The sequence below is a fragment of the Triticum aestivum genome, chromosome 6B (assembly GCF_018294505.1).
Source record: "Triticum aestivum cultivar Chinese Spring chromosome 6B, IWGSC CS RefSeq v2.1, whole genome shotgun sequence".
Taxonomy (NCBI): domain Eukaryota; kingdom Viridiplantae; phylum Streptophyta; class Magnoliopsida; order Poales; family Poaceae; genus Triticum; species Triticum aestivum.
Window position 1 is genome coordinate 687,702,374 of NC_057810.1, and position 72,089 is coordinate 687,774,462.

At 45.7% G+C, this 72,089-nt stretch overlaps 2 protein-coding genes, 1 long non-coding RNA gene and 1 pseudogene across 4 annotated transcripts; 2 read left to right on the top strand and 2 right to left on the bottom strand.

The window, feature by feature from the left end:
* The first annotated feature begins 32,349 nt into the window (after positions 1–32,349).
* Positions 32,350–36,744, top strand: LOC123139260 (heparanase-like protein 3). The gene is made up of 9 exons (XM_044559056.1): positions 32,350–32,823; positions 33,983–34,019; positions 34,140–34,323; positions 34,449–34,597; positions 34,999–35,226; positions 35,317–35,506; positions 35,587–35,712; positions 35,966–36,065; positions 36,167–36,744. The coding sequence occupies exons 1-9, from the start codon at positions 32,548–32,550 to the stop codon at positions 36,524–36,526; spliced, it is 1,650 nt and encodes a 549-aa protein (XP_044414991.1). The 5' UTR covers positions 32,350–32,547; the 3' UTR covers positions 36,527–36,744.
* Positions 36,745–37,156: 412 nt separating this feature from the next.
* Positions 37,157–38,259, bottom strand: LOC123139624 (BTB/POZ and MATH domain-containing protein 1-like; annotated as a pseudogene).
* A 2,842-nt stretch (positions 38,260–41,101) lies between these two features.
* On the bottom strand, positions 41,102–43,493 carry LOC123134880 (BTB/POZ and MATH domain-containing protein 1-like). The gene has a single exon (XM_044554034.1). It carries the CDS (start codon positions 42,736–42,738, stop codon positions 41,680–41,682), a length of 1,059 nt encoding a protein of 352 aa, XP_044409969.1. The 5' UTR covers positions 42,739–43,493; the 3' UTR covers positions 41,102–41,679.
* A 22,948-nt stretch (positions 43,494–66,441) lies between these two features.
* LOC123134881 (uncharacterized) lies at positions 66,442–69,498 on the top strand. Of its 2 annotated transcripts, none has more exons than XR_006465757.1 (2): positions 66,442–68,300; positions 69,074–69,498. It is a non-coding gene; the product is annotated as an uncharacterized lncRNA (long non-coding RNA). The 2 variants fall into 2 exon arrangements; XR_006465756.1 differs by having other exon boundaries at positions 66,442–68,285.
* Positions 69,499–72,089: the final 2,591 nt, after the last annotated feature.

The following is a 72,089-nucleotide window of genomic DNA, read 5'->3' on the forward strand; positions in this document are numbered from 1 at the left end:
TTGTTCAATGACACGCAGGTCATACAATAAATTAAGACAACTCCTATGGTTCCTGCCGGTTGTCATACTCATCAACACGCAAGTCGTGATTCCTATTACAAGAACATGATCAATCTCATACATCACATATCATTCATCACATTCTTTTTGGCCATATCACATCACATAGCATACCCTGCAAAAACAAGTTAGACGTCCTCTAATTGTTGTTTGCATGTTTTACGTGGCTGCTATGGGTTTCTAGCAAGAACGTTTCTTACCTACGCAAAAACCACAACATGATATGTCAATTGCTATTTACCCTTCATAAGGACCCTTTTCATCGAATCCGATCCGACTAAAGTGGGAGAGACTGGCACCCTCTAGCCACCTTATGCAACAAGTGCTTGTCAGTCGGTGGAACCTGTCTCACGTAAGTGTACGTGTAAGGTCGGTCCGGGCCGCTTCATCCCACAATACCGTCGAAACAAGATTGTACTAGTAACGGTAAGCATATTGAACAAAATCAACACCCACAACTACTTTGTGTTCTACTCGTGCAAAGAATCTACGCAATAAACCTGGCTCTGATACCACTATTGGGGAATGTAGCAGAAATTCAAAATTTTCCTACGAGTCACTAAGATCTATCTATGGAGAAACTAGCAACGAGAGAGAGGGGAGTGCATCTACATACCCTTGTAGATCGCTAAGCGGAAGCGTTCAAGAGAACGAGGTTGAAGGAGTCGTACTCATCGTGATCCAAATCACCGAAGATCCTAGTGCCGAACGGACGGCACCTCCGCGTTCAACACACGTACAGCCCCGGGACGTCTCCTCCTTCTTGATCCAGCAAGGGGAGATGAGAAGTTGAGGGAGAGCTCCGGCAGCACGACGGCGTGGTGGTGGAGCTTGCAGTTCTCCAGCAGGGCTTCGCCAAGCACTACGGAGGAGGATGAGGTGTTGGGGAGGGAGAGGGCTGCGCCAGGGGCAAGGGTGAAGCTCCCATGCGCCTCCCCACTATATATAGGGGTGGAGGGGGCTGGTTTCTTGCCCTCCAAGTCCATTGGGGCGTTGGCAAAGGTGGGAGGAAAGAAATCCCATCATTTCCTTCCCCACCGATTGTTATCCCCCCTTTTTAGGGATCTTGATCTTATCCCTTCGGGATATGATCTTATTCCTTCTAAGGGGGGATCTTGGTGCGCCTTGACCAAGGGTGTGGGGCCTTGCCCCCACTACCCACGTTCATGTGGGTCCCCCCATGCTGGTGGGCCCCACTCCGGAACCTTCTAGAACCTTCCCAGTACAATACCAAAAAATCCCGAACATTTTCCGGTGGCCAAAATAGGACTTCCCATATATAAATCTTTACCTCCGGACCATTCCAGAACTCCTCGTGACGTCCTCGTGACGTGCGGGCGGGTACAGAGACCTTCTTGGCCTCAAGAGCGATGGCCACTTAGGTCTGGACGACATCGACGGCTCCAGTTCGTACTGCTCCAGCGCAGACGACAAGGATTTGGAGGAGGAGGCCGCTCTGTCCATGGAGGACAGGGTGAGGCTGGCAGAGATATGGGTGGCCAACCCTAGCAGTAGCCATCAGTGGACCAGTGGAGCTGCTGGCGGCGTGTTGTAAGTCCCTCTCTTCTCTCCTTCTTTCTGTATATTTCAAAACAGGGGGCTAGGTTTAGTTGCTCATGAAAGTGTAAATTCGTGTTGTCAATTGTAGTTTGGATGATGCTGTTTGGGATGTTCGCATTCATTTTGATGCACAACATAATCTGGATAGGAAAATATGCAGCTTAGATGTGACATTTCTAAACTTATATGCACTGATGCACACACAAGGTTATTCCTTCTTTGATGAACTGTACCACATGAAGAATTTAGGCAGAGGAGAGGAAAGAGAGCATGGGTTAGAATTGATTGACACAAACATCAAACTGCAGCAACTTAAGAAGGAATATGAGCATAGTTTAGTTCTGAATTTGCTAGTGAGGGAAACAACACCTTTTGTTAGTCAAATAGAAGAAGATTTAGTGAGATCAAAGTACAGCAATGTCTGTCAGAGGAGAGAAGAAGATTTAGCAACTATATTGTATGAACCACCTTTAGTGTATGATCTCAGTGAGCCTGCAGTTCTTGCTGTAGATAAAGAGGTGTTGTTTTTCATAGTCAGTGCACACAAGAGAGCAGAAATTTTAGTAAGGGGAAGCTCAAAGCTGTAATGGAGGAAGAGGCACTGCTAGAGGAGGGACATAATAACAGTGATGACTCTGAGGCTGCATATGACAGTGATAACAATCCTTTCTACATGGCGAAGTACAGGATATGTGAAGACATAGACATAATTGAGGGGAATAAACTAGCAGAGCAAGAAATTCAAGATGAATATTCAGATGAGGAGTCATAAGAGGAACAAGTACATTATGAGGGTAACACTGAGGTTGAGGATTTTTTTGAGATGGAGGAGGAGGAGGAGGAGGAGGAGCAGGAGAAGGAGGATGAGGTCAATTTTGTTGCAACAGAAGAAGCATAATGCAAAAGCCTGCAAAATGGAGGAAGAATCTGGTAGTTAGGAGAGGCCCTACTACTAGGTCACATTTAAGTGTGTTGGAGGAGGTGAAACCTGATTTCATTCCTTCATCAGATGAAGAAGATGATGGGTTGCTGTTTGAGGATGAAGATGATGGACATGAGCCACTATCATTTGTTCTACCTAAAGGGAGGAAGAGTAGGTCCAAGAAAAGGAAACCAAGGATCTGGTACAATGACAAACTTGAGCAACCACATCAGCAGTTATGTCTGTACATGTGCTTTAAGAATTAGTAGCAATTCAAAGATGCTTTGTTGAGCTTGCACATCACACAGGCCAGAGACTTCAGGTATCACAGAAATTGAGACCAAAGGATCATTGCCTGTTGTAAGCAAGAGCACTGCCAATTTTGCATAGTTGTTGCAGTTATCAAAGGGGAGAAGACTTTTGCTATTAAGAAAATAAGGCTGGAGCACACTTGCCCTAGAAGCACTGAGACATCAAGGATTAGTGCCAAGTGGCTTGCAAAGACCTATGAGTCATTGTTTAGGTATGATCCAACCACCAGCATACACACTCTGATTGACAACTGCAATGAGAAGTATGGTGTTGATGTGCCAAGGCACATGGCCTATAGGGCCAAAAACCTTGCTGTAGAAGCTGTGCTAGGAGAGCACAAGAAGTAGTATCCCAGACTTAGGGATTATGCTCAGATCATCATGGATACAAACCCTGGTAGTAGAGTTGTAGTTGCAACATTTACTCCAAAACCAACTACAAAAATACCACATCTAGGACCAAGGTTTCATGTGATGTTCTTCTGTATAAATGGAGCAAGGGAGGGATTTCTCAATGGATGCAGACCATTCATGGGTTAGTTATGCCATTATCACTGCTGCTCAAATCATTGTTTAGTAGTGCTTTATAGTGACTTAAATATATAGTTTAGTAATGCTCTATAGTTCTTTTTTGTGACTTAAATATATAGTTTAGTGGTGCTTTATAGTTCTTTTTTGCGACTTAAATATGTAGTTTAGTAGTGTTTATAGTTCTTTTTAGTGACTTAAATATATAGTTAGTAATGCTTATAGTCCTTTTTAGTGACTTAAATATATAGTTTAGTAATGCTTTATAGAAGTTTAAATTGTTCTTTGGTTGCAACAACAGGTGTTGATGAATGCTTTATTAAGCTCACCACTGGTGCTGAAATCCTAGCTGTCACTGGACGAGATGGGAATAATAATATATTCCCACTTGCATTTGCTGTTGTTGGACAAGAGGACACAACTAACTGGTGTTGGTTTCTACACCAACTGAAGATATGTCTAGGAGGAGAAGTTGGGAAATTTAGGCCTTATACTATCATATCTGATAGACAGAAGGTATGCATGCATCTTCCTGTTATGTTCTTCTGCATTAGCATGTTATGTTCTAGATGCAGTAGTACAACAACTAAGTCTAGCATGCTATGTGAACAGGGGCTACTAAATGCAGTAAACCAATTTTTTCCAAACTGCCATAAAAGATTTTGCCTTGGACACCTCTATGCAAATTTCCAGAATGTTGGGTTTAGGGGGGAAGATTTTAAGAAATGCATGGATAATGCCAGCTATGCTTATAACCAGCACAATTTTAACATTGCCATGAATGACTTGAAAAATGAGAGTGAGGAAGCTTGGAAGTGGCTAAGTGGAACAGCTAAGCACACATGGGCTAGGCATGCTTTTGACACTAACTGTAAGACGGACTTGGTTTTTAACAACCTGTCTGAGGTGTTCAACAAGTACATCCTAGATTTTAGGAAAAAACCTATTAGGACTATGATTGATGGTATTAAGGACAAGCAGATGGTGAGGTGGCATAGGAACAGAGAGAGAGTAAAGTCATGTCTATGGGAGATCACACCACATTATGCTAAGAAGCTTGAGGTGGAAAAGGAAAGGGCCAGATTCTGCAAACCTATTCAAGCTGGTGTAAATCTTTGGCAAGTGACCAGTGGGTAGCAAACACATGTTGTAAACTTGGAAGTTTATACATGTCGCTGCAGAAAGTGGGACATGTCTGGCATACCATGCAACCATGCAATATCAACAATTAACAAGGCAAAAAGATTTCCAGAGGACTATGTCTACAATTTCTTCAAAAAAACCTTTTTACCTTGCTGCATATGAACCAATGATATATCCAGTTCCTGGTGAACATGATTGGACAAGGACAAGTGGACTAGACATAGAGCCACCCAAATTTCATGTGAAGAAGGGGAGAAGGAAAGAGAAGAGAATAAAGGGCTGATTTGAGGTTCCAAAACCAAAGGACAGTTCAAGAATGACCACTATAACATGCAACAACTGTGGGCTCTAAGGCCATAGGCACACCAGCTGCAAGCAATAGTTGAAACCAGAGTTGGCTATGAGGAAAAACAAGCATGTGGTAAACCCTTGTGAATTGTACTTGTTAATAGGTCTTCTTTCCTTGTATGTTTTATGTGCTAAACCCTTGTGACTAACTAGCATGTTTCCTTGTATGTTTGCAAGGCACCTGCAATATCAAGGAATGAAGCTACTCCACCTGCAAGATCAAGGAATGAAGTTACTCCACCTGCAAGATCAAGGAATGAAGATACTCCATCGGGATCACAACAGCCACCAGCAAGGTCTGCTACTGCAAGATCTGCTTCTGCAAGATCTACTACTTCAAGATCTCCTACTGCAAGATCTGCTAGAGGGTCACCTAGTGCAAGATTTGCGAGGCCTTTCACTGCCCCAAGATTTGCAAGGTCCTTCTACTTCTGGTGCTCCTTCAAGTGTCCCAGGGAATTATACTCGCTTGATGTCATTCTTTACTGCCAATGGTAACACTTGAGTGATAGAATGGTGCATTTTATGATTCTGATGGTTGCATGTTGCAACTTTGGTCCGATGTGTACGAGAAAATGCTTATGGTTTTTGCTTCTGAACTAAGTTATTTGTGCTACAAAACCATGTATGTTCTGATGGAGTACTAAGTTGAGTCTGATGTGAACTAAGTTATTTGTGCTACAAAACCATGTATGTTCTGGTCATTTGTGAACATATCATGCTCCTGTCAACATATTATGCCTGCAATATCTGCAATATTTGGTCATTTGGCATTATTCAAGAATTCAATGCCTTTTGTTTTGTTGCAAAGATACCATAGTAGTTGGTTTATGGTGGATTGGCGTCGAGGAACCCTATCAACCCCACTAGTTGGTTTAGGGTGGCTCGGCGTCGACGGAACCCTACCAACCCCACTAGTTGGTTTAGGGTGGCTCGGTGTCGATGGAACCCTACCAACTCCACTAGTTTGTTTAGGGTGGCTCGGCGTCGACGGAACCCTACCAACCCCACTAGTTGGTTTAGGGTGGCTCGGCATCGACGGAACCCTACCAACCCCATGGTTTAGGGTGGCTCGGCATCGATGGAACCCTATCAACCCCACTAGTTGGTTTAGGGTGGCTCGGCGTCAACGGAACCCTATCAACCCCACTAGTTGGTTTAGGGTGGCTCGGCGTCAACGGAACCCTACCAACCCCACTAGTTGGTTTAGGGTGGCTCGGCATTGACGGAACCCTACCAACTCCACTAGTTGGTTTAGGGTGGCTCGGCGTCGATGGAACCCTATCAACCCCACTAGTTGGTTTAGGGTGGCTCGGCATCGACGGAACCCTACCAACCCCAGTAGTTGGTTTAGGGTGGCTCGGCGTCGACGGAACTCTAACCACCAAACATGAAAGCAACATCTATCAATATATATAAACCATTATCCATCTATAAAAGCAACATATATCATCAGAGGTATAACTTGAGCCATCTAACATCTATCAAATTAACATATATCATCACAGGTATAACTTAAGCCATCTAACAGCCATCAAAGCAACATATATCATCAGAGGTATAACTTGAGCCATCTAACAAACCATTAGCTAAATAACATAGCATACTGGAGTTCAACATAACCATAGATTCTTACAGCCATAATTAATAGATTCTTACAACATTAGTTAAAGACCATAGCATAGTGGAGTTCAACATTGTTCACAACTACAACATCCATATATTACACTTCATTAAACCACCCTTCACAAAAGATTAGCAAAGCCATCTATCAAAGCAACATATATCATGATAGGTATGCTCTGCTTCATCTACCCAGATCATCTTCATCTACCTCATTCCTTCAAGATGTCATGGATCAACTTCAACTTCTTTTTGCTCTTCTCCAGTGACTTGAACTGCACAGCAAGCTGGAGCTTTAACTCATCCTTGCGTTTTATCAGATTCTCACGTCCCCTCTTGAACTGCACATTCTCTTCTGTTAGTTTTTTCACAGACTGGGTGAGCTCATCAACCTGAATCTTTAAATTGTTGTTGCCTTCAGCTAGATTTTCCTTCTCTTTCAAATGATTCATCTTCAGGTTCCTAATGACACTGCCTTGAGCTTCTACCATGTTCATCAACACTTTGTACTTCTCTTGCATCTTGAAGTTCTTTGTCTCTTTCTTCTCCATCTCATTCTTCATGGCAGCCAAAGCTGATGCACTGGCAACCTCAGCTCTCTTCTCCTTAGCCTGCACATAGCTGAAATCCAACACCCTGTCCTCATGGGCATTGAGAAGGTGATGGACATCTTCAACTAGTTTGTCATAGTTGGCATCCAGATTCCTTTTCTCTTCTTTAAGGTGGTGGATAGTAAGTGAAATATCTAGGTTATCCTTCCTCCTAGCAGTCATGTTGTCTTCAAACATTTCCCAAAGCTTCAATAATGAATTTTGCATTGTGGGAGGCAAATCTGGGTCAACCCACGCAAGAAAACAAAAATTCTCACATTCCTGCAATATAGCAAACACTTATATTGTTACTCTCTGAAGAATTACCATTATGAAAGGGCACTTTAAAAAAAAATCAACTAACAGCATAAGAACTACAACCTATACATGTGGCCAACTAAACAATGATACTTCTACTGCAACCTATACTGCCTCAATTAAAAATTAACATCTACACTGCTAACTAAGCTGCTGGCCAAATATAATACTACAAAATAGTGGGCAATTTTAAACAGAAATATACATGAGCACATGCCTACACAACATGTTGCAGTGAGCTTCAGTACTAATCAATAACTAAACTATGAGCATCTCCACTGCCAACTAAGCTGCTGCCCATATATATTACTAACATCAGGTGGCATGTTTAACAAAGGTGAGCATCAAAACTACTAAATGGTAAACAATGTGCTTCATCATCAGTAGTACTAACTATATTACAGTGAACATAGAGAGAGAGCATCAATCTTACAGGCTGAGCACAAATTAGAAATCTCCTGCCCGTCTCAAATGATTCAAAATCTACACGGCGCTCAGTTGGTAGTCGATGCTCCCCGCAGAGCCCCTTTGGTGCCTTCTCCAAGCCATTATAGTCTTGGTCTTCAATGCTAGCAGGAATCTACAGGAGCAAATCATCAAATCAGAAAACCAGATCATCAAATCCCCAAATCCACAAATCAGAAACCCTAACCCTAACCCTAGCTCTACCATTGACCTGACAATGCATACCATCGTCGGAGGAGGAGATCTGCGGGGTGGACAAGTCGTCGCTGCTCTCATCCTCGAAGACCATGGCGCGGCGGCAGTGGCGGACGCGGCGGTCTGCGCGACGAGCAGCGGCGGATGGGAGAGACGAGGGCAATGGGGCGAGGAGAGGGACAGAGTGCGGCTGGCTCCAGTTCGATTCGACCCGAGCCAGCTACATGGTGCGACCGAGCCGGCTGTGACGAGTGACCGAGCGGCTGCGCGCGCGGGTACGCCACCATGGCACCTGACAGTGGGCCCGGTCGGTCAGATACATGGTCAATACGTGCTTATACGCCTGTCAGACCAACACTTAGGCTTAGAGTTGGTACTGCATGGCAAAAAAACTGACTAGTGGTACTGATTCGTCACGACGTGCAGAAGTGTGGTAGTTCCTTGCAATTAACTCCTTACGAATCCTACCTCCTCCGACACAGTCGCCAGAGCTCATGACCTACCTCGGCCAACGCGTCGCCTGCCATAGCGCCACCCCACCCTCGCTGACGCAGCGCCCGCTCTGATCCATCCCGTCGCGCTGCTCCGACTCAACCCCCATCTGGCTTCCTCCCTGCCCAAATGCGCTGCCCTGCCACCTATCTCCTCATCCGTGTTTGATCTACACATGGAGGGCCTCGAATCCCTGGTTCTAGAAACCCCGGGGATGGCTCGCTCTTCCCCTGGTGCAACAACGAGTGCGGAAGCGCGAGTTCAAACCCGTCGCACGCCGTGGTTCGGCGAGGTGGTGCTCGATGGACCGATCTGGCTAGCAACACCACTCCGCCTCAGATTTCCCTGCAGCAAGCCGGTGGCAACCATATGGGCAGGGGCTCAACGTCTTCTACCAAGACCTCCACGTCTATTGCTTCTTGGCCAGGAGATTCTTGCTAGTGAACTACAAGGCTGGTGGAAGGTGAGGCGAGATGTAGCCGGGGATGGGACAACCTCAAACCAGCCGTCGGCAAGGCTGTCGGTCAAGGTGACAGCGAGGCGGTCGGGGCAGAGAGACAGAGAGAGAGAGGAGGCGGAGAGGAATGCGTTGGTCTGACAAAACAGCGTCCTGCATGGCAAGTGAGTAGAGAGAAAACCGCTGCCACGTAGGTGGACGGTTTTGCACTCAAATCTGGTTTTAGACGAAACTTGCCCGATTTTGAGACTTGAGGGACCAAATGTCTCCCAAAACTTCTTGAGGGACCAAATGTATACTTTTGGTGACCTTGAGGATTAAAACGTTATTTTTCTCTATATCAACATTTATAGTACCAAATCAATATCATTAGATTGATTATAAAATGCATTTTCATATTATATATATTTGGTATTCTAGATGTTAATATTCTTCATAGAAAATTGATCAAACTTTATAAATTTAACTTAATGCTAATCTTATAAGCGAAGTAAGAAGGAACGAAAGGAGGTTTTTTTCCAAAAAGGGGGGACTCCCCGGCCTCTGCATCAGAACGATGCATACAGCCACCTTTATAGATAAGTAAAGAGGTTCAACAAGGTCTACCTGAAATAAAAGTAACGGCAAGCTCACATAGAGCCACAACACCAAAAACAAAAGCCAAGAGGCCACAACCGGCTAGCATAACAAAGATAGGTAAACTAATCGCCTATCCTATTACATGACCGCCATCCAAACCGGTTGAAGATATTCCGAGCTACCATCTCCCACCGGATAGATCCAGTAACCAAACGCTCCCTGGCCTCCGCCGGAGTGAGTAACGACCACATACGGATCAGCGCAGTGGCTCGGAAAATAACCTGCAAAAAAATTGTTGTTCTGTTAAAAGCCAAATCATTTCTGCAGTTCAAAATTACCCATAACAAAGCACATACTCCTACGCGAATGTGTCTAGCTGTTTCGGACTCTATCCCAACAAGTCACGTTCCAAATAACATACTGAGAGAATTCGGAGGAGTAATGTTAAAGGCAATGTGCACCATGTGCCACAACACTTTGGCCAACGGGCAATCAAAGAATAAGTGCTTGATAGTTTCATCCCGATCACAGAAGCTACACCTAGTAGATCCTATCCAGTTGCGCTTTACCAAGTTATCCTTTGTTAAAATGACTTATTTAGGTACAAACCACATAAACACTTTAATTTTCAAAGGAACTTTGACTTTCCAAACATATTTGGAATTAGGAATGGCACTAGAGTTGATGACATCGAAATACATCAATTTAACTGTGAACTCTCCAGACCTGGTAAGTTTCCAGCACAACTTATCGGACTAATCAGATAGCTGAACCTCCATCAGTCTACTCACTAAATGAAGCCACGCTTCCACCGGTTGCTAACAAGCGTCCTCCTAAACTAAATGGAGGAACGAAAGGAGTACAATTAGTTGAGTGTATCGTCTTGTCCTCTTGGCACAAGCAAACACAAACCAGGGCGAGCACGCCGCATAAAGTTACAAACTTGAAGCTTTTCGAGACAGTTATGCTAATAGTACAAAGACAAAAGAAAGATGGACCAGCAAAGCCATGCGAGGGATTTCGCCATTAGCATAAGCAATCACGACAGTGGTACGACCGGAGTAACCATGAAGACAAAATAAAATCATAATGTTCAGTTAGTTGTACTTTTGAAATGGATGTTCAGTAATCAGTATTAGTACTGACTAACAATTGTGCAGGCCTAGATTTGACCTATAGCGAGAAGCCTTGCTTGCATGAGACGCTCCAGCATATAACACTAAATGAGCCCATCATTATCACTTGAAAAGAAGCCTCTAGGCTCTATCCATTGCACTAGCAAACAGAAGCTAAGCTCCTCCCTTCTTAACTAGTCGGAAATTGCAGAATAATTGCCTCATCTCCAACACATTTCCACAATAAAATAACACAACTAAGGCCACAATGGAAGATGATTTGCCCGTTGCCACTGAAAAGGCCAACATGGATATAGCAAGACAGGGGCCCCGGGATTCCTGCCTCTTGTGGATTGTCTAACCGAAAAGCTCGGAAGAATTGGTAGTGTTACTTTTCAATTATATGGTGCTTTTGGAGGAGGGACTCGAGGTCAGGTGTAGCAGCTGCATGAGAGGCAGCAGTGGTCAACTTCTCACCAACTAAATATTTAACATTTGTTCCATTCTTGTGTCCATCCTAAACAAGCAAGGTCAGGGTCAGGTGGGTGATACAAATTAATTAACCCTAGTCTTTCGCACAATTAGTTAATTATAGAGTAGTAGTCGCACCAAGTAGATTTGGTCTTAACTGTCATGATTGCACAATGTTTTCTTTGGACATAGGTCAGATGTCTTTCCATTCTCATAGTTCTAGTACATATGGCTATATGCTAGTACTACCTTTTGTATGTTTAGTTATAGTTTAGACTGAAATTCGTAGTAGCGTTGTGATATTCCTTGACATGGTAAGTAACAGATCAGGGCCAGCAGTCATTACCAGTTGGGTTTGATCACGTCCGCTCCCCCCGCGTCGCCCCCGCTCGGGCGACTCGGGCAGGATCGCAAATCCTAGCAGCCGGGGGCTCCCCTCCTTCCATCCCTCCCTCCGCCGCCGCCGAAGGACGCCGCCGGCCTATAGCCCAGGGGCTGACGGCGTTGGCGGGGCCTTCCCTCTCTCCTACGCCATGGGGGCGGTGCGGAGCCCCGCGGCATGGGTGGCACGGCCAATCTGGCCTTGGTGGCGCGGCGGGCCTGCCTTCTGGCGGCGGCGCGGCGGCTGCCTCGGCCTGGGGCGGCGATGGTGGCGGATGCGGCGGCCGGCCCTGCTCCGGGCAGCGGCCTTGGTGGCGGCGGCCGGGTCTGCGGCGACAGACCATCTGACCTCGGATCGGCGATGGCGGCATGGAAGGCCTGATGGTTGGGTTGGCACCATGCGTGTTGTGCCCTCCGGACAGATGTGATCTGGCCGGTGCGGCCTGCTCGATGTGCGACGGCTCAGATCGGCGGCGACCCGTGCACACGATGCTTAATGGAGGTTCTTCGAGCGGATTCGGGTGAAAACCTCGTGCTCGGCTTGATGCCAAGACCGACGTTGGCGGCACCCTTTTGTGGCATTACCTTCTTGAAGGCATCACCGTGGAGAAGCTCCAGACCTCTATCCGCTACCTCCGGGGAAAACCCTAGATCAGTAGATCGGATGACGGCGGCGCGTTGGTGTCGTTTCCTCCTTGGGGGCGTCATTCTTGGAGGCGTACACGGGATCGAGGGACCAGTGGGCGGCTTTTTTGGTGGAGCGGTGCTTCATCCTACACATTGATGACGGCGGATCTCGGCGGCGTGGTGCAGTGGAGACTCGACACCTGATGCACGATGATGGACTCGTGCAGGAGGAGGCAGTTGTTTGGCGTCATGGTGACGTCGATGGCAGAGTGGCCTGACAAGGTAGAAGCCTCAATATATGCTCTGAAGACGGACCTGTGGAAGATGGCGGCGACGACACATGTGAGTGCGTCAGACCAGTTTATGCCCTAGACCCGGTATGTGGCTCGTCTGGGGCTTCTGGCTTTTGATGATAGGCTTAGGTGAGTGGTCCGGGTATTTGGCCCAGGTAGCACCCCTTAATCATATGGATAGGAGTAGTGGCATATGTTGCCAAGATGGCGGATTCAGGCATATTGTTGTAATACTTTGTAAGGTCCTCAAGAATAATTAATAAAGTGGCCGTATGCATCTCCCAGATGCAGAGGCCGGAGGTCATCCTCCTTTTCTAAAAAAAACCAGTTGGATTTGATTTGGGTGAACAAGAACGTTTTTTCTTGGAGTGAACAAGTATGTAATGAGTGGACAAACATTATGAATTTACAAAATTAAACGTAACGTGGTCTGACCGTGTGGTCACTTTTCACTTTATTAACATGTCAAATAACCTTTTGATCCTGTGATGGACATCTCCACAACAATGTTACATCCCCATCTAAATGTTTGTTGAGATGGTCTTTTTTCGTGGAAACTCTAAGGCCATATATTAAGTATCACAGGTCTTCACAAACACATCTTTACAGAAAAATAAAATTACATTTAATTCTTAGGATTGTCAAAGTCTTTTTCCACCTGCATACATCGGCGACGCGTCGTCACCAAAGCTCGTTGCCACCTCCGGGTCTCCATATCTTGGCGGGGCAAACTTTTTTAAGCCCATGAGCTTGTAGAAGCGGTGGTTGGGAAGTCGCCGATGTAGACCAGAAGACGCTGGCAGTCACGGTCTACTTCCTCCATCCGGGTTTATTAGGCCTAAAAACAACTTTTCTTGAACCAAGATACATAGTTATTTGCTCATATTAATTCTTTCATTTCACTCCCAATGCGGGTTTATTAGGCATAAAAACATTTTTTTTGGACCAAGACACATAGTAATTTGCTCACATTAATTCTTTCATTTCACTCTCAATGCACTCTCTCACATGCACTGCAGCCAATGAAAAAGCACGCATGCAGTGTACTAATTCCCTGGCCATGGCATCAACAACAATGACTTTCAATACAACCAATGAAGTGGTTACATGCATGCACCTTTTTAAAGCGAGACCTTATAAAAAAAGACATGCTTGTGATGTTGTGAGGCCTAATAAGCCCAGACAAAGGAAGTATGTAGCAAAGGGCCGCCACAGAGAAGGGAATGCCGAAAAAGTCATCTAAAACTCCAAAGACCACGAGTGTCTGTTGGATCTAGACAAATCCTTTGGAGACCAAAACCGACCAAATTCCAGAAGATCCGTCGAAGACACACCTGCACATGACCTCCACCAGTGCTAACCACACCAACGAAATGGAGTTAGGACGGGGAAGACATTGTTCCTACTACACTGGGACAACACCGCCTCCTCGCTGCACCAAGACACAAAGACTGCCTAGAAAAAACCTAACCCAAGTCACCACGTCGCTGCACGCCACATCCGGACCTAAGGTCGAGCCCGCCGCTGTCTAGGTCCACGCTCCAACACCCTATTCTTTTGTGACCGAGCCAAGCTTGGTTACCGTTGGAGGTCGCCCTTGATCTAGATATGGAGTCCTTTGGGTGCCGCCGGCACAGCCAGCACCGCCTGCAAAAGACCGTCGCAACTCGACCACGCATCTCCAACGCACACGTCACAACAGCTCACCAAGCTCCCCGCGATGAGAGCCTCCCCACCAGCGCTGCATGGGCTTTGCCCAGCAAAACACGCTCTTGGCGGCGGTGAGAGAGGCAGTAGACATTTTTTTAGCATCAGTACAAACACAAGCGCTCATATACACGCGCATACACTCATCCCTATGAACGCACACACCGCACACCCTACCCCTATGAGCACCTCTGAAAGACTGAGCCGGCATATCATCTTGAGATTTACGAAGTCACCATAGACGCCTCGTCATCAACGGAAACATCGCTTTCCACTGAATGCGCATCACCGGAAATTCTGAAATAAATTCAGGAATAAATGCAAGCATCAGGGTTTGAACGTTGATGGGTTAAGAATACCACAGTCCACATAACCATCCAACCACAGGTTGGTTCACAGAGAGGCAGTTGACATGTTGGCGGCAAGGTTTCTAGCCACCTCGTGAGACCTCCTCATAGCCTTTCGTTTGTTGAGATAGTTAATTCCCTAAACAGATTACCACTGGTCTTTGGCAGAAATTAGTTAAATAGAGTAGTAGTCACGCCAACTAGATTTGATCTAACTATCGTTGTTGGATGCATGCATGGACTTGTGTCTGGGGCTTCTAGCCCTCTGTTCAAAAAAGGAAATAAAATATGAACTTTTGTGGACAAAAACTTACAACCTATGCTCATTAATATAAGACGTTTTAGGGGTGAGAATTTGTGGCACGCATGTGCGGGTGGGGTGCGGTGGGCACCGAGCCCCTCATTCTCTTTTGGTTTTTAGTTTTCAACCTTTCATATATTTTGAACGAAAAGTTCATATTAAATTGAGAAATGTATGTTTTTAGTCCCTCAAGTTCCTAAAAAGTACAGACTTGGTCCCTACAATTTTTTTGGTATACATTTGGTCCCTCAAGTTTCAAAACCGGGTAAGTTTGGTCCTAAACCAGATTTTGACCCCGTTGACCGGGTTTGACTGGGTCAAACTCGCCAGATGAACAGTAAACTCGATTTTTTAAAAAAATCCCAATTTTTTTGCGGTCCAATATGCTTACATGCGCAAGGTCCGACTCAATTTTTGTGGTCTTTTGACACTCGAGGAGATCGTGACAAAAAAGAACAAAAATATTTGTCCAATGAATAGTAAATTCGAATTTAAAAAAAACAAAAAAATCTTAAAATTTTTGGGGTCGAATATGCTTACATGCGCAAGGTGTGACCAATTTTTTTGGGATTTTTTTTATTTTTTCGAATTTACTGTTCATGGGACGTAGATATTATTTTTTTGCCACGATCTCCTTGAGTGTCGAAAGATCATGAAATTTTGATCGCACCTTGCGCATGTACGCATATTTTACCCCCAAAAAAATCAGATTTTCTTTGAACTGTTTTTTATTTATTTTCGCAACTTAATGTCCGTTTACTGTTCATCTGGCAGGTTTGACCCGGTCAAACCAGGTCAATGGGGTCAAAATCTGGTTTAGGACCAAACTTACCCGGGTTTGAGACTTGAGGGACCAAATGTATACCAAAAAATCTTGGGGGACCAAGTCTATACTTTTTAGGAACTTGAGGGACTAAAAACTTACCTTTCTCTATTAAATTATGTCTTTATATCCGTGTTTCTCATGACAATGGCTTTCAAATAAAATTCATTTTGAATACGCTTTGATGAGTTTTTAAAAATTATGTTAAGTTTTAACTTTTGAAACTTAGTACGAGCGACCGACAAAATCACAACTCCAGTACCTAGAATCGATAAAAAAAATCACATAAACTTTCAACTCTAAAACTTGACAGGAGCGCCCAAGAAAATTGTAAGTTTCAGATGCAAAAGCATAAGTTTTGAAGATTAAACTTAAAAGTTGATGTGCCCTCGTGCGGGATCCTACTACTTCACGGACCATGAGGCAATCGGATGGCCAGGCAGGGCTGAGCAGGTGCGTGCTCCTGCACCTGCGTGCCCCTGCGAATTTCCAGATGTTTTGACAGTTGAAACTGCCAAAACGTCATATTAATGAACAGAGGGTGTAGTAAGTGATGCTTCATTATAGTAAAGAAAACAAAGTAATAATAATATAGTAATGCTTTTTTGGAGTGGACAACAACGTATAGTCACGGGAGTAAGTAGAGTGCTCGTGGACCAAAGATTGTAGTACAACATCTTCAGTTCTCAACACATTTGTACGTGGTCCAACCATAAGGTCAGTTTTCAGTTTAACATGCCAAAACTTTTGATCCTGTGCTGGACAACGACACAACAGTGCCACTTTCCCATCCTAGTGTTGTTGAGATAGTTACTTGGCACGCATATACGCTTTGTTGCGCCACACTTTGCTAATCTTTCTTTGTTGTAGCGGCCGGGAACACACTTTGCTAACCGTGGTGTATGCTGAAGGCGATATCCCCACAAACTGAATTTCGTTTTCACCAACAGTGCGGCGTCGTGCTCTGCTGATTTGGCCGACTGAGGAGAGAAACCCCCACAAATGACGTTACATCAACGCTAATTAACTACACCGTGTCTTGTATGCCTGGACAACATCCAACGTACAAGACTCTAAATGCGAAGAGACTCTTAATGCTAACCTAGCGGGTCGAACAACCTGCCGGCAAATGCCGAGCCAATAAGCAACATGATTCTGACGCATCCGGCCGGTACGTGAACGTGCATCACAGGTGAACGACGTGAAAGATCCGATCACCACATCCACAGGTATATACGCACGTGTTGCTTCGGTGCTTCTCCACACACAAGCCGGCTGTACGTACGCATCCATCCAAGACTCCTCAATTTCCTCTTAATTTTTTTGGCTGCGTTGCTTACTATGCCCGCTACGTACTCTTCCTGATTGATCGGTCGGTCGACAGGTACGTGCATACAGTACACGTAGCTACTTTCTCCATTCCTAAATATTTATATTTGTCTTTTTAGAGATTTCGAATAAACTATCACGTACGGATGCATATAGACATATTTTAGAGTGCAGATTAACTTATTTTGCTCCGTATGTAGTTACTTGTTGAAATCTCTATAAAGACAAATATTTAATAATGGAGGGAGTAGCATAGAGCCAAATTTTAGAGTGCACGTTGAGTTCTGTTAGGTATGGCGTCAATTTCGCCATGGCGCCCCCCTGGCGAACGAGCGGGCGAACCAACCAAACAAACCAAACCCGATCTAGAAGAGTAGCTGTCTTACCCATCACTTGGTTCGGTTATGCATGGGGCTACCACCATCGTCCATAGGGGCTGCCTCATCGACCTTGTCCCGTCCACAAGCCAAGCAAGGCAAAAAAAGATGAACATAGCAAAGGCAGTCGGCAGAGCCATCGATCTTCTGGATGCCTCCTCTGTTAATGATCTCCTCTACGTGCACAACACAAATATCCATCTATCTACTTTGCAGATGGCGTGTCGTTTCAACCGCGAAGTCCATAGAAAACCTAGGGATCGATGCATGCATGTGTAGAAAAAACTCTAAAGTAAAGGATGCTGCGCATGCATGGAAGCAGTAATACTACTATTGCACAAGCTCAATTGCTCAAATGACCGAGCCACGCACAGTTTGAGTTGCATGATTTTTGCAAAAATAAATAAATAAAATTGAAATGCTATTTGGCGAACGTTAGCTGCGAAGGGTATGGCAAGCAAACGCTTTTGTCTAACGGTTTTAGTTGCTCGGCGAGATCAAACAGTGACAGTCTATAAGCAAAAATGTCTTATTCTAAAGAAATGGTCATGCTGTTCTAAAGAAGTTGTAACCCCCCTCACAACTAAACTAAAACTGCCAGGAAAATCGTTCGAAATGTCATCCCTTCCAGCGAACGTTCGCAAGCTAAACGCGTCCAAAAGAGAGAGTTCGATTTGCATGATTATTGGTCGCACTGTCCAGTCCAATAATACGCATGCAGATTGCAGAGCATACCATAGAGCGCATTGGTGCCATGCCCATGTGATCCTCCTCGGATCTCATCTCATCTAATCCTACGCCACACACCAAAACATCACGTGCCCATTACTGCTGCCACATGCACACACTTGCTGATAGTTACGCCCATGCTTTCCAAAAAAAAAAAACTAAAGGACAGGCCGGCTGACGGGTCATGTGTTTCAACCTTGCAACAACTCAGCATATTCCTACGAGCTATGATGAGACCGCCGAACTAGTAGTTATCTTTCGAATGTTTCACTTGCTGAATCATTATTGGTCGCGGCAAGATGACAGCGAGTAGCAACATGGGCCGGCGACGGGCACGCCACGGTGATTAAGATTGTGGATGTACATGGCAGTTTCGGGGTAATGAGAACCACTGAATTTGCACGTGTCTCTCTGTTCTGTCGGCTCTGTTTATCCACTTCTTCTCTCACTCAAGAGTCAAGACATAAGACATGGAAACGATTTGGTCATGGTCTCGTGGCGCAGAGGAAATTGACAGCCTGACAAGGGCGTGTAATAAAGTAATTAAAGAGATTATCCCGTGGCGGTTTGGGTGACCCGGCGCCGCAGATTGTGAGTTTTGTTATGGCAAATCGAGGACGATCCATGCAGGTGCACCAACGTTGTCTGTTGGCACGGAGCAGGTGTCCAGTGGAGTCGTGGTGGCCCGGCTATGAAGGCCGGTAGTGGATATACACAACAAGTTTAACAACTCACACACATTCGAGGCTTGCACGGCAGGGTTGGCACTTGACATTCTCCAGGAAAGAATATACCAATTTTTTTTGAAACATAATAATATACCAATCTTTACAAAAGCTTCCAACAAATTCCAGCTTCCACATGCATTTTGGTGTGTGTTCAAGAGATAGGAAATCCAGTTATGTTCTGCAGTAAAAAAGTTTATAATAGACACGTGACAATATGTTTTATATGATGTTTAGATATTGTTATAGGTGTTTGCTTCGAAATTCGACGATAGAACACAATGTATGAAATTTGACTTGCATCAGGATTGGCCCAATTATGTGTCTGTTCTATAGTTCACTTAAATTAAAAAAGGAACAACCTGGTGCACGTAGCTCCCACTTGCTCAGGGTCCAATACTTTGAGTCTATAATACGCGGTCTTTCCCTACATTTTTGTAAGAGGCTATTATCAAGACTCGAACCTGTGACAAGGCAACAGCTTCACTGCTGCGCTAGGGCTCCCCTTCAGTTTGCTTAAATGCATAGATAAAAAATTCTAAATATATATTTTGTTATCATACTTTTTTCTTGAGAAACAAAGTACAAACAAATTGTATCCACAGTCTGCTAGCTAGTAGTGTTATTCCATGTTATGCTTGATTTTGTCATTTTAATTGGTAGGTAACTCGTAGCATATGAATATTGAGAGATTAACAATTCATAACGATAGATATCATATAAATCCGGAATGTGTATCCACATACTTGAGCATTGTCATTATTTTCTCCAATTATACTTCTATAAAAATCATCAATTGCAAACTCACGGTAATAATATGGAAAAATTATGGCAAAACATTTGGGGGTGATCTTCATTAATGAGTAGATTATCATGTGGCCTTCACAAACTTCTTTGCTACTTTGTGCAGTGATCCTAATTGTAGGAACGAAGTATGTCTAACAGGGGGGGGGGGATTTAAATTTTCTTTCGAAAACTTCAAATTTCTTGGTACCCAGCAACAGAGTGAATGAAAACAAAGTACATTGAACAAATAAGAACTAGCGAATGAGAACTAAAGCATGCATTGAAATGAGTTACATGACCGAAACTTAACATGCATCACGTGGCGAATGTAAATAAAGAGGGACGTAACCAGTGCTGCTCGATGACGACAAACGATTTGGTAGACCAGTTCGCCCCTTCTGCAAAAGGACCACGTCTGGTTGGAGGGGTTGTGATTGAACACAGAAAATAAACTCTCTTCGTCCTATTCTCCTCTACAATTAATTCGCCAATCAATGTCGATCACCCGTGGTAGATACTTGAGGTGATCTCCGAACCTTTACGAACTTCTTCTTCGAGAACAACAATTATTCTTGGTCTCTGAAGCACTTGACACCTAGCCGTCTAGAGAGTCCGCAGCTCTCAAGTGTAATAGGCGAAGCGTACTGGACTTAGATTCGAATCATGCTAAACCACTATCTAATTTTTCGGCTCTGCGGTTTCTTGTTGAGTAAATAGGCAATTTCTCGATTAAATTAATCCATGAGTAAATCGCTAGCATGGCATTGAGTAAGTTGATGACGTACTGACTCTGATCTAAACATGCACGTACTAAGCAAACAGTAGACAAATCTACACATACTGCTAGTACTGCTAATATGAAAATAATCAGGAGCGGGATAAACGAGTTATACCCTCCAGTAGGCCACGCAGAGGCCGCGGCTTTGGTGGCAGCAGCGGCGTCCTCGGCGACCTTCTTGTCGGCTTCAGCTTTCTCGGCGGCGGCACGGTCGGCGTCGGTGGACATGGTGATGATGAAGGCGACGCGGACGTAGAGGAAGTAGACGATCGGAAGCGAGCAGTCGCGTAATCGCTGCCCAAAAACCTATTCGCCCCTTACCCCGTACAGGAACCAGAAGGGCGTGGTTTCGGAGACCTGCTCTCCCGTCGACCGTGTACGTGGCGGACGGGATGGAGTCACCGGCGGCAGCAGCAGCAAAGGAACGATGGTGGGCGTGCGCGTGAGCAGATGTGATCTGTTCGTGGCGGCTAGGGTTAGGAGACACCGCATACTTATAGGCGCAGCCGCGTGGAGAGACGTGGGCTCGACCCACGTCCGAGTCCGTGACAGCCCACGATCCGACGTCTCAGATCGTGGCCCGGCTGTCAGAAAACTCTCCGTTAGTGACTGGCAAAAATAAGCGCGTAGGTGTGAGCTCGGCTCGGCTCAATCCCGCAACCCGCGGCGCGTCGTGACGAGGCGTGGCGTGGCGAGGCGGGCGGCGGAGGAGGAGTGCGCGAGGGCCTCTTCTCTTCTCAAGCTCCAATAGCATGTAGAAGAGAAACCCTTATAAACCACTCCAACTCTCCTTCCACTTCCGGGGTGGGACTAAACTTCCCACCACACCTAGTGCCATATAACCCACATGGGCCCTTAGAGATTTTTCAGAAATTGCAATATGGGCCTAAAGCCCATCTCAGATTTCAGCAATCCCCCACCAGATCTCGAGGGCCCATTGTGTCCTCTGTTCCAATTGCTGTTTCGATATACCAGTGTTTCAGTAAAGACCTGTTAAGGTTGAACTTCACCTAGAACAAGTGGCTACACTCCTTCACAACTGAACAATGGACTATGCCTTGAATTGTCAGTTTGGCGTAAAGAAGTTTCACTACATGTCTTACTAGTACTAGGCTGCCGAAGGCTGACCCCTCGGGTGGAGCATATAAGTCACACTCCTGGCCTATTCATGAGCTTACTAGAGATCACCCCAATCTCATAGACCGTGACCAGCAGTCGGGCTCATATAGGTGTGTTCCTCCAAAGATCGCTCTGTAGGATAGCATCTTGCTTTTATAAGCTTTGGAACACATTGAGACCGTAGTCATCCTACCATACAGTATCGAGAGTATTGCATCTCCAACGGAGTGGGTTAGTATAGTTACTCTCCTCAGTTCACCACTGGCTTGTTTTCCCAGGTCCTAGTTCACGGGATCTCCGATCACATAGGTTGGGTTACCACCATGGCAACTCATGTGGGTCTCATACCCATCTCCCTCGATGCATTATCTATCACAACACGTGATAGCCCTTTTGTAAAGGGATCTGCCAGATTCTTAGCCGTATGGACATAGTCCAACGCTATCACTCCGGAGTTTCTTAATTTTCTGACAGCTTTTAATCTCATTCTTATGTGTTTGGTGGACTTCATGTTGTCCTTTGAACTCTTCACCTTGGTGATGAGAGTCTGATTGTCACAGTTCATAAGGATAGCCGGAACTGGTTTATCAACCAATGGCAAGTCCATCAAAAGATCTCGAAGCCATCTCGCTTCAACACCAGATGTGTCTAATGCCGTTAATTCTGCTTCCATTGTCGATCTCGTTAAGATCGTTTGCTTGCAAGACTTCCAGGAAACAGCGCCACCTCCAAGAGTAAACATATACCCAGTTGTGGCCTTCATCTCATCAGCATCAGAGATCCAATTCGCATCACTATACCCTTCAAGTACCGACGGGTATCCGGTATAGTGAAGTCCATAGTTCATACTACCTTTCAGATAGCGCATAACTCTCTCAACAACATGCCAATGTACATCACCCGGTTTGGAAACAAACCGGCTCAGTTTGCTCACAGCAAACGCGATGTCAGGCCTCGTTGCGCTCGCTAGGTACATCAGTGAACCAATGATTTGAGAGTATCTCAATTGATCTTTAGCCATGCCTTTGGACTTTCGAATCAATACACTAGGATCATATGGTGTTTGAGATGGTGTGCAGTCCGAATATCCAAAGCGACTCAACACCTTCTCAACGTAATGGGATTGCAGAAGTGTGATCCCACCCTCATTATCTCTCAGTAGCTTGATGTTCAAGATAACATCAGCCACACCAAGGTCTTTCATCTCAAAGTTCTGAGATAGAAACGATTTGACCTCCTCAATGACTTTGAGGTTTGTTCCGAATATCAGTATGTCATCAACATACAAGCACAGTATAACTCCTTCGCCCCCACCATGGCGATAGTATACACATTTGTCAGCCTCATTAACAACGAAACCAACAGATGTCAGAGTTGTATTAAACTTATCATGCCATTGCTTAGGTGCTTGTTTCAGGCCATATAAAGATTTTATCAACCTACACACCTTTCTTTCCTGACCATCTATCACAAAGCCATCAGGCTGTTGCATGTAGATTTCCTCCTTTAGCTCTCCATTTAGAAAAGCCGTCTTAACATCCATCTGATGGACGAGAAGACCATGTGAGGCCGCCAACGAGAGTAATACTCGAATGGTGGTCAGTCTAGACACAGGTGAATAAGTATCAAAGAAATCTTCCTCTTCTTGCTGGTCATAGCCCTTGGCCACAAGCCTAGCCTTGTACTTTTCAATCGTACCATCGGGCCTAAGCTTCTTTTTGAACACCCACTTACATCCCAGTGGTTTGCAAGCATAGGGACGGTCAGTGATCTCCCATGTCCCGTTAGCCATGATGGAATCCATCTCGCTACGGACCGCATCCTTCCAGTAGTCAGCTTCTGGAGAGGCATACGCTTCTGAAATAGAAGTGGGAGTATCATCCACAAGGTACACGAAGAAATCATCACCAAAGGTCTTTGCAGTCCTTTGTCTCTTGCCCCTACCAAGGGTTTCCTCGTCATCCTCCTCGGGATTTTCATCATGTGTTTGTTCATAATATTCCATAGGGATGGCAGGTTCAGGAGTCTCCTCAGATTCCTGTCTAGAAGTGCTTTGCATATCTCTCATAGGAAAAATATCCTCAAAGAATGTAGCATCCTTAGACTCCATAATTGTACCGATCTTCTGGTCAGGTACCTCAGATTTCACTACTAGAAATCTATAGCCAACGCTGTTCTTAGCGTAGCCCAAATTAATGCAGTCCACGGTCTTATGTCCAAGCTTACGCTTTTTGGGGATCGGCACGTTGACTTTCGCCAAACAGCCCCAAGTGCGCAAGTACGAGAGTGTCGTCCTTCTCTTTGCCCATTTCTCATAGGGAGTGATCTCACTATCCTTTGTCGGAACTTTATTCAGGGCATGACATGCCGTCAATATAGCCTCCCCCACCATGCCTTGGATAAACCCGATGTATCTAACATGGCGTTAACCAAATCAGTTAGAGTACGGTTTTTCCGCTCGGCAACCCCGTTTGACTGGGGTGAATAGGGAGGCGTCCTCTCATGAATAATGCCGTGTTCCGCACAGAAGGAATCAAACTCACTCGAGAAGTACTCTCCACCACGATCTGACCGGACTCGTTTAATTTTCTTTTCAAGTTGATTTTCAACTTCTGCCTTATAGATTTTAAAGTAGTGTAGAGCCTCATCTTTAGTATTTAACAGATACACATAGCAATATCTAGTGGAATCATCTATCAATGTCATGAAGTATCTCTTTCCACCTTTAGTCAACACACCATTCATCTCGCAAAGATCAGAATGTATGAGTTCTAATGGTGCCAGGTGTCTCTCCTCCGCGGCCTTATGAGGCTTGCGAGGTTGCTTAGCTTGCACACATGAAAGGCACTTAGAACCTTTGGCTAAAGTGAAACTCGGGATTAAATCCAACTTGGCTAGCCGCGTCATAACACCAAAACTAATGTGACAAAGACGTGAATGCCAAACTTCAGATTCATTAACATTCGAATGAATATGGTTCACGACTTTATTACAAAAATCTGCGAGGGAAAGGCGGAACATCCCTCCGCTCTCATAACCTTTTCCAACAAAGAGTCCATATTTTGTAACAACTAATTTATTAGACTCGAAAACCAACTTAAACCCTTCTCTACATAGAAGGGAGCCACTAACGAGGTTCTTCTTGATGGCAGGGACATGCTGCACGTTCTTCAGCTGCACGATCTTTCCCGAAGTAAACTTCAGATCGACCGTGCCAACACCATGAACAGAAGCACTCGCGCCATTCCCCATCAATACGGACCCGTGACCTGTGACCTGGTAAGAAGTGAACAATGAAATGTCAGCACACACATGAACACCTGCACCTGTGTCCACCCACCAATCGTTGGGTTGAAACACTGAAAAAACAGTAAATAAATTACCGTACCCAGATGCACCATTCTCATTGTTGCCCACAATCATGTTGACAGACTTGGAGTCCTGTCCTGACTTCTTGTACTTGTTTGGGCACTTGTTGGCCCAATGTTCAACTGAACCACAAGTAAAGCAGCCCTCGTCCTTCTTGTTCTTCTTGAAGGTCTTCTTACCCTTCTTCTTAAAATCGGTATTGTGTTGGACACCGTTCTTTCCCTTGGGCTTGTGGGAGTTGAAGTTCTTCTGGTTCACCATGTTGGCAACAGAAGTCCCTTCGGCCCCTTTTCCGTGCGAGTCTTTTGCCCTCGAATTCTGCTCAACACTCAGATGGCCAATGACATCCTCCACAGAGAATTCACGCCTCTGATGTTTCAGAGTGGTGGCAAAGTTCCTCCAGGAATTAGGGAGCTTAGCGATTATGCAGCCCGCGACAAACTTGCCCGGTAACTCGCACTTGAGAAGCTCAAGTTCCTTAACAATGCATATTATCTCATGAGCCTGCTCCAATACAGGACGGTTTTCAACCATCTTGTAATCGTGGAACTGCTCTATAATATACATCTCGCTCCCTGCATCGGCGGCCCCGAATTTAGATTCGAGCGCCTCCCACAAGTCCTTGGCGACATGCACATGTAAATATGCGTCGACCAGTTTATCTCCGATCACGCTAAGAACTGCTCCGAGAAACACAACGGTAGCCTCCTTGAACGCCTTCTCCTGTTCAGGAGCAATCGTTCCCGTGGAGACACCGGTGACCCAGAACACGTTCATAGCCGTGAGCCATAACGTGGTCTTAGTCTGCCAACGCTTGAAGTATGTACCGGTAAACTTATCCGGTTTCAGTGCAGCGGCAAAGCCACTTGCCGAGAAATTCCTACACATAATAGGTTTTTGGATTGTTGAGTAAATAGGCAATTTCTCGATTAAATTAATCCATGAGTAAATCGCTAGCATGGCATTGAGTAAGTTGATGACGTACTGACTCTGATCTAAACATGCACGTACTAAGCAAACAGTAGACAAATCTACACATACTGCTAGTACTGCTAATATGAAAATAATCAGGAGCGGGATAAACGAGTTATACCCTCCAGTAGGCCACGCAGAGGCCGCGGCTTTGGTGGCAGCAGTGGCGTCCTCGGCGACCTTCTTGTCGGCTTCAGCTTTCTCGGCGGCGGCACGGTCGGCGTCGGTGGACATGGTGATGATGAAGGCGACGCGGACGTAGAGGAAGTAGACGATCGGAAGCGAGCAGTCGCGTAATCGCTGCCCAAAAACCTATTCGCCCCTTACCCCGTACAGGAACCAGAAGGGCGTGGTTTCGGAGACCTGCTCTCCCGTCGACCGTGTACGTGGCGGACGGGATGGAGTCACCGGCGGCAGCAGCAGCAAAGGAACGATGGTGGGCGTGCGCGTGAGCAGATGTGATCTGTTCGTGGCGGCCAGGGTTAGGAGACACCGCATACTTATAGGCGCAGCCGCGTGGAGAGACGTGGGCTCGACCCACGTCCGAGTCCGTGACAGCCCACGATCCGACGTCTCAGATCGTGGCCCAGCTGTCAGAAAACTCTCCGTTAGTGACTGGCAAAAATAAGCGCGTAGGTGTGAGCTCGGCTCGGCTCAATCCCGCAACCCGCGGCGCGTCGTGACGAGGCGTGGCGTGGCGAGGCGGGCGGCGGAGGAGGAGTGCGCGAGGGCCTCTTCTCTTCTCAAGCTCCAATAGCATGTAGAAGAGAAACCCTTATAAACCACTCCAACTCTCCTTCCACTTCCGGGGTGGGACTAAACTTCCCACCACACCTAGTGCCATATAACCCACATGGGCCCTTAGAGATTTTTCAGAAATTGCAATATGGGCCTAAAGCCCATCTCAGATTTCAGCATTTCTCTCGGTGGACTTTATACTCAAATCACTCAGGAGAGAGGGTTCTATCTCCTTCACATTTGTTTGTGTGTGTGTCTCCTACTGGTTTGATAACCTTGGTTCTTAACTGAGGAAAATACTATCTTCTGGTATACTACATCACCCTTCCTCTTTCGCGGAAGTCCCAACGCCTATCACAAGTAGCAATTATGAACAACACAAACTTCTGCATTATGAACAACACAAAGTTCAAAGGTTGATCGACATTAAATCCTATCATCCAAAGCCCCTATAGTTTTGTACCCAAACGCTCATTACTTACCCACCACCACACTCAATTAACCCTCTCTGTCTCTCAATCCTCTCCGACCTCCCCATCTAATGAACTTCAACCCCAACCCCTTCCCCTGGGGCATTGGATGGAGGGCTTTCTTCCTCGGGTGCTCGCTCGGTGACCGCACCAAGTTCGAGAACACCATGGAAGTGTGCTCGATCTTCACTAGTATCGAAGACATGCACAAGGAGGCAGACAATGTGATGAAGAAGGCGACAACTGAGGAGTTGAGGATGCTAATTCCTGACCAGTGAAGGACGCTATGTCAATGGACATCCTGCGTTGACATTCGGTGAGATGGGCCAAGTATAGGGAGTACATGGCTCCTCATGACCAGTGTGCCACAACGTTATGAACTAGGACGTTGGTGGCGCCGGAGGTCATCGCTCTGGAACCGGAGGAGGAAGAAGAAGCAGTGAAGGTAGTGGTCTGGGCGCCGGAGCCAGGCCACCGTACTATGCCAATTGACCTGGACGACGACAAGGCTGACGAGATGGTGCATGATATGGTTCAGCCGGAGGACAACAACAAGGCCAAGGGCCCCGCCGCTCCAAGCGCCTCCAGGGTCGCCGCGGCTAGGATTTAAAGCTACTGTGTAAGATTAACCACGAATCCCCATTTCCCTTATACTCAATTCTGACCGGACGACAAGGCTTTGGACCGCGGTTAGGAGTCATGAAGAAGTTCTGGTCAACCCTATGGCTATTTACCCCGATTCCCTATTCTCCTAGAACGCGAATGAATTACGCAGACCGAATCGAATACGAACTAGTAAGGGAGGAGGTGGAAATAGGGCTTACCACCGCCGAAGTGATGCGGGTGATGTTGCTTATGCTAGTGATGGAGGCTGGTGGTCGCCTTGCTGTTCTTCGATCCGTTGGTCGCACCGGCAGTGTGAGAGTTGGAGAGTGGAGAGATGGGAGAGGCGGTGAGGGTAATTATTGCCGACGCTTCGGGAAACAACGCGGCGTCTCGAGCGTGGCTCCTCGCGTGCAGTGGCCCCCACCCCACCCACGTGCATCCCGCAGGCCTAGCTATGAAAAAATTGCCGATTCATGGGTTCCTAGCGGGCCTGACTGAAAGGTGCTTTAATCATCATGCCATGCAGGCTAAACAATGAACACAGGCAACCAAACAGCCTATTTTCTTTCGACGCGGATCTGGGCGGGAACCAAACACGCCGATGTGTATGTATGCCTCATGCCTGTACTGTATACAGCGAGGCAGGACCCTGGTCACTGACCAATGTAACGCACGTTCTGGAACAGAAGAAAACGACGCTGGTATGCGCACCAATGCGACACAGTCCGTGAAACAGAAGAAAATGACACCGGCCCGGTTCGCCTCAGTGTTTTGGTTGGTGGATGGGTCGGTGCATTTTTGCTCTTGCTGACCATGACCGGAACCCGATTCGTTCCTGGACGGCGTGCCGACGATCATGGCAGTGTCTTTTCCCGGACGATCACGACGATCATGGCGTGCCGCCTGGAACCTCTCTGCTCTGCTGCTAGCTTTGTCCTGTCCAGTGTCCATACTCACGGCCGCCAGGGAGCCCAGCGACGAGCTTTCCAGCTCTGCGGTCGGCAAAGCCAGCTTCGATCAAACCAAAAGACCCCAAGATACTACCACACCACTTGCATGTACACACTAAAAAAAGGAAACTTCCTGGATTATATGTTGTTTTTCTACGGTGTCATTTAACTACTGGTACGATCAATCACCAAAGCTTTGCTCTTTTGTGGGTAGAAAGCACCAAAGCCTATTAGTTGTTGCATATACTACACCTTAATGGTGCAAAGCCCGTTCTTTTGCATCCACATGTCGATGCTATTTTTACCCCGCAAAGTAGTGTGCCAAGCATTAGAAACTATAAAGGGGAGGACGGGAGGTCCTCTCTCACTACTTCCTAAACTCTAGTGTGCATAAGTAATGCCGCACGATCACAGACACCCCTTAAGGCATCTCCAACGCCGACCTCCAAATCGGACACGGTATCCATCAGCAAACCGGTTAGGATTAATCCGCGGATAATGATGCGGGAGCTGACCATCCAAAGCCGTACCCGGGTACATCTGACAGCAAATTTTAACAAACTGGAAAAAATTAATCACACACCACGGAATTAAGCATAGTTTGGACATAATTTACATAAAACATATGGCATTTCATCCGTTTTACTAAAAACTAAAAATAAACTAGGAGGCTAACTTTTAGCGGACTTTGACCTTGTACGCATAGCCGCCCTGGCCGGCTGCACCGCCTTCGCCGTCCGTGTCATCGTCGTGGTGGTGGTAGTCCTTCCAGCGGTGGAAGGGCATGGGGCCACGACATCCTTACTTGGCAGCCGCCTGGCACTCGCGGAGGAGTCACTCCACTTCCTCCTAGGCCATGCGAAGGGCCGCCGCGACCAATGCCCACCCCAATCACGGAGCCCTGGCAGCAGTCTTGCCCCGCCGGAGGTGTCGATTAGCGACCATTTCCTCGCCAATCTTGGCGAGCTCCCCATTTTGGTGACCCAGGTCCGTCTGTCTGGGAGTAGCGGGCTGCACGGCCGCGAAGCTGGCTCCTCCTTTGCGCCACGCCCGATTTGGACACCGCGGTTGTGTGTGTGTGTGTGTGTGTGTGTGTGTGTGTGGGAGGGAGGGATCCGGCTCCATCTTAACACAGTGGAGAGGAGACGCCACCTCCTGCTTGACATGGTAGCGTGGCGGGTAGTGTGGCTCCTTCTTCACGATGTCCCATAGTGGCAAGGGTGGTGCCGGACCACATTCTGGAGCGACCACTCCGTCAATAGCTCGATCTGCAGAGGAACTCGTTGTCAGTGGCCGTGGCCTCCGAGAGAAGGTGCGGCTACTGCGGCGGTGCCTAGTCCTCCTCATCGCCGGAGGAGAGGATAATCTGCTCTTTGTCAAAGGAGCCGGCGGACGTGGAGCCGAAGGGTCCTTGAGAGCGAGGACGGTGGTGCCATGATCCGGTGGTTGATCCGGAACCGTCACCGCCTGTGCGTGGAGAACACGGCTTCGGCATGGTCTGAAGGCAGTTTTATCGTCGGAGCATTGAGGATCGGAAAGGGTGGGCGTGGAGAGGGTCGGAAAGTGGTGCTGTGTGGACAATGCCAGAGGGGTGCTTAAATAGGCGTGATGGACATGCGAAGGGATTGGAAGCCGACTTCAATGCGGCGCAACGGACGGAGTATGTTTCTCGGTTGTTGCGCATGTATTGAAGGGGCGCCGCCCGGCCATGTTTCTCTGACAAGCATCAATACCGCCTTGTCAAGTCCTCTCTGAAGCAGCACTGACCGGCATAAATGCGCGGCAACCGTTTCGCGTGGGAGGGTTTTTCGAGCCGGAGGGTTTTCGGGTGGGACCGGGTTGTTGGACGCGTGCCGTCCCGGACGCACGCATAGCCTCCCCCGGTTTGCAGTAAAACGGACAACTGGATGGGGCACCACATTGGATGGCAAAACACGCCCGAACAACCCAATCTGGACGGATGTGGGCGGTTTAAGGATCAACGTTGGAGATGCCCTTATGCAAATTAAAAGTCTTCTCACAGTAACTAATCGAAATTCATGCTCTCAAGAAGGGATGACAAAAATTCTATCTAGTTTAACATAAAGTGTATCACTTTGATTATTAGACAATGTAAAGTTTCTATGAGAGAGTTCAAGCGCTTTCAGACCCCTATGTTTAGGAACAGAATTAATGAAAAATGACCACCTTGAGAAGTTCCTACATTTGTTTCCCTCTTTACTTCTTCTAATAACATATTAAGGTCACCACAAATTACATACTGGAAGTTTATAATACCTAGCATCTAAACCAAACCAATAAGAAACTCGTCCTTATATATTGTATACTTAATAAACCTAAAGTCTGTATCTGTAGAAAATAGAGATTACAGAAGAGAATTAAAGATTTTTGCATATGTTCTTCTGTTCACTGTGTTGATTGCTAGTTGCTATTTTGATTGGCATATTAGTTGTCAAAACATACGGTACTATATACTTTTGTGTTGGTCATGTTGGTTGTGGACTTGTATCCAGTTATATACTTGTATTACTTTGTATTGTATGCCATAATACCATATTATTCATTGAGATGCTAAAGATATTTACTCTGGCATTATGTTGCACATATTTTTAATTATTGATTGGTGTATTTATCGCTAATTATAAATATATTTTTGTCTTTAAGACCAGGGCATCGAACCGGTGAACCGACAATCCGATCAGTAAACACCTAAACCAAGTGCCAGAGCGGTTCAATCACTGGTCCCATTTTTAAAACTATGCTTACAAGTGTCTAGACAGTAACTAATGAAAAATGTTGATCCCAAGGAGGGCTAACCAAAATTCTATCAAGTTTTAACATAAAGTGGATCAACTTGATTACTATACCATGTAAAGTTTCTACCATAGAGTTCAAGCTCTTTTAGACCCCAATGTCCAATAATAGACCTAAAGAAAAAGGACCACTTTGAGAGCTTCTTGCATTTACTTTTCTCTTTACCTCTTCTAATAATATTAAGGCCAGCACCAATTGCACAGGGAAAGTTATTAAAACCTAGCATCTAAACCAAATCAAAATGTACACGTCCTTATCCAATGAATGAGCAGCCCCATAAACATTGAACGGGTTCCACACTTCCACTTGAACCCAGTCCTTTTGTCCATAAGAACCATTCTTATCATAAACCTACTAGCTATGCAGGAGTCAGCTTAAAAAAAATAAATCCTCCATTACCCCATAAGCAACCCACCAGAGGCACCAACAACAGGTTGCCAAAGTCAAACAAAAATAAATCTTCCACTATTGAAATTTGTAACAGGTCGCATGTGTCCATGTTCTGGTTTCAAAATTTGCGCATACATACATATATCCATTATTGAAATTTACAAAAGTGTGTTTTGGGGGTAAATCCTGAGCATTTTCCAAAGATCGGCGTTCATCCTATGTGTTCCGGTTATCATGGGATCAACGTTGTATGAGAGCTACCTCATCACCTTGTATCGTTCGGCCGGATACTTTTGTTCGGTTGTTGTTTTATTTATAAAGCAGGACGAAATTCAGAGAGGGAGACGAGCATTTTCCAAAGAAACAAAATGTAAAAGCACAAAGGGCATCTATTTTCCATTGGCCAAAATAATTAATATACTGTTGCTCCCCTAAATCCCCAATGACATGATACGCTTTCTCTCTTCTGCCAACTTGCTCTGCCTCCCTCCCTGACCTCCCTCCTTCCCCATATAAAGATTCCAAGCTTCTCCCACCAAACACACAAAGCCATTAAAGGCGGCCGGCCTTCCCATCTCCCCACCGGAAAACCACCACATCCCGCCGCTCTTCCTCCCCCTCCCTCTCTCCATGGCAAGAAGAAGCTAGCTTGTAGCTTCCCTCACCTGTGAGAGCGGCATTGCTGCCCGCCCTTTCCTCCGGCCAGCCGGTGTAGTTCTTGGTTCTTGGCTTGGCCGGAATGGCGGCTGGATTGCTGCTGCCGCAGGCGGCGAGGCTCTGCTTCTGCTTCTGCGTCTGGGCCGTCGCCGCCCTCTCGCTCGCCGGCTCCTCGGCCGCCGCGAACGGCACGAGCGCCGGTGCAGCAGGCGCGGCCGGCGAGGCGGTGGTGGTGGACGCGCGGGCCGCCGTGGCGGAGACGGACTCGGCGTTCGTGTGCGCGACATTGGACTGGTGGCCGCCGGAGAAGTGCGACTACGGCACCTGCGCCTGGGGCCGCGCCGGCCTCCTCAACCTGGTAATAACCTCACTCACACACCCTCTGTTTCCGTCCTCTGTCATCTCACTCTCAAATTTGTTTATCGAGACGCTTGAAATCTCTGCCAAATTTCAAAATCCTGTTGTTTGAGCTCTGCATAGCATATGAATTGTTTAGAACGCGGGCATCGTTTCCGAGGATATATGTCTCTGTTTGGTTGTTTTTCGGGTGTCGGCAGCGCCATGGATCTTTTGGGATGGATAGGAATTTTGACAGCCTAGCTAGGGAGGAGATTACACGGACCCATAACTAATTCTGTCGGACCATTTCCAATTCCGTCCCTGCCAATCATGTGCAGATGCAAAAGCCACTGCCCACCAACCTATAATTAAGAGTCCTCCTGCCAACATTCAAAAAAAAAATAATTAAGAGAAGCGGCACTCCGAAGTCCAAACAGATTAGATTTCCATCAGAAGAATGACAAAATTTCAGAACTCATACCGGTTGTGGCAACGGAATTTATTAAATTTCAGGTAAGTAATTTGGTCACTTTTGGCGCCGGCGCCATTTTTCCGGTTTCGGCGGGAAATGAGGCCTTCCGTATTAGTAGGAAAGAAAAAAAAAAGTCTTGAGGTCTTCGTGAAATTGTTGCGTTCCAAATATGGTTAAAAACATGTGAAATATATATGTAGAGCAGGGGCAACGTTTTTTTAAGGTATTTTCGTTGATTGTTTTTCGTGTGTGTCGGCAACGGTACGGGTATTTTGTGAGAGAGAATGGGTAAGAGATTACATGGAGTGTAATTCTCTCGGACCATTTCCGTTTTTGTCCCTCCAATCATGTGCTGATGCAAAAGACTACTGCCTACTGACCATTAAACTACTACCACTAACCCTGTGATGCCACCCTTCAAACAAAAAAAATGGTTACATTCCAATCAATAGAACAACCCACAATTTTCTATTTTCATTTGAAAAGAAACAACAACTAAAATTCTAGTCCCTCGCAAAAAAAAACACACACTAAAATTCTAGTATAATCTATACCCGTAGCAACTTAATTTTCATTTTTGCGCGCACAACTGTTTTTTTCAGTTTAATTTGTGTAAAATCCCCTTCAAATTTATCCTGAAACTCCTGGGTTTCCCAGACATGGCAAAATAATCTGACCCCAGCCATGATTGTCTCCCTCTCTGCAGGACCTGTCCAGCAAGATCCTGCAGAACGCCGTGAAAGGTAAGGCACGCTCACCACCTTCCGCTTTCATGAATGCTGCCATGCTGGTGCCGATCATGGCATCTCTCCATTGAGTGAGCTCCACGGTACCAACCCCGGCGGTTCCTTTCCATCTTGCAGCCTTCTCCCCTCTCCGGCTCCGGCTCGGCGGCTCCCTGCAGGACCTGGTGGTCTACGGCACCGGCGACACCGGTGCGCCCTGCTCCCCCTTCACCAAGAACACGTCGGCCATGTTCGGGTTCACGCAGGGCTGCCTGCCCATGCACCGGTGGGACGCGCTCAACGCCTTCTTCCAGAAATCAGGGTAATTTTTCACCGTAATCGGTAACCCCAACTCTATAGCTGTAAAAAAAACACATATAAGTAAATCAAAAATGAAAATGATAATGTGACCTTATTGGCTTATTTTCCTTTTGGTGATGATTGCAGTGCACAGATTGTCTTTGGGCTGAATGCGCTGAATGGCCGGGTCCCAATGCCTGATGGCTCCATGGGAGGGCCATGGGATTACACAAATGCTGCCTCTTTCATCCACTACACCGTCAGCAAGGGATATGATATCTATGGCTGGGAGCTTGGTATGTGTGTTGATCAACGTGATCTTTATACAAATATAATCCCACAAAAAAACTTATTTTTATTTTGCTATAATATTGTTCTGAAGGTACTTTACGATACGAAAGAAATCCTGATAAGTATGATCAAGAGAGATCCTGATACGTTTGAACAAAAGAAATCCCAGACAAGTATGTCGGCGTCGATTAGGTGATGCTGAGCTATCATCACTTGTAAAGAGCAAGGGGAAATATCAATTAATGATGCTCTCCTTTGCTTTTTCACGCGTTACTCAATGTGCAAAAAGGAACACTTTTAGGAAATACCCTGAACTTGTCTTTCCAAAATGTTGCTTAAAATACAAACTTTCTATGCAGTACCTTTTGTACAGGTGTTTTGGGAATTTACCGTGGTTTCATTGCAGGAAACGAACTCAGCGGCAGTGGAGTTGGGACTCGGGTCGGTGCAGATCAGTATGCCGCGGATGTGATCAACCTGAACCAAATCGTTGACAAAGCCTACCAAGGATCGAAACCGCTGGTGATCGCGCCGGGAGGCTTCTTCGACGCGGGTTGGTTCACCGAGCTCGTAGCCAAAACAAAGCCGAACCAGATGGATGTGATCACTCACCATATCTACAATTTAGGCCCCGGTATGCTTGCCATGTCGCACCGTCGATTCGACACATGAACTGGAAAAAATAGAATCTGCATAAATCGATATAATTTTTTGGGTGTATCAGGTGTTGACACGCATCTGGTTGAGAAAATTCTCAACCCCTCTTACCTTGATAATATGGTAAGCACGTTCAGCAATCTTCAGGGGATTCTGAAGTCCGCTGGGACATCCACCACCGCGTGGGTCGGCGAAGCTGGAGGCGCTTACAACAGTGGCCACCACCTTGTAACTGATGCATTTGTGTTCAGCTTCTGGTAAGAAAAGAAAATGATCAGCAGTTGAAGTTAACATCTGAATTCTGAAGTATAGTATTTATGACATGTTGATGTTTCAGGTTCCTGGATCAACTCGGGATGTCCGCAAAGTACGACACAAAGAGTTACTGCAGGCAAACCTTGGTTGGAGGGAACTATGGCCTCCTCAACACAACAACATTTGAACCAAATCCTGATTACTACAGGTAAGCTGGCATGCCTGAATTTCTTGAAAAGTTCCGCCACAGGAGAAACTATAATGTTTTTATTCCAAGGCCTTGAACACCATAAATCATGATTACATACCAGTCGGCGCATGTCTAAAATCATCACACTTATTAGAATATGGCACCACATACTTAGTTTCCAAGCTAAGTATTGGTTCCATACATCCTGTGCACTGAAACATGATGCCAAACTTGTCATCTTCATGCAACTTATTCCTGCCTTCTTCTGCAGTGCTCTGCTATGGCATCGCCTCATGGGAACCAAGGTTCTCTCCACGACATTCAACGGCACAAACAAGATCCGTGCTTATACGCATTGCGCAAAAGATTCGGTAACGAGCACAGGCGATCCACGCCCCCTTCCATTTTGGCAACCGGCACTGTATTAACCAACTGACCTGTACTAAATTTTACCCCTCTCTGAATTTTCCAGGAAGGGATCACCCTACTCCTGATCAACCTCAGTGGCAACAACACAAACCATATCTATGTGTCCAGCGAGGGCGCCCAAGAGGTCGCGCATCCCGACGGTGCAAAGGAGCACAGAAGGTCCATTCCGAAGCTCGGGGAAACACCTGGGCTCACAAGGCAGGAATACCACCTCACAGCCAAAGATGGGAACCTGCAGAGCCAACACATGCTGCTCAATGACAATGTGCTGGCCACCGGTGCCAATGGAGCCATCCCCAAGCTGGAGCCTGTGCAGGTTGAGGGAACACAGCCCATAACCGTGGGCCCTTACTCCATTGTGTTTGCTCATATTCCAGGCTTTTATGCTCCTGCATGTAGGTAGATTGTTGATTGGTTTTTGTGGGAAATTATTCCGTTATCGTAGGTTAGAGGAAGTGCCGGTCGGTGAGAAGCAAAGCATGCTCACCTGCAAATGAAGTAAGCTGTAAGGCTGCAATGTTTGTGGTTCATCATTGTTTTCATGAAACGAAATGTTAAGAAAGTTTGTGTGTGCACATGAAAGAAATGAAAGGGGTAAATGATTTCTATTTTTTCTTTTCATACCTCTGTCATTCTGTTTTTATTGACACTTTTATAAATACCGAACACATAGCTCCTTTTTGTTACTAATGCAACATTTAAGCTGCTTTCAGTATATGATAGGAAAAAAAATTAAAACTATATAGTAGTAGCCCGATTCTCCCGTGCATTTTCTGTCATATAAAACTGAGTGCAAATCAGGTAAAACCATGGCTATTGACAAAAATTAACCGGCTTCGCTGCTCCCTGAAGATCGACCTGCAGTTTCACAGGCAGCCCTGGAGCACGTGCAGAACATGAAAAGCAAATGTTGAATGTTTTAATTTTCTAAACTGAGACAGCATCCCATGGTCCAGATATAAATTCCTTTTATTACAGTCGCCTTTACCAACATAGAACATCTACTTCCAAACAGAAGAAAAATGTTGTTTCTAGCAGGTACTTCACAGTTCACAGTCCTAGAAGCAAACTGATTTTTCAAGATTCCCCTGTTCCAAATCACCACATCCTCAAAGGTATGGGTACTGATTGTCATAAGTTATAACATATCCCACGGTATTCATTGGTTTCAAGATCTCTTATTTCTCTTAATTTCCAACTAGTGTAAACCCTGAGATTCCACACACAAGGAGAAGGCAAAGGGGAGTATGCGAAGCGGAGCAGAGCCTTGAACACCTCCGGCTTCATGTCCTCCACGCGCACGACGACGCCGGCGTCGGCGTTGCCTTCCTTCATCGGCCCGAAGGCTCGGCGGCGAAGACCGAGGAGCGGGCCGCGAGCACGCACCGGTGCGCGGTGACGGTCTCGCCGCCGACCTCGAACACCACGTCGGCGCCCTTCCCGGTCTCGAGGAGGCCGGCGAGGTCCCGGCGCAGGTCGCACGCGGGCACGGACACGAAGCCTACCGCCGCGTCCTCGGCGCGGTAATCGCGGACGACTATGATGTCGCACCGGACGGTGAAGGAGTCGTTCCTGAGATGCTCGGAGCCCTCCAGCTCCTCCCTGGAAACGAACGTGGTGTACACCCAGCCCCTCCCGGGGGTGAAGTCGTCCACCGACGCCGACGACAGCGGCGCCGTCCCCTCATCCTCGTCCTCCGCCTCGCCGGCGAGGCGGATGTCGTACTGGGCCTTCACCGCCGGCGCCGCCGCGACGCCCTCGTCCTCGTCCTCGTCGAGCATCAGGGAGAGGGACACGTAGTCGGCGACCTCCGCGCGCACGCCGTTGGGGTAGTAGTCGATCCGCCAGCGGTGGCCGCCGATGTCGAAGGGGCGCGACTTGACGCGCTCCCCGGTGGGAACGCCCTTGGTGCGGGAGTAGCCGTGGATTGTGAGGAGGTGGTGCCCGCTCGCCGTGTCGGCGAAGATGGCGGACGCGGACCTCCGCGGCTTGCCGCCGGCGCTGCTGCTTTGGGCGAGGGTTTTTGGGCTGCGCTGCGGCGAATGGGTCCCCACGTGTCATAGTCTGTAAGCAAACCAATAACTTCGAGTAGCCCTCTCTCGCTCTCTGTGCTGGGTAGGATTGGTCACACACCATTCGTACTAGAGGTCGCCGCGCCGTTCTTCACTCATGGCATTAATCCTCTTTTTTCCTTAGCATGCCATTGCAGTTGATTTTGTCATCTTGATTATATCTATGTTGGCTTGGATTTTAATTATGTTCCGGCGATACATTCTTTTCATTCGTATATCGTGTTCGGCTATTGTTTAAAATTGTATTCGTCCTGAGAGGAGAGTGGAGTTGATTGAGGCGTGGTTGTGGTGGTCTTCACGTTTTATCGTCAGTGTTAGTTGGTTGTGCTTGTGTGATCTCCTGAGAGCTCTTATTCCACATGGGGAACATGGAATTTGCTACTCCCTCCTTCCATCTATATAGGGCCTAATGCGTTTTTCAAGACCGCCTTTGACTATTGATAAAATTAATACTACATGACATGCATAATGTGAAAATTATATCATTGAAAGCTCCTTTCACATACGAATTTGATGATGTGCTTTGTGTAAGTTGCATGTCATATATTATTGCTCTAATATTTGGTCAAAGTTAACCTCGAAAAACACATTAGGCCCTATATAGATGGAAGGAGGGAGTACTATAACACTCATATGGGCCGGCCAATGAAACTCTCGCTCACTCAATTCGGCTCCTGCTCTGCTCGCTTAGCTTTTTTTTTCCCGCTCGCTGCACTGCTAGCTTAGACAAAACCAGCTATCATGATTTTTTTTGTTAAATAATTTTTTTTTACAATTTTTAAATGTATTTTAGAAAATATTGCGCATTAAAAACCATAATTTTTCCAGAAAAAACATAAATATTAGAAATAGTCATTAATTTTAAACTATGTTCATGAATTTGAAAAAAATGCAAGTTAGAAAAAAAACATGTTCATGAACTTTAGAAATATTCAAGAATTAGAAAATGTTGGTGGATTTTAGAAGTGCAGACAAATAGAAACATTTGACAAGACGCGTCGTGTCGGTGTTATTTTAGAAGTGATTTGGTATATTCCCGCAAAAAAAAAGAAAAAAAGAAGTGATTTGGTATACGAAGAAAGGTATGAGGTAGATACAGGGATCTATCGTTCAACTTCCCAGGAAAGATAAAACAGATGCATGCATAATATAAAGTGTCACGTCTCTAGCCGGTTGGCTTAGTATTTATCCCGTCCAGAGTTTGACCGCTGCAATCCTATGCTATGACCTCCTACTGCTGACCAACGGGGTGCATGTGCATGTGCCTGCCTGAGCCCCGAGCGGGAGAACATGACATGTGTAAACAAAGTTTGGGCTTGAGGCGGTAAATACATCCCTTTCAGTGAATGACATGATGGTCCCACATCCCCAATTCACTCAGGGAGCTCCATTTCTTGGGAGCTTAGAAACTGTAAAGATACTCGTTTTTAGTTGGGCTAGGCTTTGGGTGGAAAAGCTGAGCCTGAGTCAGGTCTGAATGTCAGGTTTTTGTGGGAGCTCCTATTAGACACACTCTGCGTCAAATAGTCAATGTATCGCACACAGCATCCTGACTGGGCCAGCCCATTACCGACTCGACCGGTACTATAGTGATTCATCAAAAAGTTTCTGAACAATTTTTGTAAACACGATTTTTTTTAAATTTTAAATACTTTTTTGTAAACGCAAGCATTATTTAAAAGCATGAACATTTTGTAAAAATGAAAATATTTTTTTGAAAACGTGAACATTTTTTAAAAATCTGAATGGATTTTGAAATTTCCAAACATTTAAAAAAATGAGAGGCAAGAAAAAAAGTAAAAGAAAACTGGAGACATCTACTTCCTCCGTCCCAAAATGTACGACGTTTTTTGATACTATGATAGTGTCAAAAACCAAGGGAACTACACATGCTTACTCCTCGAGCCCTCTTTTTGGTTATCAATACTTATTTTTGCCTGCTTCCGCATGAGATCTGAACTATTTGCTCCTGCCTGAGCTTTAAGTGAACTCCCTTTTTCCTTTCCTGTCTCCTGAACATCTTTTGGATGGACATTGTATTTAATGGACAAGGGTTAAAGCCCGGTTTCAAAAAAGATGGACTTGCTATCGATGAGCGCTGGTGATGAAACTCTAGGGGTATCTCCGTCGACGGTGGTGGAGGAAATCCTCAGATGGAAAATAATCCTTCTTGAAAATTGGTCAAGACATATGCAGGCTGAAGGTAGCAAGGAGTGTGGCAAAAGTCATATTCTGCTCTCGTGAGCTTATTTGAGCTTGCGATGAACAGTAAAATCGCAAGAAAAGAAAACAAATTCAAAAAATTCTGAATTTTTTGTCTGGTGAACTTCAACAAATGTTTAAGTGCTTGCAAAATTTCATCATCACATGACAATTGTAGAAGTCATGAAAAAAAATTGATGCTCCAAAAGTGTTAGTTTCAAAAACATTTTGAAGTGCTGATTTTTTTCCGCGACTTCCACGAATGTCAGTTCGCAATGAAATTTGGTGACCACTCGAAATGTTTGTCAATGTTTGCACCAAAAAATTCCTAATTTTTTGAATTGCTTTTTATTCTTTTGGATTTTACTGTTCACTTAAACTCATTTGAGCTCGAGCACGAAAACACCACGTCCGGAGTATGCTAATTATTTCCACTTCTCCCCTTAAAAAGTGAGAGGTCACTTGGGAGAAGCTAGGCAAAGACTATCGTCAACATGCACCCGCTGGCTCAAATCCATTTGAACAACTTGTTTGCCACACATAGAAGAGAAGGCTCCTGATTTCCAAATGCATCGCGCCGCACATCTTTCTCTGTTACAGTTGGGCCTGCTGAAGGTGGTGACTAATTTCCTTATTTCTAACTTTTGTTCATACCACTGCCATTTTTTGATAGAGAAATGGCACAAAAAAAAGGACATGTTGGTAAGAATCAGCTTATTACATTTAAAACGAATCAACTTTCAGTACCAGGAAATTCTAGTAATTAAAGAACAAATTTCCCTCCAATCCATATTAATTGGAACCCTTAGTACAACCTTTGTACTAAGGGTGCCTCAATTAATATGAATCGGATGAAGTAATGTGCTTTTGTTGATGCTCCTTTTTTTAACGCACGCAGAACCTCTATCAATGTAAGAAAAGAAAGAATAAAATTGTACAACAGTAGCCAGAATCTCTCATGCATCTTTTTGTCAACTAACTGGCTTACTGCTAGCTATGAAGATTGGCTTACGGTTTGCAGGTCATGAAAGAAAACGTTGGATGTTGTAATTTTCTAAACTGAGATAGCATCCCGTGATCTCCAATTCTTTGCACTGCGGTTAAACCTCTACTGGTAAACAAAAGCAAAATGTTGTACTTAACAGGTAGTAGTTCACACATACTACTGACGACGACATCACTAGAAACTGATTTTTCAAGATGCCCCTGTTCCATATCACCACATCCTCAATGGTATGGGTACTGATTGTTATACTTCTGTATCTATAACATTGGGCACTCGTCACATAGCTAAGGTGGCAATGAGCTCGACCATAAGGGAAGGACAGCTCCTACTCAGATGCTGGAAGCCGTCGGTGGCCACGACCGCCCTCAGATTCCGTGGATCGGCGAGAAAACGGAAGCAGGCCCTCTTCAACCTCACACAATGGTGTTGTTCGGCTAGCGCCAAGATGATCGCCGCCGAGTTCACATTTATGTACTCACACAGATTCTCCTCGCAGATCAACTTGAGCCGCTTCATGTCGTACCTGTCTGCCGCGACTAATAGATGTTGGCAGGTGACATCTAGGTCTTCTTTGCGTGTTTCCGGCAACAAGCCGGTGTATGCGAAACGGAGCAGTGCCTTGAACACCTCCGCCTCCATGTCCTCCACGTGCACGACCACGCCGGCGGTTGCAGCGTTGCCCTCCTTCATTGGGCCAAAGAGCTCGGCCGCAAAGACGGGCGAGCGGGCCGCGAGTATGCACCGGTGAGCGGCGACTGTCTCCCCTCCGACCTCGAACACCACGTCGGCGCCCTTCTCGGAATCGAGGAGCCCGCCAAGGTCCTGGCGCAGGTCGCATGGGGGCGTGAAGACAAAGGCCGCCGTGTGGTCCTCCGCGCGGATGTCGTGTTCGAGGACGATATCACACCGGATTGTGAAGGAATCGTTCCTGAGATACTTGGACCTCTCCAGGTCGACCCTTCTGATGAACCTCGTGTGCGAAGAGACGCCCCGGGAAGGGAATCTGTCCTCCGAAGTTAGTAACGCCGGTCGGTCCTCGTCCGCCTCGCCGACGAGGCGCATGCCGTGCTGGACCTTCACCGCCGCCGCGACGTCTTCGTCGAGCACCAGGGAGAGGGACACGCAATCAGCGACCTCGCGGCACACGCCGTTGGGGTAGTACTCGATGCACCAGCGATGGCCGTCGATGATGAAAGGGCGGGACATGATGCACTCACCCGTGGGGGTGAACTTGGTGCGCAAGTAGCCGTGGATCGTGAGAAGGTGGTGCCCCCTGGCCTCGCCGGCCACGATGTAGGACCTCGAACGGTTGCCGCCGGCGCTGGCGGACGACATGGCCGACTTATTGCTCCGCGGAATTGGGAGCTCGCAACTCTCGTAGTAGATGAGATGGGGCGTTGTTTGCCCCTGGTTTTCGCGACGGGTTTGCGCAGGGTAGGCGGTGGAAGGGGACGAAGCTTATGGAAGTCGCCCAAAGCCCCACGAGTCATGGTCGGTTTAGGTCTATGGATCCGAAAAACTCGCCTCTCCCTGGGCGGCTCGGATCCTAACCGCCGCTGTCTCTCGTACTTCCTCCCGCTGCACTACCTCTGGACGACGCCGCCAGGCAAAGGCTGGCGCAGCCGACGGTGGCGGCGAGGCTTCCTCTCGCGGCGGCCAACGGTCCGCTGGGCGCCGGTTCTCGAGTGGACGCCGGCGCGCGCTGGTCCTTGTGTCCTCTGGCGATTGACCAATTGGCTTGGCGTCAACTGGATGGTGTGCCAGTGCAGCTGGATGGGCAGGCGTTGCACGGCCGGATTTGCGTCGTCTTGGTCAGATCTATGCGCGCAGGTAGATGAGGCTCCGGGCTAATACCGGGGTGCTCGTCCCTGTCGGCTGGCTGGCTCGCTGGAGCCTCATCCTTCGGCGTTGTGGTGGCGGATACCTTGGGTGCGGATTCATGGCGTGCGGGTCGCGGGCTTTCCCCCGGTGTATCATGAGGTGGCTTCGTTCATAACTGTCGTTCGTGCTCCAGATCCGGCGGTCGCCACCTGGGATTGACGGACTTGGGCAAGGCTCTCCTCGCGTGAGGTGCCAGTCGACGGGTTGAGATTATACCTGGCCATGATAGAAAACCACGGTAGAGATGGGCCGGGCCTAAAAAAGCCCACGGTAGAAAACCGAGGCCCAGGTCCTCCCAGGCCCTACCATCGGGCCTACTTTTCAAGCCCAAGCCCGGCCCATCTGGTAAAAAGCCCTGAAAAGCCCTTAGAGCTTAGGGCCGTGGGCCGGGCCTCTTCCTTCAAATGCCAATATGCCAAGCCCAAGCTCGTCCAGGCCCTGCTGGTGGGCTCAAAACTCAGGCCCAAGCCCGGCCCACGGGCAAGCCCATCGGGCCTAGGCCCTGGATTTTAGGGCCAGGCCTAGGTGGGCTGACAGGGTTGGGCCGGAGATGGCCAGGACTAGTTGAGATCCTCTGCGGTACTACACCCTACTGTAGTGCAAATGATAAGTGGGGTCGGGTCCGCATGGCAGCGAGCGTACTGCACCATGTTCTTCTGCGGATAGTCCATGTGCTCCGTCATTTGTGTTGCTCCATGGCGGTGGCCTTGCAACGGATTGGGGTGGCCACTGAAATTCTTCATGAGGATTCCTCTCCTCCAATTCGGTGGTTGCCTTCGCCGCTAAGATGCTATCTACGGGATGGCTTGACATAGAGGGTATGGTTGTGCGACGGTGGCGGTGGTTTTATAATCCAGTGCATCTAGCTATTAGAATCGTGAAAAAGTGATGGCGATAACACATGATTAACTTCGACGAGCTCTGGGGGTGAAACCTTTGGTCTGACCCGAGATGGTTATACCTGGCAATGACGATGCTTTTGTGTCGTTTGCTCGGATATGCTCACGCTGTTCTAGGGTGAAACCTTGAATCTGGCCTATTATGGTTGGATCCGATGAGGGCAGCGATTGCGCATAGGCCCCTTTCTAGAGCTGTTGCTGTGGAAGAACCACGTTGTCCTTGTGATGTTAAGAGATAGTTAGTGCGGATATGATCTTAACTATAATTTGTCGATCGCGGATTTGATCGCTTCAGGGTTTTCTTTTTCATCGCTTAGCCATAGGTTTGGTCTCATATGACTTTGTTATTCGTCCGCATGTTGTGTATGTATGTGGATTTGTGTTGGTAGTGTGCATTATTATATACAAATCCGGGTCCGTGTTTATTGTGTTTGTATCTACTTGATGCTTCATTCAGAGTAAATAAAATCCATTGTTTAATGAGTCATGGTCAATATTTTGCCAAACTGAGAAAGACGGTGGGTTGAACACATACAAATTATAAAGTACCGTCTCTATAAAAGAAATATAAAAGTGTTTAGATCCCTACTTTAGTGATCTATAAACGCTCTTATAGTTCTTTACAGAGGGAGTTCTAATAGCACATGTTTTCAAAAAATAAAATTACTAATTTCTTAGGTTTTTTTTTGAAAAAAGTACTCCATCCAATTCAAAATAAATCTCTTGGTTTTAGTTCCGATTCAAAATAATTGTCATAGTTTTAAACTATGACACTTATGTTGAATTGGAGGAAGTAGTACTCATTGCCCACATTTTGCAATACTCGTTTTAGATTACCATTGTTTTATAAAAGAACAGTGTTGTCAAACAGTATAAAATAGAAAACTTTACAATTCAATACAATTAGAAAAGAGTTATTCGGATAACTAGAGAAAGAAAAATTACAAACAGAAAACAAACTAGAGGTTGGGGATAAGAACTCCTATTCAGCGCTTACGGTGTCATTTGCAGTGCATTTCGTACATGGCGCCACTGCAGCTGGTCAAAAGAATTAAATGCGCTGGCCCATCTAGTGCGACATTATCTTGCGATGTTGTGAAACTTTCAGAAGCTTCCAGTTGGTTCCTTGGTTTGTGTTCTTTGATCAAGGTTTTCACTCCGGTTTTGTTCAGTCCATTCTTCTTCTTCTTCCTTTAAATAATTTATTTTTCGTTTTTCCATTATTCAAGTGCATGATTTTTTTTTTGAAATTTGAGAAAAATTCCAATTGTACACTTTCCTCAGATTCATGTACATTTACCAGTTTCATGAACTTTTCACAAATTTATAAGCTTTTTTCAAAAAAGTGTGGTCTTTTTGTGAAATTAGAAAATGTTTTGAAATTCATGAATTTTTCCTCAAATTAGTGTACGTTTTTCAGTTTTCTGTACTCCACCCCCTCTACCCCCAAGTTTTGTGAAATTTTCGAAATTCATGAACTTTTTTCATATCGTGACCTTTTTATCAAATTCATGAACATATTTTAAATCCGTGAACATTTTTTAAATTTAGGAAAGAAATTTTTTATATCAATCATTAACTTTTTGCAAAAAGTCAGCAGTCAAGTTCGTGGTTTTTCGAATTTATGAACTTTTTTAAATCTTTTGAATATTTTTTAATTTCATGAACATTTTTTAAATTCAAAAACGTTTTCAAATTCAGGAACTATTTCTAATCCACGAACTTTTTAAAAATTTTGCTATTTTTTTAATTTGCGAGATTTTTTTCATTCCTGAGAACATTTGTTTTACCAAAATTTTAAATACTAAAAAACCGTTCTATTTGTTCTCGTTGGACCCAACAAATTTCTAGAGAAGGAGCAGAAAAAGGTGATCTATAGACGACGGGTGCAAGAGAGCGACGAACGTGGTGAGTCATGGGCCGGCCCATGTCCGCGCGCCCCCTGCACGCTGCAGCAACAAACTAGTGCTTTTGTCTAAAAAATATTGGCGCTTAAAGCACTGAATAGGAGGTCTAGTTGGGCATAGGCTTGAGACTAAGCCTGATCATGCCAGGCAGGCCAGGTTTTGGATCACACTTGAAAAAGCGCAAACCCATACTACATGACCAAGCTCGATCCGAACCTCGAAAATGTCCCTTTTTGTAGGCCTGACAAGCTCGAAAGCCTGGTCTGAATAGTACACACATGTGTAAGCCTAAAAACCTATAAAACAAAAGCGCGAGCCAGCCCAAAGCTGAGCTTATGCCCGGCCCGAGAGGCAAGTCTGACCCTCCCGCGCGTTTATTTTTTAGACCAGATCATGGGGCCGAGTTGCCCATGATCAGGTTTATTTGAGATTACATGATGTGATATCATGTGAGACAAAGATCAGAGCGCCAAGGCCCACCACCTTCCTCATAATCAACGAACACAATATTCACACCCTTAGAAGATCTTGTGTGCCTTTACAAGCATATTATAGGATCATCGTCAAGTAAAGATCACCCTTGGGCTTAAAGCAGCCGAGTGAAGTTTATTTAGCATAACAAAAAAATCCCATCGTATATGAAGGAAATACGCCCTACAGGCAATAATAAAGTTATTATTTATTTCCTTATATCATGATAAATATTTATTATTCATGCTAGAATTGTATTAACCGGAAACATAATACATGTGTGAATACATAGACAAATATAGTGTCACTAGTATGCCTCTACTTGACTAGCTCGTTTATCAAAGATGGTTATGTTTCCTAACCATGGACAAAAGAGTTGTCATTTGATTAATGGGATCACATCATTAGGAGAATGATGTGATTGACTTGACTCATTCCGTTAGCTTAGCACTTAATCGTTTAGTATGTTGCTATTGCTTTCTTCATGACTTATACATGTTCCTGTAACTATGAGATTATGCAATTCCCGTTTACCGGAGGAACACTTTGGGTGCTACCAAACGTCACAACGTAACTGGATGATTATAAATGAGTACTACAGGTGTCTCCAAAGGTACATGTTGGGTTGACGTATTTCGAGATTAGGTTTTGTCACTCCGATTGTCGGAGAGGTATTTCTGGGCCCTCTCGGTAATGCACATCACTATAAGCCTTGCAAACAATGTAGCTAATGAGTTAGTTACGGAATGATGCATTACGTAACGAGTAAAGAGACTTGCCGGTAACGAGATTGAACTAGGTATTGGATACTGACGATCAAATCTCGGGCAAGTAACATACCGATGACAAAGGGAATAATATATGTTGTTATGCGGTTTGACCGATAAAGATCTTCGCAGAATATGTAGGAGCCAATATGAGCATCCAGGTTCCGCTATTGGTTATTGACCGAGAATAGTTCTAGGTCATGTCTACATTGTTCTCGAACCCGTAGGGTCCGCACGCTTAAGGTTTCGATGACAGTTATATTATGAGTTTATGAGTTTTGATGTACCGAAGGAGTTCGGAGTCCCGGATGAGATCGGGGACATGACGAGGAGTCTCGAAATGGTCGAGACGTAAAGATCGATATATTGGACGACTATATTCGGAGTTCGGAAAGGTTCCGAGTGATTCGGGTATTTTTCGAAGTACCGGGGAGTTACGGGAATACGGGGAAGAGTATTGGGCCTTAATGAGCCTTAGTGGGAAGGAGCCAGGAGGTGGCGCGCGCCGCTCCCAAGCCCAGTCCGAATTGGACAAAGGGTTTGGGGCGCGGCCCCCCTCTCCCTTCCTTCTCCACTTCCCTCCTTTCCCCCCTTCTCCTAGTTGGACTAGGAAAGAAGGAGTCCTACTCCCGGTGGGAGTAGGACTCCCCTTGGCGCGCCCTCCTCCTAGGGCCGGCCTCCTCCTCCGTTGCTCCTTTATATACGGGGGCAGGGGGCACCCCATGACACATAAGTTGATCTACGGATCGTTCCTTAGCCGTGTGCGGTGCCCCCCTCCACCATATTCCACCTCGGTCATATCATCGCAGTGTTTAGGCGAAGCCCTGCGTCGGTAGAGCATCATCATCGTCACCACGCCGTCGTGCTGACGGAACTCATCCCCGACACTTTGCTGGATCGGAGTCCGGGGATCGTCATCGAGCTGAACGTGTGCTGAACTCGGAGGTGCCGTACGTTCGGTACTTGGATCGGTGGGATCGTGAAGACGTACGACTACATCAACCGCATTGTGCTAACGCTTCCGCTTATGGTCTACGAGGGTACGTGGACATTACTCTCCCCTCTCGTTGCTATGCCATCACCATGATCTTGCGTGTGCGTAGGAAATTTTTTGAAATTACTACGTTTCCCAACAGTGGCATCCGAGCCTAGGTTTTATGTGTTGACGTTATATGCACGAGTAGAACACAAGTGAGTTGTGGGCGATACAAGTCATACTGCTTACCAGCATGTCATACTTTGGTTCAGCGGTATTGTTTGATGAAGCGGCCCGGACCGACATTACGCGTACGCTTACGCGAGACTGGTTTTACCGCCGTGCTTTGCACACAAGTGACTAGCGGGTGTCTGTTTCTCCAACTTTAGTTGAACCGAGCGTGGCTATGCCCGGTCCTTACGAAGGTTAAAACAGCACTAACTTGACAAACTATCGTTGTGGTTTTGATGCGTAGGTAAGAACGGTTCTTGCTAAAGCCCGTAGCAGCCACGTAAAATTTGCAACAACAAAGTAGAGGACGTCTAACTTGTTTTTGCAGGGCATGTTGTGATGTGATATGGTCAAGACATGATGCTATATTTTATTGTATGAGATGATCATGTTTTGTAACCGAAGTTATCGGCAACTGGCAGAAGCCCTATGGTTGTCTCTTTGTTGCATAAGATGCAAGTGCCAAATAATTGCTTTACTTTATCGCTATACGATAGCAATAGTTGCAAGAGCAATAGTTGGCGAGACGACCATGTGACGTCACATTGATATAGATAAAGATGATGAAGATCATTGTGTCGTGCCGGTAACGATAGAGATCATGATAGTACTTTGGAGATGGAGATCACAAGCACAAGATGATGATGGCCATATCATATCACTTATATTGATTGCATGTGATGTTTATCCTTTATGCATCTTATCTTGCTTTGATTGACGGTAGCATTTTAAGATGATCTCTCACTAAATTATCAAGAAGTGTTCTCCTTGAGTATGCACCGTTGCGAAAGTTCTTCGTGCTGAGACACCACGTGATGATCGGGTGTGATAGGCTCTACGTTCAAATACAACGGGTGCAAAACAGTTGCACACGCGGAATACTCAGGTTAAACTTGACGAGCCTAGCATATAACAGATATGGCCTCGGAACACGGAGACCGAAAGGTCGAGCGTGAATCATATAGTAGATATGATCAACATATTGATGTTCACTGTTGAAACTACTCCATCTCACGTGATGATCGGACATGGTGTAGTTGATATGGATCACGTAATCACTTAGAGGATTAGAGGGATGTCTTTCTAAGTGGGAGTTCTTAAGTAATATGATTAATTGAACTTTAAATTTATCATGAACTTAGTCCTGGTAGTATTTTGCAAATTATGTTGTAGATCAATAGCTCGCGTTGTTGCTTCCCTATGTTTTTTGCTTCCTTATGTTTTTATATGTGTTCCTAGAGAAAAAGTAAGTTGAAAAGATGTTAGTAGCAATGATGCGGACTTGGTCCGTGATCTGAGGTTTATCCTCATTGCTGCACAAAAGAATTATGTCCTTGATGCACCGCTAGGTGACAGACCTATTGCAGGAGCAGGTGCGGACGTTATGAACATTTGGCTAGCTCAATATGATGACTACTTGATAGTTTTGTGCACCATGCTTTATAGCTTAGAACCGGGACTACCAAAATGTTTTTGAAACATCATGGAACATATAAGATGTTTCAAGAGATGAAATTGGTATTTCAGACTCATGCCCGTGTCAAGAGGTATGAGACCTTTGACAAATACTTCGCCTAAAAGATGGAGGAGAATTGCTCAACTAGTGAGCAAGTACTTAGATTGTCTGAGTACTACAATCGCTTGAATCAAGTGGAAGTTAATCTTCCAGATAAGATAGTGATTGGCAGAGTTCTCTAGTCACCATTACCAAGTTACTGGAACTTCGTGATGAACTATAATGCAAGGGATGACGAAAACGATTCCCGAGCTCTTCGTGATGCTGAAATCGACGAAGGTAGAAATCAAGAAAAAAGCATCAAGTGTTGATGATTGACAAGACTACTAGTTTCAAGAAAAGGGCAAAGGGAAAGAAAGGGAACTTCAACTAGAATGACAAGCAAGTTGTCACTCCCACGAAGAAGCCCAAAGCTGAACCAAAGCCTGAAACTGAGTGCTTACACTACAAAGGAAATGGTCACTGGAAATGGAAATACCCTGAATATTTGGTGGATAAGAAGGATGGCAAACTGAACAAGGGTATATTTGATATACAGGTTATTGATGTGTACCTTATTAGTGTTTATAGTAACCCCTGAGTATTTGATACTTGTTCGGTTGCTAAGATTAGTAACTCGAAACAGGAGTTACAGAATAAACAGAAACTAGTTGAGGGTGAAGTGACGATGTGTGTTGGAAGTGGTTCCAAGACTGATATGATCATTATCGCACACTCCCTATACTTTCGGGATTAGTGTTAAACCTAAATAAATGTTATTTGGCATTTGCGTTGAACATGAATATGATTTGATCATGTTTATTGCGATACGGTTATTCATTTAAAGTCAAAGAATAATTGTTGTTCTGTTTACATGAATAAAACTTTCGATGGTCATACACCCAATGAAAATAGTTTGTTGGATCTCGATCGTAGTGATACACATATTCATAATATTGATGCCAAAAGATGCAAAGTTAATAATGATAGTGCAACTTATTTGTGGCACTGCCGTTTGGGTCATATCGGTGTAAAGCGCATGAAGAAACTCCATAAAGATGGATTTTCGGAATCACTTGGTTATGAATCATTTGATGCTTGCGAACCGTGCCTTTTGGGAAAGATGACTAAAACTCCGTTCTCCGGAACAATGGAACGAGCTACTGACTTATTGGAAATAATACATACTGATGTATGCGATCCGATGAGTGTTAAGGCTCGTGGCAAGTATCGTTATTTTCTAACCTTCACAGATGATTTGAGCAGATATGGGTATATCTACTTCATGAAACATAAGTCTGAAATAGTTGAAAAGTTCAAAGAATTTCAGAGTGAAGTGGAAAAATCATCGTAACAAGAAAAAAATAAAGTTTCTACGATCTGATCATGGAGACGAATATTTGAGTTATGAGTTTGGTCTTCATTTGAAACAATGTGAAATAGTTTCACAACTCACGCCATCTGGAACACCACAATGTAATGGTGTGTCCGAACGTCGTAATCGTACTTTACTAGATATGGTGCGATCTATGATGTCTCTTGTCGGTTTACTACTATCATTTTGGGGTTATGCATTAGAGACAGCTGCATTCACGTTTAATAGGGAACCATCTAAATCTGTTGAGACGACACCGTATGAACTATGGTTTAACAGTAAACCTAAGCTGTCGTTTCTTAAAGTTTGGAGTTGTGAAGCTTATGTGAAAAAGTTTTCACCTGATAAGCTCGAACCCAAATCGGAGAAGTGCGTCTTCATAGAATACCCAAAGGTAACTATTGGGTACACCTTCTATCACAGATCTGAAGGCAAGTTATTCGTTGCTAAGATGGATCCTTTCTAGAGAAGAAGTCTCTCTCGAGAGAAGTGAGTGGGAGGAAAGTAGAACTTGATGAGGTAATTGTACCTTCTCCCTTATTGGAAAGTAGTTCATCACAGAAATCAGTTCCATTGATTCCTACACCGATTAGTGAGGAAGTTAATGATGATGATCATGAAGCTTCAGATCAAGTTACTACCGAACCTCGTAGGTCTTCCAGAATAAGATCCGCACCAAAGTGGTACGGTAATCCCATTCTAGAAGTCATGTTACTAGACCATGATGAACCTACAAACTATGAGGAAGCGATGATGAGCCCAGATTCCGCGAAATGGCTTGAGGCCATAAAATCTGAGATATGATCCATGTATGAGAACAAAGTATGGACTTTCATTGACTTGCTCGATGATCAGCAAGCCATGTTAAATAAATGGATCTCCAAGAGGAAGACGGACACTGATAGTAGTGTTACTATCTACAAAGTTCGACTTGTCACAAAAAGGTTTTCGACAAGTTCAAGGTGTTGACTACAATGAGATTTTCTCAACTGTAGCGATGCTTAAGTCTGTCCGAATCATGTTAGCAATTGTCACATGTTATGAAATCTGGCAAATGGATGTCAAAACTACATTCTTTAATGGATTTATTAAAGAAGAGTTGTATATGATGCAACCAGAAGGTTTTGTTAATCCTAAAGGTACTAACAAAATGTGCAAGCTCCAACGATCCATCAATGGACTGGTGCAAGCATCTCGGAGTTGGAATATACGCTTTGATGAGTTGATCAAAGCATATGGTTTTATACAGACTTTTGGAAAGGCCTGTATTTGCAAGAAAGTGAGTGGGAGCTCTGTAGCATTTCTGATATTATATGTGCAAGACATATTGTTGATTGGAAATGATATAGAATTTCTGGATAACATAAAAGGATACTTGAATAAAAGGTTTTTCAATGAAAGACCTCGGTGAAGCTGCTTACGTATTGAGCATCAAGATCTATTGAGATAGATCAAGACGCTTGATAAGTTTTTCAATGAGTACATACCTTGACAAGATTTTGAAATAGTTCAAAATGGAACAGTCAAAGAAAGAGTTCTTGCCTGTGCTGCAAGGTGTGAAATTGACTCAAAGCCCGACCACGGCAGAAGATAGAAAGAGAATGAAAAGTCATTCCCTATGCCTCAGTCATAGGTTCTATAAAGTATGCTATGTTGTGAACCAGACCTATTGTATACCTTGCTCTGTGTTTGGCAAAGGAATACAATTTTGATCTAATAGTAGATCACTGGGCAGCGGTCAAGAATATCCTTAGTGAAGACCAAGGAAATACTTCTCGATTATGGAGGTGATAAAAGAGCCCGTCGTAAAAAGTTACATCAGTGCAAGCTTTTACACCGATCCAGATGACTCTAAGTCTCAATCTGGATACATATTGAAAGTGGGAGCAATTAGCTAGAGTAGCTCCATGCAGAGCATTGTAGACATAGAATATTTGCAAAATACATACGACTCTGTAATATGACAGACCCGTTGACTAAAATTCTCTCACGAGCAAAACATGATCATACCTTATTACTCTTTGGGTGTTAATCACATAGCGATGTGAACTAGATTATTGACTCTAGTAAACCCTTTGGGTGTTGATCACATGACGATGTGAACTATGGGTATTAATCACATACAGATGTGAATATTGGTGTTAAATCACATGATGATGTGAACTAGATTATTGACTCTAGTGCAAGTGGGAGACTGAAGGAAATATGCCCTAGAGGCAATAATAAAGTTATTATTTATTTCCTTATATCATGATAAATGTTTATTATTCATGCTAGAATTGTATTAACCGGAAACATAATACAGGTGTGAATACTCAGACAAATATAGTGTCACTAGTATGCCTCTACTTGACTAGCTCGTTTATCAAAGATGGTTATGTTTCCTAACCATGGACAAAAGAGTTGTCATTTGATTAACGGGATTACATCATTAGGAGAATGATGTGATTGACTTGACCCATTCCGTTAGCTTAGCACTTGATCGTTTAGTATGTTGCTATTGCTTTCTTCATGACTTATACATGTTCCTGTAACTATGAGATTATGCAATTCCCGTTTACCGGAGGAACACTTTGGGTGCTACCAAACGTCACAACGTAACTGGGTGATTATAAAGGAGTACTACAGGTGTCTCCAAAGGTACATGTTGGGTTGGCGTATTTCGAGATTAGGTTTTGTCACTCCGATTGTCGGAGAGGTATCTCTGGGCCCTCTCGGTAATGCACATCACTATAAGCCTTGCAAGCAATGTAGCTAATGAGTTAGTTACGGAATGATGCATTACGTAATGAGTAAAGAGACTTACCAGTAACGAGATTGAACTAGGTATTGGATACCGACGATCAGATCTCGGGCAAGTAACATACCGATGACAAAGGGAATAACGTATGTTGTTATGCGGTTTGACCGATAAAGATCTTCGCAGAATATGCAGGAGCCAATATGAGCATCCAGGTTCCGCTATTGGTTATTGACCAAGAATAGTTCTAGGTCATGTCTACATTGTTCTCGAACCCGTAGGGTCCGCACGCTTAAGGTTTCAATGACAGTTATATTATGAGTTTATGAGTTTGATGTACCGAAGGAGTTCGGACTCCCGGATGAGATCGGGGACATGACGAGGAGTCTCGAAATGGTCGAGATGTAAAGATCGATATATTGGACGACTATATTCGGAGTTCGGAAAGGTTCCGAGTGATTCGGGTATTTTTCGGAGTACCAGGGAGTTACGGGAATACGAGGAAGAGTATTGGGCCTTAATGAGCCTTAGTGGGAAGGAGCCAGGAGGTGGCGCGCGCCCCTCCCAAGCCCAGTCCGAATTGGACAAAGGGTTTGGGGCGCGGCCCCCCTCTCCCTTCCTTCTCCACTTCCCTCCTTTCCCCCTTCTCCTAGTTGGACTAGGAAAGGAGTCCTACTCCCGATGGGAGTAGGACTCCCCTTGGCACGCTGTCACGCCCAATATGCGACCCTATCCAAAAGGAACTCGAAGGTCCCACCAAGGATAGACCCGCATATTGAAACGCTTTTGCAAGGTGGATATCATTACATCAACATTACATAATAGATGGGGATACATACATAAGGCATACAATGCCACATGAATACAACATCACAATACATAAGGGCATCATCCGACTACGGATGAATCACAAACAGAAACTCAAACAACATCCACCCTGCTAGCACAGGCTGCCGACCCGGAACCTATCCCCTGATCGAAGAAGAAGCAGAAGAAGAACTCAACGCAAGCAAGCATCGCTCTCTCGTCATGATCATCGCATGAACCTGTACCTGCAACTGTTGTTGTAGTAATCTGTGAGCCACGAGGGCTCAGCAATCCTATTACCATGGGTATCAAGACTAGCAAAGCTTAAAGGAAAGGAAGGGGTAAAGTGGTGAGGCTGCAGCAGCGACTAAGCATATATGGTGGCTAACATACGCAAATAAGAGCGACAAGAGAGCAAGCGGAACGGTCGTGAAGCTAGCAATGATCAAGAAGTGATCCTGAACTCCTACTTACGTCAAACATAACCCAGAAACCGTGTTTACTTCCCGGACTCCGCCGAGAAGAGACCATCACGGCTACACACGCGGTTGATGCATTTTATTTCGGATCTGGTGTCAAGTTGTCTACAACCGGACATTAACAAATTTCCATCTGCCTATAACCGCAGGCACGACTTTCGGAAGATTATACCCTGCAGGGGTGTCCCAACTTAGCCCATGACAAGCTCTCGCGATCAACGAAGGAATAGACCTTCTCCCAGGAAGACCCGATCAGACTCAGAATCCCGGTTCACAAGACATTTCAACAATGGTAAAACAAGACCAGCAAAGCCGCCCGATGCGCCGACAATCCCGATAGGAGCTGCACATATCTCGTTCTCAGGGCAACACCGGATGAGTCATCCTACGAGTAAAACCAGACCTCAAGTTGCCCCGAGGTGGCCCCGCAGTCTACTCGGTTCGGACCAACACTTAGACAAGCACTGGCCCGGGGGGGCTAAAATAAAGATGACCCTCGAGAGAGCGACTCCCAAGGGAAAAGTATAGGTGGTGGTGAGGCAAATGGTAAAACCAAGGTTGGGCCTTGCTGGAGGAGTTTTATTCAAAGCGAATTGTCAAGGGGGTCCCATAAATCACCCGACCGCGTAAGGAACGCAAAATCCGGGAACATAACACCGGTATGACGGAAACTAGGGCGGCAAGAGTGGAACAAAACACGAGGCATAAGGCCGAGCCTTCCACCCTTTACCAAATATATAGATGCATTAATAATATAAGAGATATTGTGATATCCCAACCAAAATCCTGTCCACCATGGAGAAATCTTCAACTTCACCTGCAACTAGCAACGCTATAAGAGGGCTGAGCAAATCGGTAACATAGCCAATCAACGGTTTGCATAGGAAAGGTGTCAAAGGTTAGAGGTTCATGGCAATTTGGGATGGCTTGATAAACAGGTGGTAGGTAGCGCAGCAAAGCGATAGAACAAAGCAACTAGCATAGCAATGATAGTAATGAGATCCAAGGTAGCGGTCATCTTGCCTGAAATCCCGCTAGGAAGAAGAACAAGTCCATGAGGAAGACGAATGGGAGTAGTCGAACGAATCCTCACAATCGCAACATTACCGGAACTATCGAGGAGAAGCACAACCGGAAAGAAGCAAAGAACATGGTAAACAACTAATACATAAACATGGCATGATGCACAACCAAGTATGATGCATGTCCGGTTTAATGAGGCATGTCATGGCAAAGTGCAACAAACAATACTACAAGTTAAGTGGAGCTCAATATGCAACGAGTTGCATATTGACAAAACACCACATCAATTATTTAGTTCACTCCCGGTTAGGTACTCAACAATATTAAATGTTGTTAAACATGGCAAGGGGTGAAGCATATGAAAACTAACTATTTAGGCAAGTTTAAATGAGGCCGGAACAACAAACAACAATTCCGAAAAAACCTCATATGCATATTTATGAATTCGGTACTGTTCTGCCCTAAACACAATTTTAATGTTGTTAAACAGCAACATAAAGTGGACCATGTTAAACTAGGCATTTTTCCACCCCATTTACATATAAAGAACATTTAATTCCGAGCTACAGTTATATAGTTATGAATTAAATCATTTTAGCATGGCATTTTAATAAATTTAAACAAACAGCAAGTCAAACATTTTAAACATGGATGAAAATGGCATATTATTAATCTACACAATTTTCTGAGCATTTTACATATATAAAGTTTTTACATATGATGCACTGTTAAAAAGTTATTATATGCATGATGAACAGGGGGTTTTCTGTAAAACTGCAAATCGCTGGATAATTAGACAAATTCACAGAACGGAAAAAAAATCTATTCTGGGCCGAATCTGGCTGGGCCAGTAGTGTACAGGAGAGGGGCGCTGGAGGTAGCTCACCATGGGCTCTTGGCCCGGCTCGGTGGAGAGGGGCCGGCTGGGCCTGGTGCGCTGCGGTAGCTGGGCTGGGTCTAGCCACAACACGGATGCGAGACGCGGCCCAGCCGCGGACACGAGGAGGCCAGATCGGGTCAACGCAGACGAGCGGCAGGGGAACCGCGGCAGGGGACGACCGGAGTTGCGGGGACGGGGATTTCCGACGCGAAAGCGCGATGCAGGAGGGTCGAGGACGGGCGGAGGAGGCCGGGATCCTCTAGATCCGGGGCGGAGGGAGCTATTCCCAGTGAGATCCGGTGGCTAGACGTCGGAGCCGCGGCGGAACGCCAGCAAGGCGGCCATGGGTCCTGCGGGAGGAGAGGCTAGGGGTTAGGAGAGAGGGAGAGGAGGAACCAGGGAGGAGGAGGCGGGACGACGCTCATCTGGTCGCTGGCGTCGGGGCTGCAAGGCGGCGAGGGAGGCGACCGGCGGCGGAGATGGACGGTGGCGCTAGGCGGCGGCGCTAGATCGAGGGGCTCCTCCCCTCGAGCGGTTGCAGGAGCGCGACTCCACGCGGCGGGGCGCGCGGGCTCCTCCAGGCCCAGACGGGGCCCGGGCGGGCCTGGTGCGGGCCGGGAGGACCGCGGAGAGGTGGGAGGATGCCGGGGCGACATGGCACACGGGGAGTGAAGGAGGCTGGCGGTTGCGGCGGCGCAGGTGGCGGCGCGGCCACTAGGATGGCGCCAAGTGGTGGGGAAAGGTTGGCCGGCGCCGGATTTGAGGAGGGAGGTTGGCTGTGGTTGGTGGCGGCAGATCCGAGGAGAGAGGGGGGTCTAGGGGTAGGGGAAGACTAGGGTAGCCCAAATTGGAAGGAGGGGTGTTATATAGGGTAAGGCTAGGGTTAGGGGGGTTTTGAGGCCGTTTCAGAGCCTCCGATTGTGATCCGACGGATCTGATCGCAAGGGGGGTTAGGCAGGCCTAGGTGGGCTGTGAAGAGAGACTTGGGCTGAGGGGAGAGAATAGAAATGCAGCCCGGAAACTGTTTCCAGATACCGAAAACGTCCGACGTTTGACCGGCAACGATGCCGCTATAAGTTTAACGGTTGGGCTAGCAAACGAGCTCCGAATGCGACTAAACTTGACAGGCGCTCTGTCTACACTATAATAAGAACGCCCGACAAGTTGCAACCGATTCCGAGAACATCTTTATGCCACTAATAAAAATATACTTCGGACGTGTCGCGGGCACGTGCGAGTGTGACTGGACTCCGAACGGACAACGGAGAGAACCGGGGAGACCCGAACGGATGTAAGTTTTATGAAAACGATGCCGATGCAATGCACATGATGCTATGAGACGAGATGCATAACCAGAACAAAATGCAAAACAACAGACAAAAACCCAACCACGAAGGAAATAACAAATCGCATCTCCGGAAAAGGCAAGAGTTGGAGTTACGAATATGGAAAGTTGTATCCGAGGTGTTACACACGCCCTCCTCCTAGGGCCGGCCTCCTCCTCCCTTGATCCTTTATATACGGGGGCAGGGGGGCACCCGATGACACACAAGTTGATCTACGGATCGTTCCTTAGCCGTGTGCGGTGCCCCCCTCCACCATATTCCACCTCGGTCATATCATCGCAGTGTTTAGGCGAAGCCCTGCGCTGGTAGAGCATCATCATCGTCACCACACCGTCGTGCTGACGGAACTCATCCCCGACACTTTGCTGGATCAGAGTCCGGGGATCGTCATCGAGCTGAACGTGTGCTGAACTAGGAGGTGCCGTACGTTCGGTACTTGGATCGGTGGGATCGTGAAGACGTACGACTACATCAACCGCATTGTGCTAACGCTTCCGCTTATGGTCTACGAGGGTACGTGGACATTACTCTCCCCTCTCGTTGCTATGCCATCACCATGATCTTGCGTGTGCGTAGGAATTATTTTGAAATTACTACGTTTCCCAACAGTATAAGGCCCCATCTGCATTTCCATTGACACTCATCAAAGCCTCAACCACCCGTGAGGAAAGGGATTATTTTTACATCGATAGGTAGGCTCTTTCTTTGTGTCATCTCTGCCAACTCTCCAACTCTTCGTCCACGGGTGGCGGTCGTGGCTATGCTTGGCAAAGTGATGGGTCAGTTGAGAGGCCATTCTTGGGTCCTTCAGGCGGCTTCGTTGAGGGTCCTTCTGATTCGGGTCATCGGCAGCGAGGAGGTTTCCGAGGCCATCGTGGTGGTCGAGGCGGCCAGGGGGCCGGTACCGTCCACGTCCTCCGCCATCACCTGTTGTTGTCGACCAGATGACAATTGACGGGACTGCCGAGGAGCCTGTACTGACCGGTCATGCTATGGAGGTGGTGACGGCTCTTGCTACTGTTCAGGTTCCTGAGAACGAGGTTATGACCGATGTGTCTGCGGAGTTGACATATAGGGCTGAGGCTAATAGGATGTCCAAGTGGGCGCGCAGGAAGGAAAAGATGCTTTGTTATCTTTGCGGCGACAAGGGCCACTTCATTGCGGAGTGTGTGGCTCTGTTATGTGATACCTGCGGTAAACTGGCACACGACTCTAGGGAGTGTCCGTTACTGCGAGATCAGGCACCGTCACTCATGATGTATGGAGTTTACTGTGCTGAGCTAACTTTTTTCGAATCTCCGAATGAGCGAGAGGTTTCTGATGAGTCCATGAGTATGACCACGGGGATTGTCAAGGTCACCAGAGGGGAGGTGTCTGAGACACAGATCGTGCAGAGGCTCCGAGAGTTGGCCGCTGGGGATTTCCAGTGGGACCTTGTCAGTCTCGCTGATAAGATGTTCAAAGTTGAGTTTCCTTCCGTGGAGGATCTGCAGAGGTTGTTGAGTTTTGGGATGTGTAAGGTGCCGGGAACGGATGGTATCCTTGAGTTTTAGGAGTGGAAGCATGTTGAGCCTCAGGGCAAGCCACTTACTCAGGCATGGTTGCAATTTTCCGGGGCTCCCTCCAAGCCGCTGCAGGATGCTCGGGTTGTGGCCAGCATGGGCATTTTAGTGGGGAAGCCTAAGCGTGTGGACATGGAGTTCACCAGAGCTCACAGGATTGCTCGGGTTCTGGTTAGTATTTTGAACATTGAGTATGTGCTAGACGTGGTTAAGTGGGCTTATCGAGGCAGGATTTATGATCTGGTTATTGAGTTTGAGGATGAGAGCCTTCTGGTTGCGCCGGCTCATGAGTCTGACATGGATATGCATGAGGGTGATGGCAGCGCGGGAGCATAGGAGCCGCCTGTCGAGGACTCTGGACGACAGTTGTCCAAGGGGCGCGGGTCCGAGACTGCGACGACCGGGGATGGAGCAGCCCCACCCTCCTTGGTGCCTTCGACGACTCTGAGATTTGGGTCTTTTGAGCCCTCTTCTGCACCTCCGAGGCTGTGGAGTGATCGGGTCGGGTCCGAGGAGGCTTTTGAGCTCAAGTTGCCTGCTTTGGGGTTTGAGTGTGCTGTGGATACCATTCCTGGGGATCTTGGGGTTTCATCGATCTCGATCTGGGGGGAGGAGGAGGTGAGTCGGCAGGTGGCCACTCCCTCTCGTGCTCAGCACACGGTACCTCCTCAGGAGGTGACGCAACTTGTCGTGCCTGGCTTGTCGGGTGGAGCCCTGGGGCAGGCGGCCTCGGGTTGCTCTCCTACTACTGAGGAAGGGGATTCGAGGCAGGTGGCTCCCGTGTACTTTTCTTTCTTGGGAGGGGGTCTGGGGTAGGGGGCCTCGGATACCTCCTCTCTTGTCGCGTCTACCTTTCAGCTGGTGGCGGCTCTGCCTTCCTGAGAGGGCTCGGGGCAGGTGGCCTCGGAGCCTTCTCCTCCTACGGCACCTGTGGGGGTGGCTTCTCCGGTGCTGGGTGGGAAGCGAGGGCAGGCAGCCCTTGTACTGCCTCCACCACCCTCCCTGCCGGCCCCGTCCTGCGGGCCGCGCCAAGAGTCTGAGATCTTGGTGAGTGCCTGTCTAGTCTCTGGCGGGGCTGTGGGTGAGCCCGTGCAGATGGAGCGGCCAGCTGGTTGGGGTGAGGCAGGAGGCCGGACCCCGACCGTGATATCTCGGGAGGAGGTCATTGCGTTTGGAGGGATTCAGGATCCGATGTCTGAGGGGCGCCGGGTGAGTGGCCGTCTCCAGGCACAGCCGGATGTGGATGACATTCAGCAGCGGTGCACCATGAGGGCGGCCAAGCTTCGTGACGTGGAGGTCACTACTGGTATGTCGGTCAATACTTCTAATTCCATTCTGCATTTTTTAAATGATGAGATTGTTGAAAATGCAAATCAATTAGGAGTTTCGCTAGGTAGTAATGACACTGAAATCTCTAATTCTGTTAATGATCTTTTGGATCTAGAGGCTGAGCGAGCCTTAGAGATGATTCGTAATATTGCAGCTGTTAAACCCATGAGTGATTCTGAGGTTGATGCGCTCGGGGTCAGGGTGCTCGACAATTTTTGTGCGGATCTTATGCAACCTATTACTGAGGCGGATGTAGAGGATGGTTCTACTGAGATAGTTTTGGCTAGCCCCTCTGGGACTGGTTGTGAGGACCAGTTGCAGAGTCAAACTGTGCCCAAGCGCAAGTGGAAACGGAAGGTGTACCCGGTGTCCGCAGTGCGTAGGAGTGCTAGGATTCGTACGGCAAAAAAATTCCATGATGAACTATGAAAGGAATCTTTTTGAATAGCAGAGGTCTAAAGGACTTGGATAAAAGAAGGTTTCTTGCTGAGGCGTCTGTCGAGCATCATTTAGATTTTATCGCTCTATCGGAGACGGGTAGAGACAACTTTGCGCCTCAATTTCTAAATACTTTGTCGGGGGGTATAGATTTTGATTGGCATTGCTTGCCGCCGAGAGGGAGATCGGGTGGAATCTTACTCGGCGTTAGGTGCGAAGCGCTTGAGGTTCGCACTGTGGTTATGGGTGACTTTGCAGTCAAGTTTCGGGTGCGGTCGAAGGAAGATGGGTTTAATTGGGCTCTGGTTATTGTATATGGTGCTGTGCAGCCCGAGCTCAAGCCCGAGTTCTTGGCTGATCTCGTTCGGATTTGTGGTTCCGGGCAGTTGCCTATCCTGGTGGGGGGGGGGGGTGATTTCAATATAATTAGAAGGCGTGAGGATAAGAACAATGATAACTTTGACGGCAGATGGTCGTTCATGTTCAATACTATCATTGAAAGTTTGGACCTGAGAGAAATTGAGCTCTCGGGTAGAAAATTCACCTGGGCTAACGCGCTGCCAAATCCGACGTATGAGAAGTTGGATCAAGTGTTGGCCAGTGTCGATTGAGAATAGAAGTTCCCTCTAGTAACAGTCCAGGCCTTGTCCCGTGGTATTTCTGACCACACGCCGTTATTGGTGGACTCTGGTGAGCCCACCCACCCAGGGAACAAAAATGTGTTCTCCTTTGAGATGACTTGGTTTGAACGAGAAGGCTTTCTTGATCTCGTGGCCAGAGAGTGGGCTAAGGATTCATGAGGGAAGACTGCGCTTCAGCGCTAGCAGAATAAGATTAGGCATTTGAGGAGTTTCCTGCGTGGGTGGGCTAAGCATCTTAGCGGGATTTATAAGGTCGAAAAGGAAGGGCTCCTTTCCCTTATTCAGTCTTTGGATGTAAAAGCAGAAACCACGATGCTGCCGGCCGCGGAGCTTCATGCCAAGCTTGATGCGGAATTGAGGCTGAAAGAACTTCTTAGGGAAGAAGAGTTGAAGTGGGCGTTGCGGGCCAAGGTCCGGCGAGTAGTCCAGGGGGACGCGAACACTCAATTCTTTCACATGATCGCTAATGGTAAGCATCGAAAGAAGAGGATCTTTCAGCTTGAGCAAGATGAGGGTACAATTATAGGACAGGAAAACCTAAAATTGTACATTACCGAGTACTATAAGCAGCTGTTTGGCCCTCCAGAAGAGAACTGTGTGTCGCCGGATGAGTCCAGGGTTGAGGATGTTCCTCAACTCACTGTGGTGGAGAATGATATTCTTGCGGCCCCTTTCTCCGAGAAAGAGGTGCTAGAGGCCATTTCGCAAATGAAAAATAACAAGGCGTCGGGCCCCGATGGATTTCCAGCGGAGTTTTATAAGAAATGCTGGCATATCATTAAAGGGGATTTGTTGCCTTTGTTCAATGATCTGTTTGCTGGACAGCTTCATCTTTTTCAGCTCAATTTTGGAACGATCACCCTTCTTTCTAAGAAAACAGAGGCTGTGAGAATTGAGCAATTCAGGCCAATCTGTCTTCTTAATGTTAGTTTCAAAATTTTCACCAAGGTCGGGACCAGTAGGCTCACACAAATCGTGCATGCTGTTGTGCAGCCTACCCAAACTGCTTTCATGCCGGACAGGAATATCCTTGAGGGGGTAGTGGTACTTCATGAAACGCTCCATGAAATCCACACGAAAAAGCTGGATGGGGTTGTTTTCAAAGTGGATTTCGAAAAAGCGTACGACAAAGTCAAATGGCCATTTCTTCAACAGGCCTTGCGTATGAAGAGTTTTGATGAGGCTTGGCGACGCCAGGTAGAATCCTTTACGCAAAAAAGGAGTGTTGGAATTAAAGTAAATGATGATGTAGGGCTTTATTTCCAGACACACAAAGGCCTGAGGCAAGGAGATCCAATGTCCCCTATTTTGTTCAACATTGTGGTTGACATGTTGGCAATTCTCATAGGTAGGGCAAAGGAGGCCGGTCAGGTGGGTGGCTTGGTGCCCAACCTAGTTGACGCGGGTGTGTCCATTCTGCAGTACGCTGATGATACAATCATCTTTATGGAGCATGACCTGGCAAAAGCGAGAAATATGAAGCTGGTGTTATGCTTATTTGAACAATTGACCGGGTTAAAGATTAACTTTCATAAAAGCGAGTTGTTCTGCTTTGGTAGAGCCAAGGAGGAACAAGAGGCTTATATGCAATTGTTTGGGTGTGAATTAGGGGCTTTACCTTTTACTTACCTAGGTATACCCATTCACCATCGTAAGCTAATGAACAGAGAGTGGAAATGCATCGAAGATCGGTTTGAAAAGAAACTTAGTTGCTGGAAGGGCAAACTTATGTCATATGGAGGCCGGTTAATTCTTATTAATTCTGTGCTCACGAGTATGCCGATGTTCCTACTATCTTTCTTTGAGGTTCCAGTGGGGGTTTGGAAAAAGGCTGGACTTCTACCGATCAAGATTTTTTTGGTAGAGTGATGAACTTAAGAGAAAATATAGACTCGCCAAGTGGGATGTTATTTGTCGACCAAAGGACCAAGGGGGTTTGTGTATCGAGAATCTTGAGGTCAAGAACAGATGCCTGCTTAGTAAGTGGCGGTATAAGCTTTCAGTTCAGACTGACGTAACTTGGGTGCAGATTCTCCGCAATAAGTATCTGCATTCCAAAACTTTGTCACAGGTGACAGTGAGACCAACTGATTCGCCGTTTTGGAAGGGGCTTATGAGAGTTAAGGCAGCCTTCTTTAATATAACAAAGTTTATTGTCGGTGATGGCAATGATACACGGTTCTGGGAGGATACTTGGCTGGGTGATACACCATTGGTACTACAGTACCCAACCCTGTATCGTATTGTCCAGCGACGTGATGCGCTAGTTGCAACGATTATGCAGTCCATTCCCTTTAATATTCAGTTTCGGAGGGTGCTTGTTGGTGATAGATGGGAAGCTTGGCTTCATCTGGTGTGTAGACTTATGGAAGTCCAGTTAGCTCATCAGTCCGATCAGTTGTGTTGGAAACTTACTAGGTCTGGACAATTTACTGTTAAGTCGATGTACATCGATGTGATTAACTCGACTGTCATTCCTAGTTCCAAACATGTTTGGAAAGTAAAAGTTCCTTTGAAAATTAAAGTGTTTATGTGGTTTGTCCATAAACATGTTATTTTAACAAAGGACAACTTGGTTAAGCGCAATTGGACAGGATCTACTAGGTGTAGTTTCTGTGATTAGGACGAGACCATTAAGCATCTCTTTTTGAGTGTCCGTTGGCGAGAATTCTGTGGCGCACCGTGCAAATTGCCTTTAACATTACTCTCCGAGTTCGGTCGGGTCGTTATTTGGAACGTGGCTAGATGGGATAGAGTCCGATACAACTAGACATATTCGTCTAGGAGTTTGTGCGTTGTTATGGGCAATTTGGAACTGCAGAAATGATTTGGCTTTTAACAGAATAACTACTATTCATTTTTTACAGGTTGTATTCCGTGCTACGGCGCTGATCCATATGTGGTCCTTACTCACTTCGACGGAGGCCAGGGAGCGTTTGGTTACTGGATCTATCCGGTGGGAGATGGTAGCGCGGGATATTTTCAACCGGTTTGGATGTCGATCATGTAATAGGATAGGCAATTAGTTTTCCTATCTTTATTTTGCCAGCCGGTTGTGGCTTTATGGCCTTTTCTTGTTTTGGCGTCGAGGCTCTCTGTGAGCTCGCCTTTATTTTGTTTCAAGACTCTATGACATTGTTGAACCTATTTTATTTATTTAAGTGGTCGTATGCATCGTTCTGATGCAGAGGCCGGGGAGTCCCCCCTTTTCGAAAAAAAACTCTCCAAAGGCCTCCAACCATCTTGTTCCATGGGCTTGGTAGTCAGGATGTTGGAGTCCTTGTTCTTGTCAACATGCCCACTGTGAAGCTCCACATAAGAGGCATTGTTCCCCTCAACATGGATGCATGGGTGCGAGACTCCCTAGTTGAGAGTAATGTCTAGGGTGAGTAACCTTGCTCATAAATTTCTCCAACATGATTGCTGGTGCTTCATTATCTTTAATCACATTATCATCAACTGATCTTTCAACAAATCTAGACATAAACACGGTATATATGATGCTCATTAGCAGTGATAGAGCTTGATCAGAACTATAGCAGGGGCTATAACCAATGTAGGAGGGGCTATTCAATCAAAGATTGGGTAAAACACTATCATTTCTGTCTAATTTTGTGTTAATAATCTACTACCCCTATAAAAGCATGAGAGGGCGGAGAACCAAATCATCTGCACCGTACAATAAGAGTAATCCAACGATCCATAGCTCTTGTATGTTTAACACCAAACATGTTTTACTGTACCGAACTCCTCTGCCCATGAGAAAAAAAATTGTGCCCACTTATCTTGCCGGCTCCATTCCCACGATCGCTCCACGATCTTTAAGCGGAACTCACACACGCACGTATTCCGTCCACCTCCTCCCCCAACCTCTGTAGCGGAAGGTTCAAAAAAAAAACCCTCTGTAGCGGCAGGCTTCTTCTCCCCGGATTCCCTTCTTCCCTCCTGCTGCGCGGCGGCGATGCGGTCGAACTCGTCGGAGAGATTCCTGACGCGCTTCCACCGCCGCTCCATGGCCTCCGCCCTGATGCATCCTCCGCGCCCAGCCGCCGCCTCGCGTTCCTCCGCGCCCGTCCGTCGCCGACGAGGCGGAGGAGCCAGGCGAAGGGAAAATCCCTCCAGGGTCGGCGCAGTAGGCGAGCGCCGCGTAGGCGTCGGCGGCGCTGATGAGGACGACCCCCGACCTTACCCATCCCGCCCGCAGAAGGCCTTGGGGAGGAAGACGAAGACGACACTGTCGAGGAGGATTGGGAGCAGGGAGCCCGTCTTGAGCTGCATTGCCGCAGCCACGTCGTGGCAGGTGCCTCCCTACCCGGGCGCTCTCCCCCGCTCCGGCGCCGCAATCCAGCCCGAATCAGCGCCTTCCTTCGTTGTCGATCTGCGGCCCCTTCATGCGCGTGGTGCGCCCGACGCGCCGCCTCCACACGCTGCACTGGTATGTGTCCGACAGGCCCATACGGAATTTTGAATTTATCTGTGCGATTGGTTCATAGTAATATTCTGCTTCGTCCATGTTGCAAAGATAGTTTATTGTATAGTTCTTCCCATGTTCAATACCGATGGCTCCTACTATCTCTTTTTTTGTTTTGTGGAAGGACCTCAGCAATTGAAAGTACACCCACAGATACAAGGCACCCCACACAGTGTGAATGATTTACTAAAGTTCTAAGCTATCCAAGGCGGTGGATTTTTTCTGTACATGGTTCAAAACGAAGAATGTACTGACATATAATTGCAAAACTTACATCACTGAATGATATAAGAAAAAACAGATATGCAATGCATAGGAACACTGATGTGGGTTTTAGATATGGAGTAAGCACACCCCCTGAAAGAATCACTTAGGAACACTCATGTGGGTTTTAGATATGGAGTAAGCAGATCCTCTGAAAGAATCACTTTTCTGAACAATGCAATTTCCTCCCATTATGCCAATAGAAGGAAGAGAGTTAAACTCATCCACACATATCTTTTGGGAATATCGTTATGCTATGTCCAGTGATATACCATGTATACATATATAAAAGGTTAAAAGTGAAAATTGTCTAGCAAAAGAAACCATGCCCAGGAGCTACATAGATTTTGGCCAAATATATTTTGAAGAACTGAGTTGGAATACTAGGGAGAGCAGGCCCGGGACATTGTTCTTTACAGTTGATTTTCTTCATCAAATTTGGTAGCCCCAAGATGCACCAGGAGTAGGCACAAGGAGGCGGACGGGGGCAGTTAATTTACTATGTGTTAGTTGTTAAATATATGTCCAAATGTTGATACTCCTACTTGCACGTCGTATGATATTTTTTTTTGAAATGCTTTGTATGTTAAATGAACCATGGCGATGTTTTTGTTTAGTTGCCTCTGATGTACATGCTTTTATTTTCTCTTTTTCTCATAATTCCTAGATTTAGGAAAAGATATGGGTGAATGATCTATAGGATTTAATAGCCCGTACTCCCTTGCTGTCCATCTGCAACTCAAGTTCATGCTCTAGTAGAGCGAGGCTGCGGTCATACGAGGACATCATCAAGAAGATCTTCGATAGGTGCAGCCAACTGATTGATGTTGGTGTGGATGGCTTGTAGGTCGAGTCATTCTCGGTTTTCTACTGCTATACCTCGCATCAAGAAGATCTTCGGTGGGTTTCATAATCGTAAGCTCAACTGTCATTATACAAATTGATTGCTATTACCATGCATGTGAATGTTTTGTTTGAAGTAAGTCAAACTCTGTTCGTCATGTGACGTTTCCAAATTGAATAAGTAGAAGTGCACATCTGATGTATATCTCGAATTAATGGTTTTAGGAATAATGAGTTATTTTTATGAACACGATGGGCAAACACATTTTCTTTATGTGTTGATCCAGAGAGAGGTTAACTTCCACTTTTACTGTCATTAACCTTTATTGTAATCCTGATAAGCACATGGTAAATTCTCTACTAAGTGTATATTTCTTGCATGTTATAAGCCCTCGGATCAATGCTGATGCTAAGTTTTTCTTTATTTGATGATGCGGAGAGAGGTTAACTTTCATTTTTACTGTCATTAACCTTTATTGCAATCCTGATAAGTGTATAGTTCTTGCATGTTATAAGCTCTCGGATCAATGCTGATGCTCAGTTTTCTTTATTTGATGATCCAGAGAGAGGTTAACTTCCATTTTTACTGTCATTAACCTTTATTGCAATCCTGATAAGCACATGGTGAATTCTGTACTAAGTGTATAGTTCTGTACTAAGTGGAAAGATTTGTAGTTTCCCTGGCATGTTTAGCATCTGTAGTTATTTCCCTTATTTAAATGTAGATGATTTTTTTAATCCAGATAAATCTATTCTCTCTTTCAACCGGGGGAATGTTCTAATCTAGCTCTGTTTCTGGCTATATTGTTGTTTCTAATGGCTATCTGGATGTGGGAAAGTATCAGGTGATATGGGAGATTAGATCCTCCCGTCATGCGGGCTCCTGTGAGCCGTTGGATATGAGATTAAGAGGGATTGAAGGGAGAAAAGGGCGGTTTGATATGCCTTTTTCGAAGCCGACGCTGGATACACCTTTAGAGCGCATGAAGATGATCCAGCTGCGTCATGTAAATTTTTGATACATCTGCATCATATGTGAATTTCTTATTAATTTCCGCATGGGTTAGTTTGCTGCAAAAGGTTGTATTTTGATTTGAACTATGAATTTTGTTTTTGGTTCATGCTGTGGGAACGACGATGGATGGATGTAAATCCTTTGGAAAATCAGACAACAGTTAGATATGAAGCATATCCATCTTATTACTACTTGACATGTAAAACTTGTGTACAAGAAAAATCTTTGGAAACTCAGGCGACAGTTAGCTATGAAGCATATCCATCTTATTACAACATGCTTACGGTCTACACCTACTGTACTTGTCTAGCACAAGCACAAGCTCAAACTCACAACACAAGAACCTGAATCAAACACTTGTAAATCAACATCAGAAAAGAAAAAGAAAAAATAATAGCTGGTTCGAACGAGCAGGCCCAGCAGCCAACGACAGTTGCAGGTATTTCCTTGGGTACAGTTTCGATGCTTCAACAGGATACAAAGACGCATCGGCATGCACTAGATATGTCATCTTTGCCAGGCCAGGCATATGATACAAAGACGCATCAGCATGCACTAGATATGCCATCTTTGCCAGGCACGCATATGCACGTGAATTTCACGTGCATGCTTACTAGTATAACAAAACTACACAAGCAGGGGGGGGGGGCATGGCCTAGGTTGGCCCTAAGGAAGCTCCACCACTGCTCATTAGAGTTGCAAGTAGAGGATCTAGGCATGTAGATTAGAGAACACACAATAATAGTATGGATCAACACCTCAAAGCATATTGAACCGATGCACGCCTCAACTATCTCGTAATTGAATAACTACACACTCTCCTTCCAAAACTGTAAGGTCTCCTCTATTTTTGAGCTTAACTTTTCCCATTAATTTTAGTTACATATAATGATTTACATGAAAAAAAGTTCTACCATTGGAAAGTTCTTTTGAATATCAATGAATTTTTTTGACTACTTGCTTGAATTTGTATGCTAGATAATTGGGTTGTGGAGACGGAATTGCTAGAATTGGCATCTCTATTTTTATATCCATATTTGCTTCCAAAACCGGTGTCACATTTGTATATGTTTTGGTAAAATAAATCCGGACATCATCCACATTCAATTTCAATTTGGTTCAGATGTTGATCTTTAATTTCCATGTAGGAATTTCGTCGAATATGGGATATGCGAAATTATCTTCTACGAGTTTCCACTCTTACTTATCGTCACCTTTAGGTGCCACTCCATCCGTCCCAAAATAAGTGTCGCTCATTTAGTACAACTTTAGCACAAAGTTATATTAAATCGGCGACACATGTTTTGGGATTGAGGGCGTAAATACTATATTATATTGGTGATAAATAATAATTTAATTATAGTGCAAAACTTAGCGGTAATTATTAGTTCAGATGTTGCTTATACTGCTATGATAGACCGTGAATAGCAGAGAAGGATTTGCCCAAAAAAAAGATGGCACCCATCCTGAAGTTTTCTACCCAATAGATTATTTGTGAATAAAGAGTTGTATGTTTTACCTCATGTTCACACCAAATATAAGTGCTAAGACATCCTTTTTCTTTGAAAGGAAAGCAATAAGGGAGGGCCCTATAGCGTTTTTTCATCTTCAAAATAATAAAAACCCAAACTCGTGTCCGAGCATACTTGAACCTTAGTGGCTAGGTTATACATCTAATCACCTAACCAAATGAGCTAGGCTCACTTCTTAACTTTCTATTTCCTACATTCAACTGAAAAAGGCACGCACACATTCCAAAATCATACTTTGACCATAAATTAGATAAATAATAGTATATACTAGGGACTAATGCGCGCTTCGCCGAGCCGTTTTTTTATCGCCGAGTCGTTGGTCAGTTGTTTTGTTATGATTTTATCTGTGTTGTCCTTGTGTTTTAATTTTTTACTGGCGGTGTTTTTTGTTCATATATCGTGTTGGGTTGATGTTGGAGTATTTTCTTTTCAGGAGAAGAGAGGAGTTATTTGATGTGTGGATATGATGTGTGGTTTGAAGTCCTCTCACCGTGTTATTTGATGCTTAGTATCTCTATAGATTTTTATAACTTAGAACATATACCATTGAAAACTTCTCTTTTAGATAGAAGAATTGTTTCTTCTATCTAAAATATTAGAAAGAATTTTGCTGATTTATTTATTGCTATATGAAATTTATGGAATTGATACACCATTTAATTGATATCATTTAGCAAATGAAACACAGCATATGCATCCATCTTTTGGGTCGAGAATTTCACGGGATAGAGATATGGTATAAGAAATAGACTATTAAGTAACTCTAAATGAATTGTGGATACATCTGTATCCTTAACATACTGAAACGATTGTCATTATTCGTATCAAACCAATAGCGATTCATACAAGCTAAATCTTCTAATCAATGGTGGGCCAATAATGATTTTTTTTGCACATGTATTAAGACGCTTGGCCTGATTTCGAAATTGTCCAGAGTTTTATATGTTGTTTTCATTGCAAAATGATGGGACTCCTTCCATAACTTTCCAATTACGAGTACGAGAATTGAAAGACATGAAAATTCTCAATTCTCTACGGCGTTTAGTAGATAGAAACAAGAAAATCAGAAGAATCTTTCTCTCTATTCACTATCATTCCATGTCTTTGACTTCTATTAGTTTCTTTTCTTCTTTGATGCAATAGCTATAGTTTGATATAAGAATCCATTTCTCAAAGTAGTGGAAACCATTCTCTTATAGGAAATGGTTCGAAAATCGCTATTCCACCTTTTAGGTATCATGAAAAGTGATACCTGTGAAGATCGTGCATTTCAGTCAAATTCAGATCCGATTTTTGAGTCCATGATATAATATA

Coding starts and splice junctions, on each gene's coding strand:
- LOC123139260 (XM_044559056.1), top strand. CDS start 32,548: ATGGCGGCTGGATTGCTGCTGCCGCAGGCGGCGAGGCTCTGCTTCTGC. Junction 34,020..34,139: donor CCTGCAGAACGCCGTGAAAG/GTAAGGCACGCT, acceptor TCCATCTTGCAG/CCTTCTCCCCTCTCCGGCTC. Junction 35,713..35,965: donor CCAAATCCTGATTACTACAG/GTAAGCTGGCAT, acceptor CTTCTTCTGCAG/TGCTCTGCTATGGCATCGCC.
- LOC123134880 (XM_044554034.1), bottom strand. CDS start 42,738: ATGTCGTCCGCCAGCGCCGGCGGCAACCGTTCGAGGTCCTACATCGTG.